The following is a 72,089-nucleotide window of genomic DNA, read 5'->3' as shown; positions in this document are numbered from 1 at the left end:
TCTTTTCGTAATGAAAAAATAATTTTAAAGTGCCTAAAATATACATTAATAGATCTTTGAAAAAAGTGCATTTAAAATATTTTATTTTTATTTATTTTTTCAAAAAAATGTACTTTTTGTGTCCTCACTTAAATACTGTTCAAATTTTTTTTGTGCTGATGATTACAAATCGTAAAACTTTTTTTTTTGTTGCACTTATTGAGTCCTTTTGTGAAGGGCAGGATTGAAAAGTAGTGTTTTTCAAAGGGAATGACCTTTTTAAACTAAATTGGTAATTAAAAAAAAAAAAAAAATGTTAAAAAGGGGGCAAAAATACCTAACATACTATAAATATCTATTTAATTTTGAGAAAAGACATTGTTAGTAGAATTCTAAGTTTTTAGTTATAGGCATTTAAAACTTGTGTCACAGCAGGAACTATAGGTTCCTTCCGTGACACAAGTTTCAATTGGTATAACAAAAAAGTTATTATTCCACATGCAATATCTTCACCTGAAACTAAGTATGTCTTTATTGGTTGCATGTTAGATATTAGTGCCCCCTTCTAAACGTTTTTATTTTTTTTTGAATTTCTAATTTAGTTTATAAAGGTCATTCCTTTTGAAAAAAACGACTTTTCAATCCTGCCCTGTAAATTAGTGGAAGTGTCAACTACATCAACAGAAACCAGTTAACAAAACCAGGTGACGAACTCTTGAACTTGACGTTCTTTTTACAACATTTTATTAACTTGCTTTCTTGTCGGTTTGTTTATTTATTTATTTTTTTTGCGTCCGCTCAAAAGAATGACTAGGTCAGCGGTAATAATAAAAAAATCGTTTAAAAAACCAATTAAAACAAACAACGCCAAACGTACTTTGGTTTAGCGTAAATAAAAGAAATCGTTAACAAAAGTAATTAAAACTAACAATAAATTGCAAACTTTTAGTGTTTTAGTTTAGCGTAAATAAACTTTCTTAGCACATTTTTAAAATGTTGTTTTTAAAAAGTTTTTTTTTTATATATTTTTTATTTTTTTGTAAGAATTGTTTTTAGGAAATTTAACCGAATAAAACTTATCGAGTTTTTGAGTAACTTTTTTTGAGTGACTTTTTACATTAAATTCGAAATACTGTAATCTATTTTAGTGAATCGAATAGAAAACGTTTTAATATTATTTATTCATGCAAGTATTTGATTTTTTTTCTTTTTTATATTATTACTTACCGGTTTTTAAAAAAAGTTTATTCGAAATTACTCGAAAATACATTGAAAAAGGTCTGACAATTAGAAATGAATGTTTAAAAAACTATGGAATAACTTTTCCAAAGTCTAACAAGTGCCCTTAAAATAATTATTTAACTTAAAAACGTAAAACAAACATAATAATTTTGTCCTGTTTTGAAGCTATACTGCCTAGGGTCGCCAAACGTCCGGCTTTTACGGAGGAGAATACAGCGGCAAACCTGTAAAAATAATTATTTTATAACTGTGTTCTCCATCGTAAAAGCCGGACATCTGGCAGCCCTAATTCTGCCCCACTATGCGTTGTATAAAATATAATGAAAGTAACATCTTAAAAGATATTTCCATATTATATAGAGCTAAACCATTTCTTAATACTGCATATTTGAAAATACTTATCGTTTATTCATAGTTTTATCTCTTGTACTAATATTATATTAGTCAGTATTAATTATCGTAAGCTAAAAAAACTTTATAGCGAGCAAAAACATGTCTGCAGGATCATTTTCGGCGCACACAGAACTGTTTAATGTAAACCACTTTATACTATGTTCTTTCTTTAGTGAATATAAAATGACAATAAGAAAATGTAAACGGGGGTAATAAAACAGTTTTATAATCTTTTTGCTCTAACTCACTTAAATATTCATACGATTTATTTTATTGTGAATATTTAATTAATCTACAGCAAAAAAAAAAAAAAAAAGCTTGGTCGCAATTTTACTTTTTTTGTATTTTATGGTTGGTGAAACAATTAATATGAAAGAGAAGGTGCTTTTTTTTCTTCATATTTACCCATATGTGGCTCACATCATTGATAAACAATAAGAATAGAGTAGGTCCTAGAACGCTCCCCTGTGGAACACCGCTTGTTACAGATATAGAGTGGCAAGTAAGATTGTTTATACTTACCACCTGTGATCTCATGTGCAGAAAATTAGTTTACCAATTCAAAAGATTGCCAACTATTCCGTAAGCGGGTAGTTTCATTAGTAACTTGGGATGTGAAACTGAATCAAAAGCTTTCTTAAAATCAAAATTGATCTTTTCCATGTGATTGCTTTAATGTTTATCAACCTTTTAACATAATGAGGATAGTGTATTTTATGTGATGATTTATGCTCTTCACTGACTCGCACTTTAGGTACATATTGTATGACAATGTTATTTAGTATAGTAAAAAAAGTATGCCAACGAGCTTCAATTTTAAAACATGTTTTAAGATTTCAGATATTTATTAATAGCTTGGTAATCTGCATTTTTCCAACAGTAGAACTGTTGAACTGAAATTTCATCTTTTTTTTTTTTAAACATCTTCGCTTCCAACAAGGCTGCAAGCAGCCACTAATTAAAGTTGGAAGTTACTGAAAGAGAAAAAATGAAGATTGTAGAGCAAGATAACGATTGACGGACGACTTAAAGGATTGCAAATTATATGAATCAGGCAAACAAGATGAAGGAAGCGAATTCCAAAGAGCTGATGTTCGAGGAAAAAACTAGACGAATAAGCATTTTTGGAGCATTTAGGATCATTCACAGAAAAAGGATGAGACTTAATTGAATGACGAGTAACACGAGAATGAATTTTAGTAGATGGCACAAGAGACGCTAGCTCTTTAGAGCAGTGCCCATTATAGTATTTGTAGAAAAGAGAAAGAGAAGCAACATTACGATGATGTGACAATTGTTGGAGGTTGGCTGCAAGAGCAGGTCCAACTATGTTTACATTGCGTTTTTGCACCTTGTCTAAAAGAGAAAAGGCATCATTAGAAGAACCGCCCCAGATATGGCAACAGTATTCCATACAAGGCTGGATTTGAGATTTATAGAGATAGAGAATAGAATCCGAAGTAAGAAAGTAGCGAGCTCGATAAAGAGATGCAACCTTAGGAGATGCTAGTTTTGCAACTGATTTGATATATGGTTTCCAAGAAAGATTGGAAGTAAGAGTTAATCCTAGAAGATGAAGAGTAGATGACTCATCGAGTACATCACCGTTCATAAATATAGGAAGATCTAAATTATTGCGATAACAATTAGCTGAAAAAAATTGAGTTTTATCTGAATTAAAGTTCACCAGCCACTTTGAGCCCCATGCTGTAGCAGCATGCTTTATTATATAAGCAGCTTAAATTAGGAGTGAGTATGATTACATTATGATCACTAGTACCAATAAGTGGAACAATACAGAGATCACTAATAAATGAATAGGAAGAACTCAAAATAAGATCCAAGATGCTATTTTCGCGAGTTGGTTGACTAACATGCTGAGTGAGACTTTATCTGTTTATAAAATGTAAAAAATAGTTATGTATAACACTATCTTGACCATGATAGTTGTGCAATCTATATCAGGTAAGTTAAAATCTCCTAGTGTGACCACATTTTTTTCGATGGAACACAATATAGAAAAAAATTTTACACTACTTTCCATATAGTCAATAGCTTCTTTACCGAAATACCCACTGCGATAATAAACAATAATTCTGAACGACTGACCATTAAGGTTTAAATCATCACAGAAAATTTCTAACTCATGAAACTCTAGTGGTATATCAACTTTTGTAAATTGTATAAAACTGTGAAAATATATTGCTACTCCACCACCTTTACTACTTCTGTCACAGCAAAGAACAATGTAAAACCTCGAACATAATAGACCGTCAGGTAATTTTTTATTTAACCAAGTTTCGATTACACAACAAATATCAAGATTGTGTAAATGGACAAAGTGTTGGAAATCAGCAATTTTATTTCCTAGACTGCGAATGTTAGATGAAATGAAAAGAACAACGATAGGCAACTAATAAATTTAAAAAATCAAGAGCTAATTAACAATCCAAAAATCAATTACTGTTGGAAATGGTCACTTACCATTTCCTACAGTAATTGATTTTTGGATTGTTAATTTATTAGTTTCCTATCGTTGTTCTTTTCAATCAATTAAAATGATTAAGTATTTCATTTAAATTTAGTACGTGGCTTGGTTGGTTCTTCAGATCATTTATTAATACTTCGAGTTGACTAATTTCTTTATCCTTTGTTAATTATCCTTTGCTTCCAATTTTAATAGTCTACTCACTAGAGCTTCAAAGTCTTCTTTTCTTACCATTTCTTAACGTTACTTTTAGTTAATTGAATAATCATTTTCACTTTGGAGAAAACGTTAAAGTTATAATATTTTTTACAAAACCTCGGCTGCCATCTTTAACGGCGGCAAAATTTAAATAATAAAATATTAACTAACATTGTATGTTATTACATTGATAGTTTAGATTGTAGTAAAATGTTATAAGCACATTATTTGAATATCATTTAAATAGTTTGCTTATAACATTTTACTACAATCTAAACTATCAATGTAATAATAAAGGCAATAATCAAATCATTTTTGTGTAAGATCAGTATGATCAACTTACAACTTTGTATTTAACATTAATTTTTTTTTCAATACTAATTACTGTATGACATTTCAAATGTTTGATTTATTTAATAAACAAGACATTTTAAATGTCACACAGTAAAAATAATATAGGTGTAACAGCTTCTGTATACTTAGTCCGATGTTTAGTTATAAATATTTACAACTAAACATTGGACTAAGTATACAGAAGTCGTTACACCTATATAATTTTTACTGTGTGACATTTAAAATGTCTTCTTTATTAAATAAGTCAAACATTTGAAATGTCATACAGTAATAAGTATCGAAAAAAAGTTTTTTTTTTGTTATTAATTTTTTCATAATAGTTTAATTTTTAGTTCATAAAGTATTAATAATACTAGTGTCACTAGATATAAAATTTTATATATGACTACTACAGTCGCATTGAAGTTGCTAGAAGCTTATGTTTCACATTTTAAATATTTTTCTTTTGTTTGATTTTTTATGTGTTTGATTGTGAAACCCTATCTACTAACATATTAACACAATGTACAAAAAGTGATGTTACTAGAATTTAAATTCTACTTATGTAGAGCTTTCTAATATTGCCAGACATTTTGTTATAAGACCAATGACTAGTCTATAATAATTGATTGAATTATGAGATTAACTCGAACTTGGGGACAAATCAATAAATAATCATTAAAAACAATTAAAATCAAAAAACTCAATTTAAATCATGAATTTTCATCGTCCGATTTAAATCATGATTTAAATCAATTTAAATCAAAATGGCCCTGTGTATATTCCATCTTTCTCAAGCAGAGAGACATATTTCTTGGTTTTATTAGTTTTTTATTGATTTTATTGGATATCGTTCATATTTAGTTTGCGTACATCAGCAAACAACTTTAAGTTTATACATTAACTTTAGTTATAACTTAATTGATTGAATTTAATAAATTGATTTATGGATTTTTACAGCAATGCATGATTGAACTTAGCAGAAAACTAAACTTCTGCTCTGGAGAGAAAAAAAGAAAGACAGCGAAAATAATCAGCTAAAATAAAGATTGAAGAGACAAAAAATTGTGTATATCTTGGTGTAGATGATTCTTCATATTATTTTAGTAATTTATCGTCAATTTCATATAATAATACGAAAAGTATTAATAAACCTTGGAATTTACCTGTAACTCCAAACTCTTTTCAAAAGTTCAATGTTTGCTCTGAGAAGTTGAATGAACAAAATTTATTAAATGATAAGTTTTAATTTAAAAGTCTTTTTGTCTGATGATTGGGAATCCTTATTCATAGTTTTAACTTTTACAATTTATTTAATGACTTTTTTATATATTACAGTCAAAAAGTCAGAGTGTTAATGATCATTTTATTGTGCAACAATCAACATATCAAAGCTTACGCCAACTTTGAAATCCATTTGAAATCAACTCTTAGGAAAGAAAGCATAATATCCATATGACACTGCTCTGAAATTTGACCGCCAGGTTAAACTTTGTGTCAATTTAAAAATTTTATGGTTACTAATACTATATACTATTAACAAAAAATAAAGTTTGAAATCAAAATTGTACGTTAAGATACTTAATTTTTAAAAAATAAATTTAATAATATAATATTTTATCTTTTATTTTTATTTTTAAAAAATAAATTATATATTTTATCTTTTATTTTTATTTTTAAAAAATAAATCATATATTTTATCTTTTATTTTTTATTTTTAAAAAATAAATCATATATTTTATCTTTTATTTTTATTTTTAAAAGTCAGTGAATGCGCTGACAAATCCCTGGGAACAACACAAATATAGATAAATGCATAACTAAAATTAAAATTTAGTTTTAAAAATGACTTCAAGGTTCAGTGTTTGCTGCGTTTGCTTGGAGCATAAAGAAGCAAGATTAAAAAAGTTATTTACAGTTACTGAACCCATCCTTAAAAAAGTTAATACTTTTATTAACTATAAATATGATCCAAACTTAGAACTATATTCTACAATGATTCACTCTAGTTGTCAAAGAAAAATATATTTGCTTGACTGAAAATGATAGTGCAAGAAGTTCTTGGTTATAAAAGGTATCCAAGGTATCATAATTATAAAAAATTTCATTTTGATTATTTTTAAATATTGAATGTTAATTTGAATGTTAGTGATAAAAATTCGAAATTTAGTAATAAAAATGGTAATTTTGTAAAAGTATTATAAAAACTCTTTTAAATTGACAAAATTATATCAGACTCTAATATATTGATGTACAGATACACTTGGAATCAATAGTCAAACGCGGTGTCGATATAACAGATATTATCAAATCTGAACAACATAAAACTGTTAATGACATAAGAAAAAACTTATGCCATCATTGTTTTGACATAATTGGTAAAAAATTATATCAAATTTTATTTTAAATTGCTTGCAAATCAAACTTAATAATTAAGTCCTTCTTTTTTCCCTCTTTGTATGTGTAAGTTTTGTAAGGAGGAGAGAATAGTGTTCCAAGAGCATATGTGTATGTATATATATATATATATATATATATATATATATATATATATATATATATATATATATATATATATATATATATATATATATATATATATATTAGATTTAATAGTATAAATTATAAAGTAAATTTCCAATAATTTGGTTAATTTTGTTCTTACTTTTTGTTTAGGTTTTCATTGTTTTAACTTTTTTTAGGTTTTTAGTTACAAACCTTACTGGTTTAGCCTTTGGTATTGGTGCATTACGAGCAGAACAGGTGGCTTCAATTATCATGAAGAATAAAATTGAGAACGAAAATTTAAAACAAGGAGCAATATTTAATCTAACAGGTGGTAATCCAATTTACTGTAGGAGTTTAAGATTTAAAATCGGAAAGAACTAAATCTTCAAATATGATGCCTTTTCAGATGCTGCTAACTTTACTGACGGTTTTAGAACTTTCCAAAGCAAGTACTCAAGTTTTAGACTCCAGTCTAAAAAGTTCATTTGGAGCAAATCTCATAACTAAAAATGTGTTTAGGAAACTACACGAACTTTAGTCACATGATGAATAATTCTATTTTGTAGAATTAGTTAGGCTTAGAGAAAATTGAGGATCTAAAAATGATTGCAACTTGGATTATATTAAAAATACAAGCATTTGTTGATATAGCTGTAAATACAGGCGGAGGTTTTTTAAAGGTTGCAATCATCTTCTTTAAAGTATCAAGACAGTGGAGCTCAACGTACACAGATCTTAGCTATAGTTGAGGACGTTCCTGAATCTAACTGGAATTTAGGATTAGTTGTATCAAAACTTAAGTTGGAAGAAGTAAAATTTTATATAACTTTTGACTTGTGTCAAAATGTGCAAATACTGTATTGGGTTTGTCTTCACACTCTGGAAAATATTCATGTTTGTACTGTACAGGATTATGCTCATTGACTTCTGGAGATCTTAGAACATTTCGGAAACTTGAATTATGGACTGATAAATATAATAATGATGATGAGCACTTTGCATCAACAATAAGAGATCTAAATTAAAATAAACTTTGTTAAATAGATAGTTTAGTAAAACGAACTATTAAAAACAACTGAAAGAAGCTGTATCTTATTATTTTTACAATCTTATTTTGTGGAACAAATGACTTGGTATTACGTGGAAAATATAATAGCAAAAGAATTATTCTTCCACGTTATGAGTATAAAATTGAGAGAGGAGACGTATTTTAAAAAAAACTGTTGAATAGGTTTGATACAGCAGCTTTTGATTCAGTAGCTAAAAATGATACAGCAGCTAAAAATACCCGTTTTGATACAGCAGCTAAAAATGCACATTAATCATCACATCGAACGCAGAATTATTTAATTAACTTGTCTGAACATAGTTTGCAAGAAAAAATAGTAAAAGGTGCTAACAATGCTGTTGAATTCTTGGTCATAGTGACATGAAATAGGTCATGAAACAGCAGATATTTTAGGAACTGAACAGTTATTACTGAGAGTGCGGTTTGTTAATACGTCTAAAGAAAAGGCTATATATCGTGAGGAATTTTTATTTTTATAGATTTTTACCGCTGAAAAATATGAACGTTATTATGATATCTGAACATATCATTCAAAAATGCAAAACATTTGGCTTTCTACTTAATAAAGCCGTTTATGTTCACTACGGTTCACATAAACTTTAGCTCGTAGGTATTGATCTAAAAGATGTTGCAGTGGTACAAAATACTATTGGAACTATTAAAGTAATTATTGCATTTTTTCGTAAAAGCCCAAAACTGAGATCTGCTGTCACAAATACTTCCCTTCTATGGGAGACATGATGGACCACAAAAACTTAACGACAAATGCATATCAGCTTTATTGTTTATCAAAGTCCAACACATATTTCGCATTACTCAGCCATACTTAAACAAGTTAGTCAGGCTCTTTAAGCTGATTAAGTTGGTCATCCAGAATTCCAACTGCAAGTTCAAAAACTACTCAATTTAGTGTAACTAATTCCAGTAATTATTATATGGATGTTCTTGTGAAAAAGTACAGCTCATGCAGAAGATAATATTGAACTGATAATACTGTTATTCAGAAAAACGATTTACATTCCTTAATTAGTTTCTCTAATTGGCTCGTTGGAGAGTCAGTTTTGCGAACCACACAGTGTACAATTTAACTTAGTATTTCTGCATCCGTCTAGATTATGCAAACCGAACTTAACATTTTAAAGATGATATTTCTACGGCTAATAACCTATGCAGCATAGATAATTTTGAAACTGAGGCCCTGAGTTGGTTTATTTTTGGAACGCTCAAGAACATTACAGTTGCCAAGATTTCATCAACTTGTTACCTTTTTCAAAATTTTATCCAAGTATCAGGTATGCCTTACAAGTGTTAACTTTACCAGCAACAACATGCACGGTGAAGCGATTGTTTAGAACATTACGTTGGGTAAAAAAAAGGTCAACGATATAAAATGACCGTAAGTCAGGATTGTGCATGTTAAACGTATACATGTTATATATTAAGCGAGACAAAATAAACTATAAAAAAAATTTATAGATAAAATTTTTGGTATATTTGATATTGTACTTCAATTCTTGTTAAAAAATGATTTTGATTTTAAATAGATGTAGTAACTTTTTTTTTGAGTACTTCGTTCACTATGAACATTCATTGTGCCATTAAAAATTATTGCTGCTGTAGTACGTACGCAGCAATTTTTTGAATGGCACAATAAATGTATATAGTAAACTCAGAACGCATAAAAAATATACGACATATTTAAAATCAAGTTTATTTTTTTAACAAGAATTGGAGTCGTCTGTCATCAAAAAAAGACAATATTACATTACTACTACGTTCTGTCCATCCGTGACAAATTTATACAGTCTTCTTTGTTCTTCAAATATATATATATATATATATATATATATATATATATATATATATATATATATATATATATATATATATATATATATATATATATATATATATATATATATTGTATATATTTCTTAAATTCTTAAATTTAACGTATTAAACCGCTAGAAGAAATATATATATATAATATATATATATATATATATATATATATATATATATATATATATATATATATATATATTACTGAAAATATTTTACCCCCCTTTAGAAAATTTTCTTCGGGCACCCATGGACAGATGCACTGTCTAAGTTTAAGCCTAACCTGGAAATAATATAAAGTCAGTACATAGTAAACAGGAGGAAATTTAAAAAAAACTGTTGCTGATTTTAATACAAGAAGAATCAAATAATAATATCTGTGTTGATATGTGTTGTAGTCTTTTTGTTGCGAAATATATGACGTGTAGACCGCAGATTTTTTAGTGTTTATTATTTATCTAAATTACACCAAGTTTTTGTATATTTATACCAGTCTCAAATGAGGAAAAATAAAAAGGTGGTAATAGAAGCTTGGGAATAGCAATACCCGAACAGAATCGCCTAGGGAAATAAGATTTAAAAATTTTTTTAAGGCTAACTTAAACAACGTCAAAATTAATCATTAGATTTTTTAAATTTCATAATAAAATTTAGAACCGGTAACCATGTAAAAAATACCCTCACAGTTGCCAATAGTTCATTTTTACTCATTATGTAAATGTTTATTTAGATTTATCTAATAGACTTAAGTAATACAATATTTTAATAGATGATATTATTTTTATTAAGTTTAAATTTTATAAAGTTGTATTATTATTAATATTCAGAATAAAAATATAAAAAAAAATCATTTACAAACATCGGAGAAACGTTGTTTTAATATGAACAAACGTTAACGAGAATTGTTTTGTGTCAGTGCCAGAAATTGAATGCACACCAGCAAATTCATAAAAATATTATGAACCCATTAGCAAGTATATATTTTCATCATTAAAAATTCGCCTCTCTGTCTAATTTTCTTTGATTTATTAGTGAATGTTGTATTTACTTTCATAAATTCTAAATGTTCGCTTCTCGGCCTAATGGCTAAGATCAAGTGTAGTATCTGTTCTTGATTCTTAGTTTATTTAGGCGAGCTAGTGATCCTAACTAGTATAAAGAAGGTCTACTGGCCTTCTTAGTGTTTAGTGAGTATTACCTTGCCCCTTCCACGGGTTGCAAGGAAAAGTGATATAAGAGTGTAATTTGGTTTTTTTTAGAGTATTGAGTGACTGAGAGGCTATAAGGATCGTAGATCCCAGTGAGTTTAAAAGAGTGTGTGTGAGTATAAAGAGGTTAGTTAGACCTCCCTAGAGGTCTACTGGCTTTAGAGCGTCCGAGTGGCTAAGATTGTATTATATATAGTTAGTACTATTTACCATGTTACAAATCGATCCAAAAACGTCCATGGAAGTAGTTACTGATAATGGTGCTGCCACAGCCCATACTAATGCTTATGCACAGGCTCATCATAGAACCTATGCACAAGTTACAACAAACAACAACTCTATAAACGAGTATAATTCCCTTAAAAATACCATTCTGTGTAAAGTCAATACTAAAATCAGTGACAACGAGTTTTTATTAGCTATTGAAGAGGCCGGATACGATAAACACCTATTTGGGTACCAACAATTTCGTAATGGCTCGTTTATTGAGATTGTAATGAAAAATGATTTAGCCAAACATAAAATTCTTGAAAAAGGTCTAAAAATAAACGGCATACACCATCAATTTTACACTTCCACTCCAAGTAGAAATATAAGTAAAAGAGTGACGATTTCAATACTCGGTCTACCAATTGAAAAAAGCAGTTTCCCAGCTGGAAAGTATCTTGAAGAGCTGGGATATGGAAAGCACCTACGTACTAAACCTTTATTTAGAAGTACACCTAAAAACAAAACCCCATATTACTCCGGTATTATAGTTGTGATTATGGACAACCTTCAAAAGCCAATCCCTAGATTCATTAATTTAAATGGATATGAAGTTAGGGCAATTTATAACGGACAAGAAGATGTTGGAAGACCACATAAAAATTATACGACAAATCAGCAAAATGAACAAAACGATTGTAACAACCCAACTAGTAATAGTCCCTTAGACACAACTTTGATGCAAATACAAAATGAAAATCATGTTAAAATAACCGAAAGCATGGATAAAATAAACGAAGTAAAGGAATATAAAGAGAAAGAACAAGCACAACCAATAGAAACAGCCATAGAATCCCAACTGAAAACAACCCCCGAAAGTATAATAATGAACGAAAATGATAGCATTAAAACCAATGAAAACAAAAAGGTAGCAAATGGAGATAACAAACAGGATAGTAAAAAAGAGGATAGTGTTAAGAATGATAAAGGAGATGACGATAATAGTAATGATGAATATGATAGTAGTGATGACGGTGACAGTAGAGATGACAATGATAGTAGTGGTGACGATGGTAGTTATGATGACGACAGTGATGATGATAGTAGTGAAGAAGAGTGTGAAGTTCCCGTAGAATTTCTTAAAATGCACCATATCAAAAGAGTAGATTTTAACTGGAGACGATTCAAGAACTTTGATCGTCTAAATTGCAGTAATGAAGACCTAAAAGAATTTAAAACATATAAAAAACTTGAATGGCTACAGTACGAAAGAGCTAACACGAAGTATAAAGCAATAGACGAAAAAGTAAATCTTAATAAAATTGTTATACCAGCTGCATTTCAACAAATGGATTCCGGAGAAATGTATGCTTACAACATAAAAGAATTCCAGAACTTTGATAAAATGACTGCTGAAAGAACTGAAAGGTATAGATATACAGCTTGTAGAAAAGCAGAGTGGGAACAGCGAAAAAAAGAGCATTCGCAGTTTCACCCTTACCACGAAAAGAAACAAAAAGAGCGTGATCTGAAAAAAGAAGCCTATCACTCAAAAAAGCTCAAATTACCGCCAATAACAGAAGATCAAAAACTCACTTAAAATCAAAATAAAAATAAAAAATATATAAATCCTAAAAAAAGTATAAACAACAATATAAACAGACTTAAACATAATCAGAATAATAAAAAAAAACAAAATAAAATAAAAATATAAAACTTCATATAAACAAATAAAAAATATAAAAACTGTAACCCGTTAAACGGCTTAGAAAAAAAAAAAAAAAAATCTAAATGTTATATGCAATTTGTACAGTTTCTTAAGAATATTACAGGGTTATTAATAATTATATAGCGATTTATTAATAATTATCTATCAGTTTGTTAATAATTATATATCAGTTTATTAATAATTATATAGCAGTTTACAAATTATTATAAATCAGTTTATTAATAATTATACAGCGGGTTGTTTACAATTATATATAACTAGCTGTCCGGACCCGTAAAATACGGGTCTTGGTAAATCAATTCCACACTGACCTTTTCTATACTTATTGCTTACTATAATATTTTTAGCGGCAGAACTATACTTATTATTCACTTTTTGAAGGTATGAAAAAAAAAATTTTAATTAACTTTAAAAAGCTATAATTGTTTCGGTAGCCGTTGCACGAATCGCAATTTATCAATGGATTGGATATTAGTATCTGTCTAAATAGTATTTAGAATACCAGCTTAAAATGTGTGAAATAATTTCCATCGGTTTAAAAAATTTTAAAAAACATGAGATGACTTAAATATGTGAAATAACGGACTTACCATGACCCGTATACTTGTCATTACAAGTCTATTCCACTCTGACCATTTTTATAACTTCGCTTTATTTCAATAAATTTTAAAAAAGAACAAAATATAAAATTCTTTGTTTTGAGTTAACGATTTATGTTCAATATATCTTTGATGGGCGGACATAACAGTATAACTGCATTTTTGACCATTTAACGATTTATATGAGAAAATGTGTCTTGTGTATGCCGGCATCAATGGTATTAACAGTATAGTTACACCATTCGGTTCAAACAGAATAAAAGTAATAACCCATTTCTCAAAATATGACTTCTGTAGCAAAATAATTGGGTTCATAAAAAATTTTTTTGCTCTTCTGAAAAGTTACACTTTTGCAGTTATACTCTTATGTCCGCCCATCAAAGATATTATAAGCTCTATAAAAAACAGAAGAAAAAAAAGGGGGGAGGGACCTTATCATTTTTTTCTTTATTAAGTTTCTATTAATTTTTTCAGACTATCCGCAGTTTTTTAGAACTCTTGCCCTGTTAATTTTGAAGAAAGTTAAAATTTGCATGTTAAATCTTTTTCTTTAAGAAAGGAAGTCCTCTCTTTTAACGCGCGTTAAACACACAGGCTTAACTAATTACTTAAGCACATCTCTATCATGACATGTGGAAAAAATTTCCAAAGGCGTTTTCATGTTTTTGGAAATTTTAAAAAGTTTTTAAAAACTCTCTCCCTTTCGTTTAACTAAAACAAACTCTCTCGTTTGTTTTAGTATGCAATACCTTTATATATATTAAGCATATAATATTCATAGGCCATTAAAAATGTTTTATTTTGTAATCTAGAAAATTAGAACAGATTAAAAAAAAATTAAGTGTGTAAGTGAAAGATTTTGAACACAAAGCACTTCAACCACTTTGACATGCATTATCATCCTTTAAAACTGTTTAATAAACCAAAGACTTTATAAAAACTTTATAAAACGGCATACAAATGCTATAAAAACTTAATAAACGGCATACAAATGCTATAAAAACTTTATAAAACGGCATACAAATGCTATAAATCAAAATTAAGGAGATATTGCCGAAATGAAATTTTCAAGTAAAAGTAAATCTTTAAAATTGGATATATTTACCTAACTTGAAGTTTACATGTTAGATATTTGCATAGATTTTCGTTCAAACAGATAAAATGCAAATCATTGCGGGTTGTGGTTTTAAAAAAGGGCCTAATAGCTTTGTAAAATAAAAAATTATTTTTATTTTACAAAGCTATTAGGCCCTACATTTATTAACAAAACATAACAATTATTAATAGTTTTTAATTGTATTGACTATATTGAACAAATACGTCATCTGATTAATTTTAAAAAATTACTCTGATTAAAAAAAGGAAAAAATACACCACATGTATTAATTGGAAGTCAATTTATTTATACATAATAACAAAACAAATTAAACATAATAATTTTATATAAAATTATACATAATAAAAAATTTAAAAAAATATTTATAAAATTATACATAAAAAAATATATAAAATCATACATAATAACAAAACAATTTTAAAAAAGTTTTAATTACAAAAAAAATTAACTACATCTGCATCATCAATTAACAATTCGTAGATTAACCAACTACAAAAATACTAATTAACGTCAACTTTAGGATCTATAAAATTAACATCTTGGAAAGATACAATTTCAATACATCACACAGTGGGCTAATTTTCAAAAAAGCTGGCCAAAAGTCAAAAAAAAAAAAATTACTATTGTGATTTTATTATTTTGAAACTACATAAACAAAGCCCTGTTGCATTTAATTGTATAAGAAAAAATTGTATAAATTTTAAAGTTACCTAAATCTACGCAGTTAAACATCTGTTATTAAAAACACTTAATAGGCATTTTAAAAACAAAAAAAAAATGTGGTCAAATAAGTATCGTTTACAAAAAAGTTATTTATCGTTACTAAAAAACTAACTATGGACGATACTATTCAAGGTATTTATATAATATTTTAGTAAAAAGTTTTATATTATTTCTCTAAATTTTATGCGAAAATTGCGAACAAAAAAGTACAGAATAAAGTTTATTTTTTTTTTTTAACCTATTTTTCAAGCATTGAAAAAGTAGTGAACCCGCGAGATTCCGCTTAGTTATTATATGGATGTTGTTCATAAAAGTGTATTCTAAAGATTGATTAAAAGAAAAGGCACTCATTTTTGCCTATTACTTCATTAACTTATATTGTGTAGTGCTAGTCGTGTTTTTTAGTAAACAAAATGGCGGTGTTTTGTTTTCTTTACAAAATCAGTCAAATTGTATATAGATATAGTTATTATGTTTCTTGAGAAACTGATTTTGTTAAGCGCAATAAAACTACAAAAAAATTAGTAGCACACATGAATGAAATTTTGACAAAGTTAGAGTGTAGGGGGGGGGGGGGAGACAAACCCCTCGGTTACGACGTCTTTTTTACCTCAGCTACGACGATTTTTGTATAGTTTTATTGAATTTTACAAAATCAGTTTCTCAAAAAACATAATAACTATATCTATATACAATCATATGATTAACAGTATATTTTACCTTTCTCTTATATATCGAATTTATATAATATAATATATTATCGATTACTTTTTACTTTATTTTTAATTAGTTTAGTAAAGTTATAATTTTTTTATGATTTTTTCAATTATTATATTTTCAATTAATATCTAAGGTTCACAAAAAGATCATTTGCAAATTCCTCGAATTGAAATTTTTGAAATTTTAAAAAACGAGTTATCTTCAGATCTAGATGACCAGCTTAATATTTTGCAATCACAGTTGTGTCTAAGAAGAAAAATTTGTTTCCAATTTTCAACAGATGATAAAAAGAAACTAAAAAATGTATTGACAAAATTAAAAATAAAATGGAAAAGTAGTAACCGAACAAAAAAAATATTTTTGAAGACACATGACACTTGGTTAAAAGCCTCAACAAATATTTGTGTAAGTTATTTAATGCTTATCTCTATTAAAGTTTTCAACTTTTTTATATTCACTAAACATTTAAATAATTTTAAATTGAGCAAGCACGAAATAAAGAGAGAAAAAGCCATAGTGCAATGGGTCGACCACCTTTCAATTTTGATGAAGCTAGTGAACGAACGAAACGGCGAAAAACAGAGGAAATGCGTTCGACATTTAGTTCATCCGAGTTAGCATTTGCTTCTCAGATGAGTCTTCGGGCTTCAGGAGCATGCAATGCCGGAGTTACAGTTAAAGATTTACCTTCCACAATTCAACACCGAGTCGCAAACTATATAGAGAGCCTTAAATTGTCCCAAATTTCACAAACACCTGAACTATGTGCTGAAACAGCTCTTTCTATACTAATGGAAGCAAAGCTTTCTAAACATCAATATTGCATTATAAGAAGTGATGCAATTGCGAATAGCTCTTCTTTTTTACCATCTTACGAAAAACTTAAAGAAGCCAAGAAAATGTGTTACCCTGAAGATATAACGGTAACTGAAATAAGCGCCGATGTAAAACTGCAATCTTTATTAAATCACACTTGTTTAAGAATTATAAAAACTCAACAAAATGTAATTGACTCCTTGAATGCAAATATTTTATCAAATTTTATTTTAATTCTTAAGTGGGGGTTTGATGACAGTTCCGGTCATAGCGAATATAAACAGAGATTTGCCGATGGAAGAAACTTAGATGCAAATGTTTTTCTGACTTCACTTGTACCATTACAACTTTTGTGTACAAATTCAGTTTTAGGTCAAGATATTATTCTATGGAAAAATAGGACACCCTCATCTACTCGATTTTGCCGACCTATCAGACTTCAATTTCTTCACGAAAATGTCCATACAAGCATTAATGAAAAAGACTATATTGAAGATAAAATTAAATCACTGGTTCCTCTCATCATTGTTCAACATGAAATAGAAATTAAAATACATTATAAATTGGTTATGACAATGATTGACGGAAAAGTTTGCAATGCAATAACATTGACGAAATCAACAATGCGGTGTTATTTGTGTTCTGCTACTTCGAGTCAATTCAATAATATCAATTTCGTTAAAGAAATAAAAGTTGACGAATCAAAATTGGAATACGGTTTATCAACGTTGCACGCATGGATTCGCTTTTTTGAATGTTTTTTTGCATCTTGGGTATAAACTTGGAATAAAAAAATGGCAAGCACGTTCTGACATTGAAAAAAGTATAATATTACAACAAAAATTGTTAATCCAGAATGCTTTTAAGCTGCAGCTAGGGTTAATAGTTGATCGACCGAAACCAGGATGCGGTAATACAAATGACGGAAATACAGCTCGAAGATTTTTTAAAAACTCACAAGTGTCTGCTGATATTCTAGGAGTGGATTAATAACTAATAAATCGGTTTCATGTAATTTTACAGGTATTATCTAGTGACTTTCCAATAGACGCAGACAAACTCGATAACTATTCTACCGAAACTGCACTACTTTTTGTTGAAAAGTATCCTTGGTACAACATGCCTAAAACAGTATACAAAGTACTTATTCATGGAGCCTTAATAACAAAAACAGCAATACTACCCATAGGACAACTATCTGAGGATGCACAGGAATCGAGAAACAAAGACTTAAAAAAATATCGCGAAGATTTCTCCAGGAAAAATTCCAGAAAAAATACAATGCATGACGTTTTTTGCAGACTTCTGGTTTCGTCAGATCCTGCAATATCTTCACTTTTAAAATCTCATGCAAAAGTTAGCAGATCTTTGTCTTCTCAAGCTTTACAAATGTTATTACCTCTGTGTACCGTCTGTGATTGAGTTTATCAACAATATTTCAACAATAAATGATTCAGATGACAGTGGTGATTTATTTTAAAGTAATATAAATGAAACAATTATGATAAATGATGCAAATAAAAGTTTTCCTTGTTTTCCTGGAACAAATAAATAAGTAGAATAAATAATGAATTTTTCAATTTATTTTTTTAACATTGCGGCATAATAATACAGTCATAATACATTATATATCGGTATTATATATAATGTTTATATATGTAATGTAAATAATACATTAGTCTATTGAACTTAAATGTCGAATTAGAACTAATTGGTTAAACACGAAAGCCCAAAGGCATTTCTAGTCATTAATGTTTTTAAAACACCGCCATTTTGGATCTACCATTATTGAATTTTGGTACACTTATGTCAAATTCAAAGTTGGGGATTCAAAAAAATGCTTTACAGAAATTTTCCATTAATTAATGGAAAATTTTTGTAAAGCATTTTTTTGAAAAAATGATTATAATTAATTATAATCATTTTTTGACTTTTAAAAGTCAAAAAATGATTATAATTAATGGAAAATTTCTGTTAAAAAACAAAAAAAATACAAATAAAAGTATATTCAATAATTATATCATTTATAATAATGACAATAGAAGATTCAAAGATATTTCAGAAATTTATAAAAGTTAAATAGGAAATACAAAAAACTCACAGCGTGCACATCTGCAATGCCTCGCGCATTATCAGTTAAAGGCGTCCGAGTTAAATCTATTTTGATGATTATCTAAATTCAGTTATTGTTACGCATATGTTTAACGGGGGCGTGGTAAAATAGCTGTAAAGCTTTAAATTTCTTTATTACCTTAATATTATGTGTTTTTAACTTTTTATTATTTTTAAAGTTTGTAAATTTAATAAAATTGTTTATTTTAAATATAAAATTAAAATTTTAAATTATGTTCTTGTTAAAAACATATTTTTTAAACCTCCTTAATGCTTAAAAAAAGTAAAGGTTGCCGCGGCGTTCTTTTTTTCAGTAAACGGTGGCTCCCAAATCACACGGTGGCTCCCATTTTCGGTAAAAGTAACTTTGAAACTAAACAAACAACGTTTGTTTAGTTTAGAAATAAGAAAATGCATGAATTAGAAGGGTTAAATGTGTGAAATATATGTGAATAATGTATATATATATGTAATAAATAAGTGAAATATATTTATTAAAATTTGTGTTACATTAGAATTTTAATATATATATATATATATCATAGCTTATATAGTATATATATATATATATATATATATATATATATATATATATATATATATATATATATATATATATATATATATATATATATATATATATATATATATATATATATATATTATATTGGATTGTTTGTTTTTAAAATTGCTAAATAAAGTGTTTAGAGGGGATAAAAGAGAAACCTTATTTGTTTGCAGTAAGTAAGTTTATTGGACCAATATAGCTGATAACATCCCAGTAAACACAGATTGGTTTAGAATTGGTCAATATTTAATCGAAATAGGTCGAAAAATAGATAAAACGTTTAGCGACCTATTATTGACTAAAAATTGACGCTTGATTTGAAATGTATATTTCAAACTTTTTTATATATACGTTTACTAAACGTCGATTTAACGTTTAGAATATCGACTTACATTAGTCAATATTGTAAACCTTTAATCGACCTTAATTAAACGTAAACATTTATAGATTTAAAATCTACGCTTTAAATCTTTTAATTTATACGTTTATTAAACGTCAATCAAACGTTTACAATATTGACTAATATAAGTTGTTATTCTAAACGTTTGATCGACGTTTAATAAACGTTTATTATATTATAATATAGCAATATAGCCATTGGTCAGAAGACTCACATAACAGCTTATATCACGCGGTTTAAATAGGCATAATTAAAACGAAATAAAAAAAATTATTAAAAAATTACTTTTTATTGGCTAAATAATTAATTTAAATGCGTTTACAAGATTCACTTCCTTGCAACAACTGAAAGCAAAACGACTGATTAATAAATAATAAACGAGTGTCGGAAGCTAAAAAGTTAAAAATCTCTTATCGCGACAATCTACCTTCCTAAATGCCAACAACTTAATGGACTCAGATGTTTTAGAAATTAGTGATTGCAACATTGATACAGTTAAAAAATATGAGTTGCTGGTCTCTCGTTATGAAAGTCCTGCTGCAAGAACTTTTTTCGTAAGTTTTATAAACAGTTTAAATTCATTTTGTAAGCGTTAGTTGGATAGTGTAGCAGTAGGTATTCATCTTTGCATTAATTAAGGTTTAATAAATTAATTTTTTAATTTTTTTAATTTAGATGCATATTAGCTTAATTTAGTTACATTTGCTAAAGAAATTTGGTTGAACAGAGCTGGTAAAAGCCACTGCATATGATATGGCGCGACTTTCGAAATTTTCTATGTTTATTTTTGTCAAAAATAAACATGGATGGTACAGGAAATTTTGGAAACTTCCATTCAGAAAATCCTCTATATGTAAAGTTGTTCTGTGTAATTCTAATTTTATTTTATGAATGTACATTAAAATTATTTTAATTAAAATAGTTTTTTGCGGTTACAAATCAGGTTACGAAATAAGACAATCAGGTGACGAATATGAATGATGATGTTGCCCAAGAACCGACGCCGATGAACAAAGAACTGGCGCACGATGAACAAGAACCGGCGCTTGATGAACATTCGTTGGACGGTATATTAGAAAGATTTTTGAGAAACCAGAGGACACAGTGATCCAAAATACATTTTTATAAGTTTAATAATTTTATTAGTAATCTTTAACTTAATACTAATGTAAACTTTTATTTTTTGCTAAATGAGATTAAATTTACAAAAAATATTTGTTTAGGTGCGTTCTTGCAAAATGGATTTTTTTAGACGTAAATTGATATTATAAATTTTCACTGTAATATTGCTAGTGCGAAGGCATAATGGATAATGCGAATAAATTTTTTAGAGTTATTGAAACAAACAAATATAGTTTAAGGACTCCCCATCCTTCCCTCTGCTATTTGTAAGGTAAATCCAAACTATAGCGTATTTTATAAGTTTATAATGGGTATATATAGTATAAAAGTAGTACATTATAAAAAGTTATAAATAATATATAAGTATATAAAATATTTGTATATTTGGTAAAAGCATATAAAGTGTGTAGGGGAGAGTGGGGTAATGGCGAACGCGGGGTAACTCCGAACATGGTCAAAACAGCACTGTAAAAAAATAAATTCGACAATTTTTTTTTACCTGCTGAGAAGGGATCCTATGCTCAGTTCCAGACGTGCAGTAGTGTAATGAAGCTGCGGATGTTGTTCACTATAATTTGATTTTAAATTTTTCTGATAATTTTATGCAACTTTTTTCTTGAGTAACACTCTGTTGTAGCTTCTATGGAAATAAAGTCACTCCTTTTTTTTGTTTTTGTTGCATAATATAGTTTTTAGACTTAGTTATTACAATTAGCTTTTTATTCGCTATTACACAACAGTGCTTGTGATTGCCCCCCAATGTGTTCGGAATTACCCCACGTAGGCAGGGTAATTCCGAACACCAATGGTTTTATTTCTGGCATAATTTTTTATTTTATAATAAGATTTTTAAAAATTCCTTTTGAGGGTTTGTGACTGAGTAGTTAAACTAATTGATAAGCAATAAATATGATCAATTTTGTATAACTGGTGTCTTTAATTCGCATTCCCGCTTAGGTGTTCGCCAATACCCCACTCTCCCCTATATATATATATATATATATATATATATATATATATATATATATATATATATATATATATATATATATATATATATATATATATATATATATATATATATATATATATATATATATATATATATATATATATATATATATATATATATATATATATATATATATATATATATATATATATATATATATATATATATATATATATATATATTAGGTTGGATTTAATTAGATTTAAATCTAAACGATATACATACGTTTATTTGACTAAATCTAAACGTTAAATTTACGTTCAATTAGACTACATCTAAACGCTTTATATACATTTATTAGACTAAATCTAAACACGTTTTAGACGTTTATTAGACTAAATCTAAACAATTTATATACGTTAATTGAACTAAATCTAAACGCTTTATATACGTATAATATACGCTTTATATGCCTTTATTAACCCTATAATAAACGTCGAAAATACGTTGTAATCTCGACGTTTTATGGAGGTTTGATCTAAACGTTAATCTGGATTTCATTCTGAACGTATAATCGACCAAATCTAAACCCTTAATCTAAACGTTGTTTCGACGTTTAATAAACGTTTGTGTGCTTACTGGGATATAGTTAAACTAAATAAGCTATTCAAAAAGGGCAGGAAAGTTGGAGGGTAATTATTTATAAACGATTTATTTACGTTTAATAAATCTGTTTGATACGTGTTATTTTACAATTTATATATACAACTTATCGTAATCAACAAAACTCCCTTGGGATAAACGAGTTTTAAACGCTCGTAAATTATAATAGCATAATTATTATGATAATAGTATTATCATAATAGTATTTAAATAAGCGATTAACAAAAAGATTCATCAATAAAGATTGAAGCAAAGCTATACATCTGTTCAGAGTATTCTGATAGTTGGCATTGAAACCTGGGCAATGAAGGTTTGTGATAGAATAGCATTTACTCATATATTGAAAAATAACATATATCAGTGATGTATACAGACTATTTTTAAAATAGTATACCGGTTTGGGTTCTTAAAGGTTGGGGCAGCAAATAGGTTGAAGTAGTTAACAATAAATAAAGTTCAAATATAACTTTATGAAGTACATGGCTATTCAAGGTTGTTTAAGGATTTTATTTTTCCTTAGACTGAGGGTTAAGGTTAAAGCAGCAATAAGTCTTTCTTATTATTCTTCATTTTCTCATTTTAGATATATATATATATATATATATATATATATATATATATATATATATATATATATATATATATATTTATATATATAGATAGATATTTATTTATATATATATATATATATATATATATATATATATATATATATATATATATATATATGTATATTTATATATTATGTATATATGTATTATGTATTATATATAACATTCTCTATGGACCAGCAAATAAATTTTTTTGTTTAATTATAAAGCACTTACTAAATACTTCACTATATTGGTACATATCTTACCAAAGATGCTGCAAAAGTATTTGCCTGTGGCATTGTAAACTCTCAACTTTATTACTGCAACAGTCTATCTGAAACTTCTCAAAAAAAATTTAAACAAACTATAACGTATGCAAAATAATTTAGCTTTATATATATATATATATATATATATATATATATATATATATATATATATATATATATATATATATATATATATATATATATATATATATATATATATATATATATATATATATATATATACAGAGAGTGAGAGAGAGAGAGAAATACATTTTATTCACACTTATTGATGATAACTGATTCACTTTTTTTTGTTTTTATAAAGTTTAATGTTAATAAAAAAAAAATTTTTAAACTATTAAGCTCTTCCTCAAGCTTTTACTTTTCCCATGTAACTAACAACTTTGTTAAAAATGGCTCAAAATTTACTGGTAAAAAAAAGAAATTTTCTTTTTATTTAAATCTCAATCATCACTTTTTCAGTGTACCACACGCGTAGGAAAAGAATTGCCAGCCTCCTTTATATTTAGTCAAAGACGGCTCCCCTCCCCCTCAAATTCTGAACTCTAGCAGTTTGATACGTTTGTTTTAGCCAACTTATTAAACTGCTACTACATTCCAATGCCACTGAGTAAAATTATAGTGTATATTTTATCAAAAAGTGTTCTATGTATGTTCAGTTAAATATTTACAGTGTACTAATACATTATATTACTAATATTTCAGTTAATTATTTACAAACACAGTAAAAAGTATTGTTGAAGTAGAAGGTATGACCTTTGGATTTCAAACCAGTAGTTATTTTTAAAAATTAGATTGCAATGTTATTGTGTTTATTAGCAATATAACTCAAAAAACAGTTTTAAATTAGGATTTTATGGCTAGAAAGTCTCATTGCACCTCAGCTGAGCTATTAGTAATTCAACGAATTAAAAATAATTGAAAGTCATATTGAGAGATTTCAAGAAAAATTAAGCGTTCTGTTGGAATGGTTCAAAATGCTCTTAAAACACTAAAGTGTGTTGAATCTAGAGGATGCAAAAGAATAATTAATTATTCTTAAAGCTTAAAAGGATCCGCTTATCTAATTAATAATATATATATATATATATATATATATATATATATATATATATATATATATATATATATATATATATATTCGTGTTTCTTTAATCTGATTTTTTTAATCCGATTTGAATCACGTGTGTGTAATGTATATAAGCATATATATATATATATATATATATATATATATATATATATATATATATATATATATATATATATATATATATATATATATATATATATATATATATATATATATATATATATATATATATATATATATATATATACTTTTAAATTACTTTAAAATTACTTTCTTAACGTTTAGAAACGATAAGATGTTATAACATAATCATTTTCTTTGTACTTAGTTTTTTATAAAAATTTAATTTTCTCTTTAATGTAATAAATTCGATATAAGCTTATCACTTACATCAATTTTATCCATTTTTCGGTCATTGTTTATGATTATATTCTTTGTCTAATGTTTATGATTATATTTTCTCCTAGTTTCAAAGTTACTTTTACCAAAAATGGGAGCCACCGTTTGATTTGGGAGCCACCGTTTACGGAAAAAAAGAACGCGTCGCCGCGTGGCAAGTTCAAATCGTCAGCTTGCTTTTATTTTTTTTATTTTTGTTGTTTAAAATGCAAAACAAAATAACTTTCTTTCAAAACAAACTTCTTTCTTCAAAAACGTTTCACTTTGTATTAAAGCTTTAGATCCTTGCGCTAACCACTCGGCTGCGCTAACCACTTGGTTATTTCGTTAGACAGTGATACTGTCTAACGAAAATTTTAAAAGTATATAAAATATTAAAGACTTTATCAATCAGAAATAAGTGTTACAGATCGAATCTTAAGATGATGTTGCCGCAATGCAATTTTCAAGTGAAAGTAAAACTAAAAAACTTGATATATGTTTTTATATCTTATTAACGCTACATATAAGGGACTAATAACTACTAATAAGGGAATGCGGTTGTGATAAAAGCCGGAGGTGACGAGAGCATCGGTGTTAAGCATGTCTACTATTGTTTATTGGTAACACTAACGTTAACAATAAACTAAAAGGATGCAAGGGAAAAACGGGGAATGTCAGTTTTTGAAAATATTAAGATTTTTTTACTTTTTTTTTTTTATTTGGAATTTTCATGCTATATTTTCCTATACAATGTTTTTATCCGAAGATATTGTTGGCTTAGCATAGGAACAGCCACAAATAGTCATTAAGACTAATCCAAAGTAGCGTCCGTTATTGACCAACATTTTTGCGTACAGAAGTACTACTCAAGCGCTGAGTTGGCGGTGGCAGGATTTGAACCCGTATCGTGCAACAGTCCGGGTCTTAACTTTCCGTTTAACGCTCTAACCAACTGAGCTATCCAGCCACGAACATGTATCCATTTACTAACATGTTGTACAAATCAAAAACTACCTTCAGTGTTAAATTTGAAGCAAATACATAAAAATTAATAGCCTAATTTAGTGAAAAAAAAAGGAAAAAATGTAACGTACGGGAAGTCTATGAAAACCAAACTTGATTTATCTCAGTTTGCGAAAAACTGACATCCCCTGTTCTTCCCTTGCACCCTGTTTTAACTCTTGTTAAGATTCAGTAGTAAACAAAAGTCGGTATTGTTCGGGAGTATGAAAAAAAGGTTTCATAGCTTTGTTCTATTATTTATTTTATTTCAAATTGAATACATCAATGGAAACAATATAAAAATATGTTTAACTTAATTAAAATTAATCGATTTCAAGGTCTGGATTCCAGACCTTGAAATCGATTTCAGACAAGCTTTTCCACTGTTTCTGACTTTAGAAGAGTTTTTTTGCAACTGACAATATTTCCAGCTTGTGAAAATACACGCTCAGATGAAGTAGATGAAGCAGGAATGCATAAAACTTTTTTTTGCTACATTGGAGAGTAATGGTAACTGTGGTGAACCCTCCACCACTCCAGAATGTCATAGCTCTTTTGTGGGAACCCCAATCTTTTGCAAGCTTCTAATTCTGCATCAAAAGGGTTTGATATTGATGTGTCCAAGAACCCAGACTGTGGACTGCCTTGATTTATTATCTCAAAAAGGAGCTTTTTTGCTGGGGTAAGTTCTTGGTCTGGAGAGCTAGAGTTTGTTTTGAATTGAATGATAAATCGTCACCTGTTGCACTTAGTTTCAATTGTTTAATTGTTTGACACTCTTTTCCAAATCTTGACAATAACTGACCTTTAAATTTTGGGTCTAAAAAATGCGACAATGAATTGTTGGTAATCTTAGAACCACAGTCAGGGAACCTTTTGTTGAGATTTGCAAGAATTTTAGAAGCAAAATCAACTGTTGTTTTATCATTGGTCAAAATAAAGTTCTTAATTTTTTCTTGGATATCATATAGGCCAGGGATTATGAGATGTCCTGTGGGCCGTTTCTCTGCAGAAATACACTCTGAGAAATCACTCATCACTTTTAAAATTGGAACAATTTTCTCAATGACTTCAAATTGTTCTTGAATCGGGATGATTGCCCTAAAAATGTCATCAGTTTTTAAATTACTAGCAGAAATAATGTCAAAGTCTTATTTAAGGTGCAAAATTGATTCCATGCACATTAAACCACTGTTCCATCTGGTTTTACATGGAGTAATGATTTTATTAAAATTGATTTTTTTTTGTTATACATTTTGGCAAGCATTGATAATTCTCTGTTGACTTGCAACTGACTTGTATGTTTTTGTTGCCAATAATCTACAGGTCTTGAATACATCTTTAACTTCCTTAACCGCTTAAAAGCTTTCAATAACCACTAAATGGAGTAGATGTACTGCACACGGTATGTTGCTGCTAATTGAAGTTGATTTTTCATTCCTAAGATAAAATAAAAATGGATTTAACATTATAAAATGATTTTAGTTCATTTTTCAACATTTTTCAACAATTTACGTTTTTTTAATTACATCACATTTTTTATAATTAATTTTTTCTAATATTCTTAGATCGAACAAGAATCCAAATGTACCACTACCACCTTGGGGAGAAAGTGCGGCGAGTTTAATCACAGTTTGCACGCAGGCATCATATTATATTATATTATATTGAAGTTTATTCTCCTCAGGCATTTGCCGTGCAGAGTTTTAATAATGAATACAGTAGTTATATTTACAATTTGGTCTACTGTTCCACTACTCGGTAAAATATAGACAGAAAAACGAAGAAGAAAAAAAGAATCAAAAAACAAAAATAAACGAAAAAGCAAAATAAAAAAAAAAAATTCGAAAGATAATCTGGGCATCTCAGATTAAAAAACGATTGTTGTTCATTTTTATATTAGTTTTGTTTTCGTTGCTCCAGATTTATGCAAGTTCTAAAAGAATCTAAGATTTCCCTGGTTGGCGTTTCTATAATTATTGAATATGTAGAAAGCTGAATCTTTCCACGCTCCTTTTTCATTTTTATTAAAATATTTTGAAATCCAACTTAGTTGTATAGATTAAAGTTTTTCATTAACGTCTATAATATTTAAGCCTCCTTTATTAACAGGGAGTTTAGATATTTGTCTTGGAGTTTTTATGGTGCAATTGTTCCAAAGAAAACTTTCGATTTTTTGTTCTATTAGTTCAATTTTTCGGTCTCCTAGAATTGGAAGCGTAAAGGCAAGATACCATAAGCTGTTTAAGAGTATTTGGTTAATAATAATAGCTTTTCCTTTTATCGATAAATGAAATCTTTTCCAGCTTTCTATTTTTTTGCTGATTTTAGCGATCACCTCATCCCATTGGTGGTTGGTCGATATCGACTACAACTTGAGAAAATAATACCTAAACTCCGAAGTGTCGTGTCTTGCCACGAAAAATTTAAAAAGTTTTCTTATATTATTGATCTGTTCTTTCCAAGCCACAACCCTTCCCAGTGGGCACGGTACGTTTATAAAACGTTTTAAAAACGTTTTTTAAACGTTTTTATAAGGTTCAAACCTAATAAAAACGTCCAAAGAACGTTTTAAAAACGTACTGTGCCCACTGGGTTGGCATTTGGCAGTGTTCAATTTAGTACCTGTTGCTAATTTATAAATATTTATGGCATTGCCTAGGGCTTTTATGAAGTTGTCAGATGATAAATAAAAATGTGTGTCATCTGCGTATTGTTGTAGTTTAGTTTCTTTGTTGTCTAGGGTAACTCCTTTTATTTCGGGAGTTTTTCTAATATACCCTGCAAAGACTTCAGCTTGAATTATGTATAGTGTCATTGAGCGGGGGCATCCTTGCCGTTCTCCTCTGTATATATTTATTTTATCAGATAGAAAGCCGTTTATTTTAAGATTGGAACTAATGTCAAAGTATAGAGTTTTAATAAGATAAAAAAAGCAAACACTAAAACCAAATTTAGATAAACAGTCATATAAAAAATTTCTGTCGACACGGTCGAAGGATTTGATTTGGTCGATCGATATAATGGAGGCATCTAAATTGTTTTTATTTGCGATATATATTATGTCTCTTGTTTATGCCAGGTTTTGGTAAATTGTTCTATGAGGGACACTCGCTGTTTGCTTTTCGTTTATGATGGTTGGGAGAATTTTTGTGAATCGGTTTGATATTATTTTTGAATTTTTTAGTCCGTGTTTAAGAGAGATATTGGTCGCCAGTTTGAAATGTCGGTTTTATCTCCTTTTTTAAAAAGGCAAGTTATAATGGCTTGTTTTTGTGTAATAGACATTTCGTTTTTTTTTTATTATTTCATTTAGAACTGTAACTAAACTTTCACCTAAAATGTCATATGTCAAATGTCCTAAAATATCATATGTCAAATGTCCTAAAATATCATTTGTAGAATTCGGCTGTTAAGCCATCATTTTCAAGTGATTTATTATTTTTCATAGTTTTTATTGCATTTTCGACCTCACAAAGCATAATTGGTTCCTCTAATGAGTGATGTTGTTGCTTGGTGATTTTTTTTTATGTCTGTGTATAATAAAACCAATAAAACCAAATTGCTAAAATTGCAAAGTCTGCAAAACCATGCATGCAAAGCAATTAATTATTTAAATAGGTTAGTAAACCCGGCCCCAGTGATGAAAAGCATGATGGTTCTAGATATTGAGAAACTTAACACATTACAGATATTAATGTTTATGTATAAATATAAAAACAATCTTCTACCAAACGTTTTTTCAGATAACTTTCTTATATCATTTTCTGAAAAATATAATCTGCGTTCAAATACCAGGAACGACTATCAACTAGGAAAAATTAAATCACAGCAGTCAAGTTTTCTAATTACAAACCGAGGTCCATCAGTATGGAATCGTTTCCAAAATAAAAATATTAAAGACCTAAAAAGCATTTCATCGTTTAAACAACAAACTAAAATGCATCTCCTTAATTCCTGACATATATACACTGCGACCATTTTCTATAGACGCACGTAGAACTTGGCGAATTTACAGTGTTGCAGTGGTAATAAAGTTGTTCTAACGGTACATTTGAATAAGTGTATGTAAGAAAACAATGATCCATTATGCATCTGATTATTAATTGTCTTGATTGTATTAAAATAATTAAATTTTTAATATTCACGTGGCAATTTTCTATAGACGCACTAAAGTTTTTACGAGTTTTTTCGCAAATTTCTTATATTCTGTAGTATTTTTTATCTTGTGAGTCGAAATTAAGTTGAACTTAACCAAATGCCGAAAGGAAATGTCCTTACCGATATTGAAAAAGGTCAAATATTGGCTTATCATCGAGAAAAAGTTCCAAATCGAGAAATTGCTAGAAGATTGAAGAGATCAGATCACGTTATCCGTAATTTCTTGAAAAATCCAACAGATTATGCAACAATCAAGAGGAAACCAAAGAAATCTAGGGTTCCAGACCGTGAAAAACGCAGAATTGTTCGACTCGCATTAAATTCATCAAGAAGTTTGAAAACAATTAAGTCAGATTTGGGTTTAAATGTTTGCAAGGAGACGATTAGAAAAGTTCTTATAGACATCCCACACATAGTACGATCAAAAATGAATAAAGCACCAAATTTAAAGCTCGTTCACAAACAGAAACGGATGGATTTCGCCCGTGAAAACATGACACGCGTTTGGGAACAAGTACGAAATTTTAGATTAAATTCTCATGAATACTTAAGATGTCTAAATAGCTGAATATTTTTGTTTTCAATACCAGGTGATTTTTTCGGACGAGAAAAAGTTTAATCTTGATGGGCCTAATGGTTTTAGTGGCTACTGGCGTGATTTGAGGAAAGAACCCAAATATTTTTCGACAAGGAATTTTGGTTTTATGCAACAGGAAAGTTAAATTTAGCATTTAAATCTTGCAAAATGAAAAGTTCTGAATACATTGATGTGCTAAAATTATGTTTGATTCCATTTAAAAACAAATATCGACGCAAAAAGTTTGTTTTTCAACAAGACAACGCCATCATTCACACTAGTAACGAGACTAAAGCTTGGTTTGAAGCTAAAAAAATTGAGCGAATGTGGTGGCCTGCTCGCAGTCCAGATTTGAATCCTGTTGAAAACATCTGGGAAATAATTGTAAGACGTATCTATGCTGACCAGAAGCAATATAACTCTGTGGCAGAGCTAAAAGTAGCGGTATCAGAATGCTGGGAGGATATGGAGCCAAAAGTGCTAGAAAACTTGGTATAAAGTACACCAAAACGAATTTATCAAGTAATTGAGCGAAAAGGAGGTCCAATCGAGTACTAAAAATGTGATAAAAACATTTTTTTGGATAGTTTTGTTAAAAAATGTGAAATGCGTCTATAGAAAATAGTCAGCTATCTTTTGGTCTTAATTCATTTATAATTGACCTCTTTTCAAATTTGATATTATTTTTTGATAATTTTCGTTATTTTTTGATACTTTATTTATAATTTAATGAAATACACTATAAAAATAAAGTTAAGTACGTTTTTAAGACATAATCCACATGCGTCTATAGAAAATGGTCGCAGTGTATTATAGTTTACAGTATTTGTTTTCAGATTTTTTTTGTATTTTTTCTTTTTATTTATTTTTTATTTTTTTCTTCTTATGTGTTTTAATTTTATTAAATTTTTTATTTTTCTTTAAAAATTAAAGTGTTTTTTTATTTTTATTTTAATAGTGACTAAAGGGGCTCTATGAAAAGGTTGTGATGATAAACGCATCATCCCTACCTTCTTTGAGTCCCTGACTGATTATAACAGTATATATATATTATAAATTAAAAAGATTAAAAACGTTTTTTATAAAGGTTTTTTATGTTTACGATGTTATTTATTTTATATGAAAAATTGTAATATTGTTTAATCAGCGAAATAAAAGTTAAATAAATAATAAAAAATAACAATGTGTTATCGAGTAAAAACTTTTGCAGTGGGACGTCATTATTAGTGTTTTTATACAGTTTTTTATAAAATTGTTCAAAACTTTTAGTAATATCTTGGGTGTTTTTGTTTTCATTTCCGTTTTTGTCTTTTATTAGCGTGATGATTTGTTAAGATGTCTTTGCTTTTTCAAGCTGAAAAAAGAATTTGCTGGATTTTCACCATCCGTTCGCAATTTTACTTTTGCTCTAATTTCTGCGCCGTTTATTTTATTTATTTCAAAGCTTTGAAGTTTTACCTTTAGAATTTCGCTGAGGTATTTCATTCTGGGGATAAAGTAGGACTTTTTAAGAGAATTTTTCAGTTGCTTTTTAATTCTTTATTCCTCAACTCGTTTTTTTTTTTTTTGCTTTAGATTTACTGAATTTTTGTGAAAATTTTTTATTTCTTGTTTAAGAAGATCCCAGCAAGATGTTTTGTTTTTAGAATGATATATTTTTTGGCATCCTGTTTTAATAAATTTTGAAACGTTGTCAGTGTAATTATATTTGCTTAAGTTTTTATTACTTAGAACCAAGACTTTTTTTCCAATTTCTATGTTGTTTATCAAAATGGTGGCGTATATAACATTTTGATGGTCTGAAAAAATCATTGGTTCATGTTCGATTGATATGAGTTGGCGCATATGTTTGCTTATTTATAGTCTATCAAGGCGAGAAAAAGATTTATTGTTTGTTGATTTGTATGTGTATTCTCGGGCATTTGGGTTAAAAATGGGCCAGGTATCTTTAATATTAAGTTTAGTTAATAAAGTTTTTAAATTACATGTTGACAGGCATTTTCTCCTGTTGATTTGCGGGTAGCAATATTTATCGTCTAAAACCTTAGAATCACCCCAGAGTATTGTAAACTGATTATTTGAGTTTTTAATTTTTATTTTTTTAGATATGTTTTTGAATAACTTTTTTCTTTTGATTTGATCAGTGTAGCTCAAACCAGATTTTGCGTAAACGTTTATTATTAAAATAATATGGTATTCGTTTTCCACTATGATATAATTATAATGACCATCAAGGTCTTCGAAATGTTCAATTATTTTAAAGTTATAATTAGTTTGGTTTGTTAAGATTAAAGTACCACCTGTGTGTGACGTACAACTCGAGAAAAAACCTGGATTATTCCATTGTCGAATAAATTTTTCTGCGTCTTGCGTATTTAAATGGGTTTCTTGCAGATGATAAAAATTCATTTTTTTTAGTTTTTTAATAATAATTTTTTGCTTATTTACGTCACCAAGGCCGCATATATTAACAGAAAAAAATTTTATTGCCTCCATTTTTGTTTGAGTGTTTAATTACAATTAAGTTTTAAATTACAAGACGAATTAGAGTGAAAGAATGTGCAGAAAGGATAATACAGATGGTTTTAGAATACATTTTCTTAGAATATAAAAATATAAAAAACAAAAATATAAAAAATAAAAAATACTTGTAGATATAAACTTTATAAACTAAATATTTATTCATACCGCCCTTTGTCGTGAAACACTGACAGGTATTTTGCCGTCAGTTTGCTTTTTAGCAAGCGTAGTATTTTCAATCGTTTTCTCTTTTTCTGCCAATTTTTCGCTATTTATTTCGAGAGGCTGTTTTCGTTCTTTGGGTTTAACTTTTGAGTATTTAATAATTTTTGAGGGTTCCTTATGTGAAATGTATCGTTGTTGAGGATGGTGTGAGTTGCAGCATGTTTTGCAGAGAAAAGATTTCCCTGCAAAATAAAGAGCGATATTTATTACATCAATTTCTATCGTATGTGGAATTTCTTCTAGTCTTACAGAAGACTTTATTCGAATCAGCCTTCGACCGTCTTTCATATTTCTGTTAAAGCGGTACGTAGTGTGAGTTACTGAGTATAACTTGCTTATAAAGAGCTGCATTTGTGCTAAAATTTTATCGTCCTCAATTAGAGGGTCACATTATACGGTTATTAAAAGACCAATGTCACTCCGTAGCTTAGAGTTTATGTTCTGGTTACTACCAGACAATTGTATACTTGTTTCATTAACGAGAACCACATCTTCTTTTTGATTCATTTCTATCACCCAGTTTCCTCTGGTATTGTATGTCAAACTGCTGACTTTATTTTCGCCAACAATTAGAGATATTTTTTATAATGGTAGATTACCCATATAAAGATACTTTGTTACAACTTTGTTGATATATCCATATTCATTTTCTTAACACCTTGAATAAAAACAACCTGTGAGTCATGCTCTGATGGCGCTTGTAAAGATTCGCTAAATTCTCACTTATAGTTTTTGCAACTCTTTTTCTGTTTAAATTTCTAATTTTATTAAAAGTTGATTTGTGACAGCCTTTAGGATGACATTTTAGCCCTGTTGTGCAACTTTGTTTTGTCCTTATTTGAGCTGAGCACAACTTAAATTTGAGCAATGTCTTTGTCATGACCGTCTTTTATGAAATATTCCCGAAAAGGACTTGCTCGATGCATTTTTTTCACTCTTTATAAATCTTGTTTTGCTGATTCTGATTTTGCTGATTTTGCTTCACTTAATAAGCTTAAAAACGATACTGAGACTGCAAAAATATTTTTTATCTTGTTATAACAATCATCAAATTAATTAATATTAATTATTAATAACTTCCTTTTAATACAGTACAATCTCTCTAATTCGAATCTCCTTAATTCGAAAACCTCCGTAATTCGATTAAAAGCCACCGTGAAATGCGTTTAAGAAAAATCAACTTTCTATAATTCAAAAATCTGTCTAATTTGAACTTTTATTTTTCCCCATAAAATTCGAATTAGAGAGATTCTATTGTAAAACGTTTAATAAAAATTTTACTAATCTTTAATAAATTGGGAAACTAATGCTTACTAAACTTTTTAAAATAGATTAAAAAGTTTAGTAAGATTAAAATTATTTTTCTTGAAAGTACTGTATTGTAAACAAAAAAATATTGCTTGAACTTACGGTCGTCACAACACGGTATTTAATGAGGGTTCGAGAGTTCAGTAGCACTACCGCTATACTACATAATTTGAAGTTTGCGTAAGTTAGATATTTGGATACACTTTTGTTGACTTTTCTTATGAAAAAAGTGCTGCTATTCTTTCTTGCTATTACCTCGGTGCAATGGCTGTCAAGAGTATCGTGTCAAACACGCTCGAATGAGCATTAATAAGTTCCTTTTTATTTAAATTTAAAAGAATAATCTAAGTTTCTGGATATTACGTAATTTGTAATATCTGTACTTTAAACATGAAAACACATCTTCTATAGGATTTAACTGGGAAGAATATGGGGGCGGATACCTGTATCTAATACTCTTATCCCTGAAAAATTGAATTATCAACCCTGATTTATGAAATCTTACGTTGTCCATGATAAGAAAATTATTTTCAAACAATCTTGCTGCATTGCATTGCTTAAAAAATTCTAAGAAAATTTCAGTGTTGAAAGATCCTTTAATAATTGAATGTTTTAAGATGGCTCTGACTGATATTAATGCAAGTAGACTGATATTGCGACTTTTGTTTGCAGGAAGAGTTGTAAATGCATGAGTGTTTTTAGGTGAATATCCGAATTTTGGTCTTGAATGTAAATTGAACTCGGTTTTATCCAAGAATAACATTTGAGAAGTGTCAATATTTCTTTATCGAATATAATAACTTTTTCTCTCTCTAGTCATTCTTGGTGAACAGGTGACATCAGAGACCTTTCTTAATCTTTTCCTTGTAATTTCAAGCTTCTTAAGGTAACAAGATATAGATGGTTGGGATATGGTTATTCTATTTTCTTGAAGCTTTTTTGTGATTCCCCCTGCGTAAGTGAGTTGTCGTCTTGAATACATTCAGATAACAACATCATAGCACGAGAATTCGAGCTTTGTTAGGGGGCCACTTTTCTGTAGTAGGTTAAAACAATCACTAAGATTATTATTAGTTTATATTATAGCCTGCTATTTTCTAAAGGTAGATAATCCCAAATCAGTAGCATTGGTAATTTGAGCTATACTTTTCCCTCTATCCATTCTTATTTTTATTTGTTTAATTAGTGTACATGAAATTGGTACTCTTTTTTTCCTTCTTATATTTCTGACAGGTTCACTTTTATTAAAATTATTTTCCATGGAGCTAAAATAACCAAAAATATATTTAAAATAATAATGATTTTCAGATGGAATAACGCGGTGCGAAAGCACCTTCTTTTTTATTGCTGATTATGTATATATATATATATATATATATATATATATATATATATATATATATATATATATATATATATATATATATAAATATATACATATATATATTTATATACACATATATATATATATATATATATATATATATATATATATAATTATATATTGTATATATATATATATATTGTATATATATATATATATATATATATGTATATATATATACATATATATATATATATATATATATATATATGTATATATACATATATATATATGTATATATATACATTTATATATATATGTATATATATATACATATATATATATATATATACATATATATATATATATATATATATATATACATATATATATATATATGTATATATATATACATATATATATATATATATATATATATATATGTATATATATATACATATATATATATATATATAAATATATATATATATATACAATATATAATTATATATATATATATATATATATATATATATATATATATATATATATATATATATATATATATGTATATATATATATATATATATATATATATATATATATATATATGTATATATATATATATACATATATATATATATATATATATATATATATATATATATATTAATATATATACAATATATAAGTATATATATTATATATATATACTTATAAATTGTAGTAATAGTAATAGTAATAGTATATGAGTTGCAAATAGGATACAGATCCTATTAAAGTCATATAATGACTGTAGGCAACTATCAATTGAACTGTCAAGCATTCGCTTAAATTCGTTAGTCGAGGAACAGTTAACTGTTGCATGATTGAGTGCATTCCAATGCTTAGCAACACGATTACTAAAAAATAATATCGTGGATCGCAATTTCTGTTAAATTCGCGTACAAACTGTTCTCGTTGACCACATCGAGCTGGACGTATAATTGGTTCATTGTGCCAATTAATGATGGTAAGACCTTTTTCAATTTTAAACTTTTGATTCAAGTCACCTCTTATTCTACGATCCTCCAGTTTTTGAATTTGAAATAAGATACATCTATCTGTGTAACAAAGATGTTTGCATATAGTTGGGACTTTTGTGGATTGTCTTTGAATTTTCTCAATAATCTTTATATCTTTCATTAAATAAGGTGACCAAGTACTGATTGCATATTCCAGGTTAGGTCTGACATATGTTTTGTATAACTTAGTCCATAACATTAAATCCCTTGATATAAATGTTTTTTTTAACATATTAAGCATTCTGTTAGCTTTATTACTAGCATGAATAACTTGATTAAAATATTTAGCATTACTTGAAACAAATATACCAAGATCTTTTTCTACATCTGATTTTTCTAAATCGTAATTTAAATAGTTGGTTGTATCTTGAAGTGAATAGTTTGAGCGTGGGTTGTTACTTCCCATATGCATAACTTTACATTTTTCTAGGTTCAGCTTCATCAACCAAACTTTTTTCCATTCAGTGATTTTATTTAAATCAGTTTGAATGTCAGTGGTATCATTAAGAATATTTTTTACTCGTAGCTCATTCATTAGTTTCGAATCATCTGCATATAGTTTACTGACACATTTTAAATTGTCTGGCAAGTCATTGATGTAAATTATAAAAAGTATTGGGCATAAAACTGAGCCTTGTGGGACACCGCTAGTAACGTGAGCCCAATCAGATATGTGTTCTCCAAGTACTACTCTCTGTTTTCTATTAGTGAGAAAGTCTTTAATCCAATCAAGAAGGTCTCCAACTATTCCATAAGCTTTAAGCTTGATGATTAATAATTTGTGAGAGATTGTGTCAAAAGCTTTTGAAAAGTCCAGATATACCACATCTACTGCATTTTTGTTAGCTAAGCATTTAGTAACATAATCATTGGATTCTAATAAGTTTGTAACTCATGCTTTATTCTTTACAAAACCATGTTGAGATTGAGACAATAAATTTAGTTTTAAGAGATGATTTACAAATCATTAGTTACTAAGCTTTCCATTAATTTACATCGAATAGATGTTAGTGAAACTGGTCTATAATTACTTGGTTCACTAGGATTACGTTTTTTTAACAATGGAGTAACATTTGCATTATGCCATACTTGAGGAATTGATCTTTATGATAGAGATTTGTTGTATACAATTGTTAGAGGTAAAGATAGTACATTAGCACATTGTTTTAATATCATTGGGTAGACATTGTCCGGTCCGGTTGTTTTATTTGGATTTAAATTTTTTAATTTATTTTTGATCTCATCTATTGAAAAATGAAGGCTTGATAAACGCTCAGTTGTACGATTTGAAAGTAGTGGAGAATCTTTGTTAACTGAATTATTGTTGAAGACTGATTTGAATCTACCATCTGTCCCAGTAACTCCATATTTATTTCGAATTGATTCGATGCTTTGTTTGATTTTGCGTGAATTATTAGCATAACTAAACAAACGTTTGGGATTTTTTGTATCAAAAGCTAAACTATGTTCAAATTTTTTAATAGTTAATCTTTTTTGTACTTGTAAAGAAGGTTTTAGTTTTTTGTATTGTTCGACAAGCTCAGGTATTTTCCACTTTGAAGATTGATTTTTACGCCATAATCTATTTTTTTTATTTATGAGGATTAAAAGTGTATGATTGAGCCAAAGAGGTTTGTTTTTATTTTTACATATTATTTTTGGTACAAACATATTTGTTATGTAGTTATAACGGTTCAAAAATAAGTTGTAACTGTCATTTATATTTAAGTTGCTTAACTCTTTTAACCAATCTATATTTTGAAAACATTTAATGATAGAATTGAAATCACTTTTATGGTAATTGTACTTGAATGTTAAATAACTAGTTTTACCTTTATTACTTGATAAATCATCATTAAATTTTAGTACCAAATGGCCTTGACTAGCTAATCCAAGTGGTGGTAAATTTTCTATGTGTTTGATTCTGTCTGATGATTCAGTTATGACCAGGTCCAATATATTTTTTGGCATTTTATTTTTTTGGATGAATGTTGGAAATGTTACATTTTGAATGATGTTTATATTGTTAATAAGATCTACAACTCTAGCACCAATGCTATTTTTATTACCATTAACTTGAACAGAACCATCTTCATACCATTTGATGTATGGAAAATTGAAATCACCACATATGAGTATACCGGTATATATTTTTCTGTTTAACTCTATTTTTGCTGTTTGTATACTTTGAATTATTTCATCGTCAACTTGGTTTGACCTTTCAATGTTAGTGTTATTTGATTTTTCGTGTATATATATATATATATATATATATATATATATATATATATATATATATATATATATATATATATATATATATATATATATATATATATATATATATATATATATATATATATATATATATATATATATATATATATATATATATATATATATATATATAGACATCGGAAAGGAGTACCGTAGCAACAGGTTACAAAAAGTTAACGATTAAGATTTTATTTTAACCCTGCAAAAAAAATTGAATCCTCATATAAGCAAAAAATGCAAAAAAGATAAAAGGTTCATCTTGCTGAATAAATAAAAATTTTAAAATTTCTGCGCTCAAAATTTTTTTAAAAAAGGTTTAAAGATTATAAACAAAAACAGTAAAAGTAGCTTTAGCTAAAAGTAGATTTTATTCACATTCAGTTGTCTTGTATTTTATTTAAAACATTTCTTAGTACAGCTGCAAGTTATTTTCACAATAATTTCATTTAAAAAAATAGTTAAAAGTCTATTTAATTATCTAAAATTAAACAAGTTACTCGTTGTCAATGATAAGTTTTTAAAAACGTTGCATCCGTAGCCATTATTAAAATTCTAAATTATTTTTAACTCTACTGCGCTTGCGTATAATAACTTTCCACTTATTTCTAAAGTCTAAACGACCGTGATGTTGAGTTATCTTAACTTTTAATTATTTTGATTTTTTACACAGTTTTGAAAGTTTAGATTTTGTTGCTTGTAAATATTCCTTTAAAAATTATTTGAGGGTTATTATATATATATATATATATATATATATATATATATATATATATATATATATATATATATATATATATATATATATATATATATATATATATACATATATATAAATATATATATATATATACATATATATATATATATATATATATATATATATATATATATATATATATATATACATATATATAAATATATATATATACATATATATATATATATATATATATATATATATATATATATATATATATATATATATATATATATTACATTGTTAGTGCTTTTTAAATGTTTTATAATACAATGCCATACTAAACAATGCACTAACACAAACATTTGTGTTTTTGAAGTGTAAAATTTCGATTAGATCAGTGAATAGTTTAATATTTTTAGATAACCCTTGTTTTATCTATTGTTACTAATAGAAACTTAAACTTTATCTATTACTTTTTACCGGTATAATTGGGTTTTTTAAGTTTAAAGTTTAGTTAGTTTTGTTAGCTTTTTTTTTAAGCTGCTTCTATTTACAGCTTAAATAGTAGGGTGGAGTGAATTTTATTTTTTTTTTACAATTCATTTAGCCTGGGTGTGCAAAAGTTGTCTATTCATTTCAGATTTACTCTGGAAAAATATCAATGCTCTAGGAAATTTTCTTGAGGTGCCTCCAGACCTTTAAAATTTTAATGGGTCCCTACTATTATATAAAAAAAGTTTTTCAAAAGTATGTCATGCTGGGTCTCAAAAAAAGCAAAATTTTATAAAAATTTCAAAAATAACAATTATTTTATAAAAAAATTATCATTTAAGATTTTTTTTGAAAATATTATCAAAAAAATAAACTTTTTTCATTTTAAGTTTAAAAGGTCATTTTTTATGCAATAAACTATAAAATAACAATTTTTTTTTAAAAAATAATTGTTTTTTTTGAAATTTTTATAAAATTTTGCTTCTTTTGAGACCCAACATGACATACTTTTGAAAAACTTTTTTTTATATAATATTAGGGACCCATTAAAATTTTAAAGGTCTGGAGGCACCTCAAGAAATTTCCTAGAGCATTGATATTTTTCCAGAGTATTTCTGAAATGAATAGACAACTTTAGCACCCAGGCTAAATGAATTGTAAAAAAAAATAAAATTCACTCCACCCTATTAAATAGCTTTATATAACTTTTGTTTGATCAACTCTCTAGAGTGATTATAAGATTAGATTGTATTTAAAAAAAAAAAAATTTTACTATTAGAAACCTAAACTTAATGAAATTTTAAAGTAAATTAATGCTCTATTTAAAAAAAAAAATCTCTAGTTATTTCCATTTGCCAGAGATAATTCAAATCTGCCCCAGGTGTGTTCAAAGCTACCTCAGTTTTGAACATTTTCACGTGTGTTATAGAAATAGGAATTCTGACTTAATTTTTAGCTCAGAATTTATTAAAAGTCTGTCGTTTTGTTCCTTAATCATTGTTATGACTATTCAGAAGAAAAAAAGTGGTTATAATAATTAAAATATTGATTTATAAAAAAAGGTTTAAAAAATGTTCAAAGCTGCCGCCATCTCCCCTACAAAAACAATTAATATACTTATTTTAAAAATTCTTCTTCCTTCCACATAAAATATCTTTAACTTAATAATCGAGTTAATTATCTTTAACTTAATAATCGAGTAATATGGCTGTAATATAACACTTCCAGAAATAACGAAACTTACAAAAGAAATGTTCAAAGAATTTATGAAGGAAACGGAAGAAATGTTTCTTGAGCAAGAAAATGCAATTCTCAATATTATTGGAGCTAACATCAAAATAATAAACGACAGATTTAAAAAAGTAGAGAAAAATATTGATGCAAATGCAAATAACATAAATAAATTAACAAAAGAATTAGAAGATTTAAAGGTAAGTCTTAATTTTAATAAAGGACATATTGACGAAAAAATAATTACTAACAAGAAATATTTGGATAAAAAAATTGAACATACAAAAATAGATAATGTATTAAAAGAAAAATAAAGAAAACTAAAAAATCGATCACGCCAAAATAATCTTAGGATTGATGGTATTTACGAAAATGATAAAGAATCACGGGGGATACCGAAAAAAAACGTCCAAACAGTTTTCTCCGAAAAACTTGGACTAAAAGATGTCGAAATTGTCGAGAGAGCACACCGCACTGGACGAAAAAACGATGCACGACCAAGGACTATAATATTAAATCTTCAGAAATATAAAGATAAAGTAAGAATATTAAAGGAATCGTATCGACTCAAAGGCATACGTTCGTTAATGAAGACTTTTCTCGAGAAACCATCGCTATTCGAAAAAAATGTTTCCAGAAGTAAAAGAAAGGTGATTGAATGGTGAAAGTGTTTTGGTAAGGTATGACACAATTGTTCATAATAAATTTTTTTTTTTTAAACAACTTTACGAATAAATTTATGGGCATTCTTAAAAAGCAATCTTAAATAAAATATATTAATCATGGCTGCAAATAAAAACTTTTAATTTCGTGTTTTTAAATTTCAAAAAACGAATAGCTCTACGTCAAATTAAGACTCAGACTCCGATAACAATATTTCTCACGATAATTTTTCAGATTGTTCTTATTACTTTCCAAGCCAACAAGAAAATTTTAAGAATGAGTGTGAAAAAAATAATAATCGAATTTTAATTCTCCACCTTAATATAAGAAGCCCAATAGCAATTTTGAAAAACTTTTAAACTTATTAGATGAAACTAAACACGTTTTCAATATAATTTGTTTAACGGAAACTTGGACTTCTTTAGAAGACCTAAATAATAATTTTCATCTACCTCGTTTTAATATTATTTCAATGGAGAAGAAAGCAAATAAGCGCGTTGGTGGAGTTTTATATTCACGAAAATATTGAATATTGTTTTAGGTATGATTTGAGCGTTTCCGACTGCGATGAAGAAATTGTAACTATTGAAATTACTAAATATCAACAAAAAAAAAGAGAAGATTTTACTAAGCTGTTGTTATCGGCCACCTGATGCCGTGAGCGAAAACCTTAGCAAAATTTTATAATTGGAGATTTAAGCATGAATTGTTTTCTTTATAATGATGACCTTAAAGTTAAAAAATTTTATGATGCATTTCTTGAAACGGGTTCAATACCTTTAATAAACAAACCTACAAGAGTAACAATAAACTCAGCAACTCTAATAGATAGTATAATAGCTTATATAGCTTCGGATATTTTCAACATTGCACTATGGTTTCTGAAACCCGACTTTTTGGCAGAAACCCTTTTTTTTTTAAGTATTAAAAAATATTTTTTTGATGTAGTACCTTAAAGTAAACCCTTCAAAGTTATAATAAACGTGGTCTACTTTTGAATTAATAGCTTCGTTTGTTTGTAATATACACTCAAGTTAAATTAAAAATTTTCATAAACTTCTAACCGGTGTCAACTGGGACACCCTACAACTAAATCTAAATGCCGATAAAGCATATGATATCTTTTAAAATAAATTTCTTAGTCTTTATAATAAAGCATTCCCGAAAGTTACTAAAGTAATTACAACAAAAACACTTTTAAACCCTTGGATGACGAGAGGCATTCTTAAATCTTCAAAAAAATCAAAACAAAACAGCGTTAATATAGCAAGTTTCTTAAAAAAAAACTCATAAAAATCAAACTAATTATAAAACCTATAAACGGCTATATGAATCACTTTTAAAACGCTCGATGAAACATTACTATTCGGAACAATTAATGAAACACAAAAATGATTCGAAAAAAACATGGCAAATTATAAAGGAGGTAATCGGAAAAAAATGATTGTACGGAAATTCAGAAGTAAATTAATTTACTTCCGAATAATCTTAAAGTTAGTCACAATTATATTGTAAATAAATTTTTAGTGGCAGAAACATTTAATCTTTTTTTTTTAAATAAAGTTCCTATTTTATCATCAAATATAGTAGTCTGGACGCTACGTGTAACTTTTTCTTGAAAATGAAGTGGACATTACAAAAACTACTTAAATAGTTTAAGGTTGATATCTTGAATGAGAAAAACTTTACGTGCTTTTCTGAAAGTGCTTAAAGGGTCAAATTTGGGCCCTTATTTGGTACTGATGACGTCATGCTGATATATTTTTTCAAAAATCAAACTAAAGAATACATATTTACGTCAAAAGTTACATAACCTCTTGAGAAAACCTTATAAAGAATAATAAAATCTTGAGAAAAACTTACGAGCAATTCTAAAAGTGCTTTAAGGGTCAAATTTGAGCCCTTACTTGGTAATGATGACGTCACGCTAATAATTTTTCCAAATTTCGTGAAAGAAAAAAAAAATAACCAAAAAGAATTTCGTGAACAGATTTTTTAAAGGGAAAATATTACAAAGGTCGATGTTCTTGATTGATGACTTCATTTACATCAAGGATAAACACATTTTCGGTTTTTTGCATGCGTGTGTGTGTGTGTGCATATATATATATATATATATATATATATATATATATATATATATATATATATATATATATATATATATATATATATATATATATATATATATATATATATATATATATATATATACATATATTTGTGTTTTCACAAGATGAACAGTTGCACAAATCCGTACAAGTCAATCCATGCGATCGACCAAGACAAACCAGTGTTTAAATTAACTGCAAAACGTCTTCTGGAGCAGGTGGAATGAACATCCATTCAACCTCAAGTTGATCGCCAATTTCTCGCCATCCATATCCATTGGGTTTTGGAATATCGGGATTTGCCTCTTGTGATCGTTTGACAATTGCTGTTACATACGAAACTCACTTGCAATGACACATTAGAACATCCCTAGTAGGTGGAAGGTTTTGGGGTTCCGGAGCTTCATTCTTGGCAATAAACTTGAGGTATCTTCCTTTGTTTGTATCACTGCATTTCAATCCATATAATTGGCATATAAACTTTTCTATTTGGTAGAAATGGGTTGTATTTATTAATTATTTTAGAACGACTAATATGTTCTTAACAAACAAATGATTTCGGCTTTCAGCAACTATTTTAAGTTAAACTGCTAATTGAATAAGATGATTTATCAATACCTATAGTAACAGTTGTAAATTAACTTACGAAGAAGGTTCATCTTGTTTGTTTTGACGAGGCTACCATCAGGTAATCCCAATGCCCATGGGATAGGACTCAAAGAATAACATAGTATTTGTTTCAAAGTTAGACCTTCTCTACCTCTTGCAATAACTAGCAATCTCCCAAACATGCTTCGTTCGGCTGATATAGTGAATGATTTCTCTTTAAGGCAATAAGTATTTTTCAAATTTAAATTGTTAAATGTTTGCAGACGACACTTTTTGATTGGAGCGTAAAAGGAAACTGTTGAAGATTGAACGCGTTCTCTAAAGAACCTTTGGAACTCTGCTTCCCCAATGGATTGTGCATTCAATAAATTATCTTTTAACTCATCGGGTACTTCAATTCCAGAACAAATATTCACCAAAGAATCTCTTTGCTCAAAAGGGCCCCAATTTGTTATTAGTATCAAAGCTCTCTCTACACATCCGTTATTGAAATCTTTTCTTGATGGTTTTAGATCTTTTGGTGTTTGTTTTTTGGTTGTGATTCCCATGTCATTTTTCAAAATTGAAATACATTTTGAAACAGTATGACTTGTAAGTACCCAGCGTTGAATGGTTCCTTCAGACGTACTATAACCTTTTATTTCCCCTTGGCATTTCCGATCACGATTAATAGTTTGTTCAATGCATTGGTCAAATTGAACTTTGTTAAACGTACTGCTCGTTCTTCTTACGGAGAAGTTTCCATCCCTGTTTTTAAAAAGATAATAAGTTATAAAGATTTAATTTGAAACTATTTTTAAAACTAAAATTTGTTGAAATCCAAACGAAATATTTTGGAGTACAAGCTTACATAAACTGTTGATAAATACTTGGATGAGTTTTAGGAAGTTGCATCATTTCGGTCCAATAGAAAGTTAAGAAGCGAGAATAATTTGGACGATCATATGCAAAAAATCACGGTAGCATTTGGCGTGTTGCCTCCAAATGAAGAGTCCAGTTACCAACCTTCGTTGAACGGAGAAAAACAAAAAAAATATTTAACATTTCAATTAAAGAAAATCAAAAAGCGGAAGTTGGTCCGGAAATATCAATATCTTTTAACACATTTGAGTGATCATTTAAAGTTTTGAAGAAATCATCATCAAACAACGATTCCAAATTGTCGTTATCGTCTAAAAAAAAATCAAAGTACAATTTTAATATCATCATTAAATTCACAGACATGAAGTATACTTAGGCAAATTTATTTACCTCCTTTAAACAAGTTATGAACTCAGGTGAGGAAGAGAAGTTATTCAACGAGGAAAGATTGTTTTCTACTAACGAAATTTCAAAATGTTTTATCCTCAGCTGAGTTAGTGCATTATACAGATATTGATAAATTCGAACGGCACGGTTATATTGCTTTCCCTTCAAAATACGCTCCAATGAACTTTTACCTTAAAAATATATAAAAAATATCTTTAGTACTTCAACCTTCTTTGGTCATAAAAAATCTGTTGCAATATTTGCTACGTAATATAATGTCAATAAAATTTAAAAAGATAAAGAAATCACTCACCGGCTATATCAGCTTCAATTATCCAGTCTTGTAATCCGACATCATTAAATATTTTGCCAATAACAGCTAGAAAAATACAAGATGTGTGAAATGCACCCATTCGGAGAACAATAAATCTTTTAAGATCAATATGACTAGGGTTCATCAGGATTTCCACCGCTTTTGCATATATCGCTTAATCCATTACAACGTCAGTTTCTGAGAGACCAAGATTCTCGGCTTTAGCTTTGGACTGGAGCAGAACTTCAAGCACTGTGCTCAAGTTTGTAGGCGATGAGTTAATAGCAGGAAGATAGCTAATAGCGTGGATGTCTTCTGATATCCTTTTAGGTGTAATTAGGTAGTTAAACCCAGTCCAGCTTGGGATATCACTATAAAATTGATATAGTAAGGTCCAAAAGAAATCCAGTTTCTCTGAAACTACCAGTAACTTACTGTCTTTAGATAACGCGTTTGTTTGACGTAGGTAATCTGGTTCTTCTCGATTATGCTTTACGTACAGAGGCAACTCTTTCTCAATTGCTTTAAAAGATCTTTCTCTTTTTCTTGAAACTATTTCGTTAACCTCGTTTTTGTGTACTTGACCAATATTTTGTAACTGAATGACAATACCATTTGTGATGTGCATAAAAGTTCCTTTTAAAGTTAAGTCAGGATTTATGTCGTTGTTGTCCCAAGCGAAGGTCACAAATTTTGAGGGCTGGAGAACAGAAGGACAAAAACTTTTAAAAATTTGATTTTGCATTGAATTTTGTGCAAGAAATGTTTCTAAATAATTTACTTCATCATAGGAAACTCCATGTCCTAATTTACTTAGCCATTTCACTAACTCTTTTGATCCAGTTTTTCGTTTGGTACTTAACCCTAATAACACGTGTTTGGAGCATCGATGATGGCCGTTTGTTACGTTATTAATAACATCTTCACAAAGAGAGTTTATTTTGACAATTCCTCTTTTACTAACTCTAGCACAAAATAGAATTTTTGCAAAAAGTTGATGCAGAAGAGGTGGAATTTCAGTTTTAACTCTTAGTAATTTGTTTTCATTAGGAGGCCATTTAAAGTATGTTTTTTTCATAGACAAAACCTCGCTGCGAATCTCTTTTGCGACATGATCGATAAGCTGTTCAATCGGTTTTGGATTATTCTTTTTTTCTAGATTCTCGATTGTTTTTAAAAAGACTTCAATGATTTTTCCCTTCTCAATAGTATCGTAATATAAGAAAAAATAGCCGTATTTTGGTGACCACAACTGAACAGACCCGCCGAATTCTGCAACTACAGCATCCTGTAAAGTCCTTCTATCTGGAATCTTTGTTCGATCTGTGCAGTTTTCTTTGTAAAATTCAAATAGCTTACTTGTATGAATAATCTCTAAGTTGCCTAATACGTGTTCTTTCACATAGTCGAAGAGCAAACGCATAATTGCATCTTTTGTTGTAATAAAAGGAGTTTTTTGGGGTCTTGTATATTTAAGGTAACAAGACCGATGATAATATAACTCTATTATTATCAAATCCATGTTATTTATTGTTTTTTCCGTACCATTGTTTTAGGCATATATAAAGAAATAAATTGAGTTGGACATTTAGTTTGTGACTTACCAAGCGTTCTTCACTTTCGCAAGCGCATTTTCAGTAAAACCCCGCAGTTTGTTATTATTATGGTCAACTTCTCCTTGATGAAGTATGCAAGCATTTTTAATTTTTTTTTAGGAACTAGATTAAGATGCTGTGTTTTTTTGCAACTCGCCATTATTTACTTTAATATTAATAAATAAATAAAAGTTAATAAAACACGTTTTTTTAGAGGTTAGCAGACGATCCCATGGCTCAAAAGGAGGTGAATAATTTCGTTTGCCGTAGAGTTTTTCCCATTGCTCAAAAGTAGGTAGGCTTTTTCGGAAACCGTTGAGTAGGATTATTTCTTTAATTTAGGAACATTGGAAAAAGGTTACTGTCAATCTTACTTTAATTAGTATATTTATTGTCCAAAATATAGTAATTTTAATTTAAGGATATAGTAATGTTAATTTATATATTTTGTCAAGTTTAAACTTCAACTTTTTTATTTTTGCTATTTCTATTGTTTTATTTTATAAACTGGTATTATATATTATATATTTTTATTAAAAGGATTATATTTTATTCGAATTTGAAAATGTCTTTGTATTATATTCTTTTTTCCCTTTTTTTTTTAGTTCGTACTTGAGGTTCTGCCCTTCTTCATTATTTTAAATTAATTGCTCTACTGTTGAAATATGGTTTAAATTTAGTAAATTTTCATGATTTAAAATTTACTTTATTGATCATTTGCCAACAGTTTAGGTTGTAAAATTCTATTTAATATAAGGTAAGAATAACTTTGTTCTCTGGTAATACCACTAAACGTTTTTTTGTGATTATCAATATGTTAGTTTTTGTTTAACTTTATTTTTGTGTAACTGTATTTGTCATGGCTTTTCATGGCTTGTAATGATATTGTTCATAAATGTGTTTGTCATGGCAACAATATATATTTTTTTTTTTGTGGTATAAAATTAAAAAAATATGATTTTAAAATTGTTTTTTGTTTAATAATAATAATTCATTTATTTCATACAACAAGTACAATACAAGGTCACTAGTAAAACAAAACAAAAAAAAGTCAATTAACAATTCATACGCAGTTCATATTCATACGTAATTCATACGCAGTTAACTTATTACTGGCGCAGGTGACAAGCTGATTTTTAAAACTATGTCTGCAGTTAAACAGTAAAGTATCGAGAGTAGGCAGGCCTAGCTCCATAAACATATTTTTAGCACTTGAGTACTTGTCATAGCCAAAAAATATTTTAGCACATTTCTTGTAACAAGATTATAGATTTACACTATAGTTAAGCTAAAGAGCAGCATCGTAAACGAAAATGATTTGAATGTAATATACATCCTAAACCTACAGGTACATTTTGTAATTTATTGTGCCAAATTAATATAACTACTTTAGATTACTTGCAAAGTTGCTAAGCATTTCTTAATAGCACAATCACTAAAGACCAGTTTTGTAAATTGGATACTACTATAGCTTATTTAAAAATTTAGGTAAGCTATTAGCTAAATAAATTTAAAAATATCTTTGTAGAAGTTAAAGTTTTTTCGGTTACGGAAATTAAAAAAAATATATATTCTTTTTGTACATTTTTGAGAATTTTTATGTTCACCATTTTTGAATGGTTCTGTCAGTGAATGAAGTATACAAAATTTTGTTTACAGACTTGCTTTTCCTTGCAGGGGCTATGTTCATCAAGGTTTGTAATGTTTCGTATTCTTATTTAAAGGAAAGAAAGTTGCTTTAATATTTGTTTTTGATGAATGAATTTCTTAAAAAAAATTATATCTACTCTTCCGATGTATCAAATTTATTGCAGGTCTTAAGCGTTCATATTATACAAACTAATTTTAGACTAAAAGAATCGGACAGTACTGTATAAATAAATTAAAACCAAAAAAAAAAAAATTAAACATAAAAAACAAATAATTTCATGAAACTATTTAAAGTAAATTAAATGTAAAATGACTAATATTTCCATTAAAGCATGTTAGTTAAATTTAATTATATATAAGCTAAATATAAAACGAACAGCTGCACCACACTATATAAACATAATTTAAGTATAAACAAAAGCTAAAAGGAATAATTTCAATAAATTGTTTAAAATAAAAATAAATATAAACTAAAAAACAAAACAAGTACCATCACTAGAATAAAATAAACTTAATATAAAATGGATATTTATAGTATACCATTTTTATTTTAAATAGTAAAAGAATAAGTACAATAAAATATATTAATTTGCATATAAACTGAATATAAAATTAGTATCTTAAATAGCCCATGTAAACATAAATATAAAACGAAGAACCGCATTAAAACATATTGACTAAATGAAAATTAAACATAACACAAACAACTTTCTCTAACCATGTCAATAATACAATATTTAACCAGATCATGAACCACATCAGATCACAGTATCCATACCATCCGTGAGCCATCCATGATACGCATGTTTAATATGGCTATGATTCAAAAATCAAAGTCTTTACGAACATGCAGATTAATACAAACTAAGACATTAAATGACATATAAGACTTTTAGAACACTGCAAACACAATAGTTTACACAAACTTACAGAACACTCAAACAAAACTTAATTCTAACTTAAACGATACTTGCTTAACTCTTACTTAATCACTGAATAATACTCTCCTCTTAAACACCACCTCTCAATACTGGACACCTGTCCAAATATTATAGTTTATCTAGCACTCCCTTGCCCTTACACAACACATTTCTTCCTGCTCTTAAGACTATTACAGTCTGATGATTCCATATAAGTGGTGGAGCTTTAATAGCTTCCACTGCGAAACAATAGCAGAATGAACTTGCTTTCTTGATGTTAGCACTAGCCACATTCAATACCTAAAAATCTCTTCTGCTTGATCAAAAAGTTCTTAGAGATCCACACTTTGCAAGATATTTTGATGAAATGTCACACTAAGAGCATGGGTGTACACTAATGTACTTGTAGACCACAAATGATATTTGATGGCTTCATATCACAGGAAAAAGCAAAGAGAAGTTCTTCAAGGTTTAGCAGATCAAAAACTTGCTTGATATTGCTATAGTTTTCCTGGAGATCTGCAGAAATGGCAATCAGTAACTGATGCTTAACACCAGAATCTATGGCCAGAGATTGGGTGAGAAGTTGTTTTGATAGCAAAGATTGTGAAGATGAATCTTTTTCCATGATTACAAAGCTTACTTTTAGAAAACCACCACCACCATCCACTCCCATTTTCATAATGTAGTTCTTGCAGAGGGTTCTAGTTTCAAGAACTTGCTGACAAGTGAACTTTCAAGTCTTTTCAGTGACAAATGAACTTTCAAGTCTTTTCAGTGAATGACAAGTTTATCCACCTGATTTGTGTCCTTGTTATTGCAACTTTTATCCAAGTTTTGGTAAAATGACTTTCAAGTTTTTTGCTCAACTGATTAAACATAGAGAGCAAGTTCATCCGACTCAATCCATCCAAGTCAATCCGACTTGGAACAACTTGATTTAGTGATAAAACCAGCTTTTTCGTGCCAGAGTTGGACAGCTCTGTGTTGTGTTACAAATAAACCTGACCTTTTGCTCTCAGTTCTGGTTCTTCTTTAAAAAGCCTTCTTGCTCTTGTCGGTGAATGTTGGAAATAGTTCAGAGATTTTACATTATTATAGACTTAAAATGTGAAGCTAAAACTTTAAATATCTAATACAATGCTAACTGGTAGAACTGGAATAGGGTGGCCACCTATTCCCTTAGGTCTACAAAGACAAACTGTTCCATAGGTGAAGTTTCTTTTATGGCAATGACTGGTGCTGCAGCTCTTTTATCTACCACAGTGTCCTTTAACACAACTTACTAAATTCTTCACTTTATTCATTGCTTCGGTGGAAAGAATTTATGAAAGAAAATGTTAACACTTTTTTACAACTTTGTTGGTTCTTATTTTCGATAATCAATGTCATTAATTATGATTTAATCTACAAGGTTAATTGACTTCTCACCCTCAATTAATTATTTTCAGAAGATCCTTTCTTTTTTTGATTAAACATTGCAAACTGTAAATATCATTTTGGTTTGCATATAAAAATGTTTGTACATTTATGCATTGCAAATTTTGATATATATACCAGCTCAATTATTTTAATTCTACTTTATTTACAAAAAATGGTTTATCTAGTGGTAATTTCATCAGTTGACCGCCAATTAGGTAAAGTAGATAAAAAAATAAATAATAAAAAAAGGCAGTAAAAAAAATAATTAAAAAAATATTATTATATATATATATATATATATATATTTTTTTAGATTATTCACCTCCTCAAGGCCCGAGGGGGGCCACTACAGTCAAGGAGGATACTCATTTTTTATATATATATATATATATATATATATAAATATTATTTTATATATATATATATATATATATATATATATATCATATTACATAACATGTCTACATAAAGTTACTGATGATATCACACTGCATAAGCTAAAGCAAAAGGTTTAGGCAGGTATCATCATATAAATGATATTTATGTTGGAAAATATGTATAACAACTTATTAACTTGATAACTAAATAACTAAATAACTTGATAACTAAATAACTTGATAAGGTGGTGTCAAAACCATCCTGCATAAACAGAAAATTTTCATATATAAACTCTTTTGAATAGCATCCACCACTTGCAAAATTTAAAAGTGGAAAACATCTCGTTACATTTTCCTTTAAGCGCAAGAGAACATGACTTCTATATTGCTTTCGGTCAAACTAAATATTTTCAACAGGATTTTTGTTGTTTGATAAAATAAATTTAACAAAAGTTAGCGGAAACAAAACACAATCTACCATACCTTTTTGTTGCTGCACTGTTAAAACATTTAGTTTGATGATAGCTTCATCATATTTTAAAAGAGAGCATATTTGGCTCTGTTTATCTATTAATAAATTTCCTTGAAAGTTACTGTCAAGTACATATATTTCTCCATATTTACAACCATATGTGCTGAGAGCATGCCAATGGTAATGCCCATTATAAATGATTTGAACAAATGATTGTGAACATAGTGCCTTGAAAAAAAAGTTTGTTCCAAAATTTGATCTTCAAGCCCATTTTATGATAAATGATTATGAAATTGGATTTACAAGCCCATTTTATGATAAACATTTTTTTATTAAGTTTTGGAAATAATGTATAACACTATCTGATAACATTTGATTAAGATATCTTCGACATCCTCAGTTGAAAGTAGTGGAAAGATTGGTAGTGCACATATAGTGTTGTTTAAAGAGGATTTATTTCAAATGTTGTAGAACTTGTTGTTAGTAGAAATGTAGAAATGTTATTAGTAGAAATCTTGCATCCCCTGTAATTGGATCATCTGTAATAATACATTCTTGTATTGGTGCTTCAGAAGCAATGCAATCAATTTTGATGTTAGATACTGAGCTTAATAAATCATTATTCTTACCTACTCGAGGAGAAGGCTTTTTTTTAACAATAAGCATATCAACTGTTATATAATAATTTTTGGTTAACGGGTGATGCGAAAGTTATCGGACAAATCCTAATTTCATTATTTGAGCATAATAATTAGTTTTTGTGGTTTTATGCGTAGGCATAAATGTTCTATAAAATATAAACTTTATTATTTGAAACACAATTATTTAAAATGAGGTTAAATGCAGCTGAACGAGAATCTTTTCAAAAGCGACTAAAAATGTTTTTTTTTTAACGAATTAACAAGACTTGTCAACAATCAAAAAGGGGTAAGCCAGAGAAAAATAGGTATTAAATTTAGTGTAAATCAATCAACAATTAGTCGTCATTTAAAAAAAATGAATATTAAATATAGAAAACGTGAAAATACTCCAAAATACACTATAGAACAACAAATAAAGACAAAGAAAAGAAGCAGGAAACTAGTTAACCAACTCTATAACACAAAATCGCTTCTAGTCATTGATGACGAAAAATACTTTTGTTTTGCAGGGGACAACATGCCTGCAAATTCTGGATACTACACAAACAACAAAAAGACATGCCCAGAAAGTGTTTGTTTTATAGGAAAAGAGAAATTTCCAAAAAATTATTAATGTGGTTAGCCATATCTGACCGTGGTATGTCCGAGCCATTGTTTCGCACTTCCAAGGCTGTAGCGATCAATTCATCAATCTATATTAATGAATGTTTAGAAAAATGACTTCTTCCATTTATTCACAAGTATCATGGGGACTTTAACTATTTATTTTGGCCAGATATAGCAAGTTCTCATTATTCTAAAGATTCGCTAAATTGGATGGACCAATATGCCTATTACGTTGATAAAGAATCCAATCCCCCAAATGTGCCTCAAGCACGACCAATTAAAAATTTTTAGGGACATTTGACACAGAAGGTTTACGAGGGAGATTGGCAAGCTTCAACAGAACAAGTTTTCATTGATCGCATTAAACTAAAACTACAAGAAATTGATTTAAACTTTTTACAGTCGCATATGAAAGGCGTCAGAGCAAAATTGAGATCAAATGCAGATGGTGGTGTTTTTTCATATAAAAGATAATATATTTTTATTAAAAGATAAATGCTTTATTTAAAAAAAATATAATAGTAGTTTGTTTTTTTATTTATAAATAAGTTATTGACGTTTTTATTTTGTCCAATAACTTCCGCATCACCCGTTACATAAACATGAGCACTTTCTGTTCTAACTAGTAAGCCTTTATCTTTTTTCTTGCATGATTTAAATTTTCTAAAACATTTGACAGCGTTTCACAAGTAAAAAAAAAATATATTGTTGCCATGACAAACACATTTATGAACAATATCATTACAAGCCATGAAAAGCCATGACAAATACAGTTACACAAAAATAAAGTTAAACAAAAACTAACATATTGATAATCACAAAAAAACGTTTAGTGGTATTACCAGAGAACAAAGTTATTCTTACCTTATATTAAATAGAATTTTACAACCTAAACTGTTGGCAAATGATCAATAAAGTAAATTTTAAATCATGAAAATTTACTAAATTTAAACCATATTTCAACAGTAGAGCAATTAATTTAAAATAATGAAGAAGGGCAGAACCTCAAGTACGAACTAAAAAAAAAAGGGAAAAAAGAATATAATACAAAGACATTTTTAAATTCGAATAAAATATAATCCTTTTAATAAAAATATATAATATATAATACCAGTTTATAAAATAAAACAATAGAAATAGCAAAAATAAAAAAGTTGAAGTTTAAACTTGACAAAATATATAAATTAACATTACTATATCCTTAAATTAAAATTACTATATTTTGGACAATAAATATACTAATTAAAGTAAGATTGACAGTAACCTTTTTCCAATGTTCCTAAATTAAAGAAATAATCCTACAACTTATATATCAAAAGCTCTAGAAATTTCAATTGCAGTACAAAAGATATATAGCTACATAATAATAACAGTTATATCAATTCTATCATTGTCATTCAACACCATTAACATACATCTCATATTGAATGATTTACAAGGGGCAGAGTATAATTCATAAGCAACTTTAATGATTTACTAGGGGGGAGGTGATAATTCAGACCCAAGTCTAGTGATTTACTAAATAAAATTAAACAAAATTTATTTTTAATATTTTCTCCACCAGAACCAAAGTTTCAAACTAAGGATAGAAAACAAACAAACTAGACTTTTAAATAATGGACAAAGATGAAAGAGTGATAGACATGGAAATAGGACCACCACTAAGATTAATCAATAAGGCACACAATGTCATTCAATAGAGTGTCATCATAAACAGCACCATTATAAGCAAATTTTTAGTCACATCATATCTTTTTTTATTTTTTTCTAATCATATTTTTTTGAAACATTTCTGTCAAACCCATGGTGACAATCTAAAACTTCATTAGAAACAACAATATAAAACATTCCTGAATAAGGAATTTTCCCAAAGTACACTATTATTCGCTGTAATTGTATCTACAAGGGTGGCCACATAAATATTTTATAAGAAAAAGAAGATATTAGAGGATTTTAGTGGGAGATTTTGCATTTAATTTAGAGAATTTTTTTTGCAAAACTACAAAATTTTGAATAGAAATAGAGAATTTTAGAAGATTTTATTTATAGGTGTAACGTCCATGTTTCCACATAACTGGACGTTAAACCTATAAAAAAAATCCTCACAAAATGTCCAAACCCTGACAGGGGTCGACAACGTCATTTTTTATGTTAGATGACATTGATTTGCTAAAAGTTTTTAAAGATTTTTTCCAGCCCAATCCTCATTTCAGACATTAACCAGTTTTACAGACCATGAATTTTGAATATTATGCAACCATCAAGAAATGAAAAAACAAAAAAAAAGGGGTTAAAGAGGAGATTTTATCACGTTTTTAACTTTTTAGAGGATAATAAAGGATTTTAGATGATTTTGAAAAAAAAGGACTTTAGAGGATTTTAGAAGAGCAGTGGCCACCCTGATTTAAGAAATATTGGGTTAGCAACTTAATGCAAAAAATTTATTAGAAAATCCTGCAAAAATTCAAAAAGTAAGAATACTTGGCATTCAGCTAACCTGTGTTACCAAAATTTTTATTAGAATATTTCACTACAAATTGTCTCCCATCCTCTTCAACAATTTCTAAAGTAAAAACTTAATTTTAATCTAGAGTTGTTGTCAAATTTTTCTTTTCAAACTTCAATATTTTTATTTTAGTTAATTATGATTGAATAAATTTGCTGCGATGTATTATAATCGTTGAATTGAGGTATTTGAATTCCTCACAAATTATTGTATTGTGACGCATTTAAATCACAAATTACAAATATTGACGCAACTTTTAACAAATTAATTCATACGGAATAAATAACCTCGTAGAATTCCACTTTCCTCAGAGCTTTCTTCAGAAGTGTTCAGGCTTAAATTGTCGTCATAAAGAACTGAATATAGATCCATACCAATATTTACTTTAACAACGTGTCAATTTTTGTTTACTTTTATGTATAAACTCAACGGTTTCCGAAAAAGCCTACCTACTTTTGAGCAATGGGAAAAACTCTACGGCAAACGAAATTATTCACCTCCTTTTGAGCCATGGGATCGTCTGCTAACCTTTTTTAGTAAACAGTTTTTGAAAAGTAAACATTTTTAACGTAAACAAATAACTGGAACAAATTTTCTTTTTTAGATTCATTAAATTACAACTATTTTATTACTTTAATACAATATTAAAAAATGATTATAATAAAATTTGTTTTTAAAAAAGGTTTATGAAATTTTGATTAAATATATTTGAGTAATTACACTTAAAACATTTAATTTTATATATTAGTAACCCCCTGTCAATAACTTGTAAAAACTAAATCAATGCTTTGCGGTATTCGATTTGTAAACAACATGGCGGATAATTTATACTTGAAATCCTTTCAATAAGTTGCATTTATTTTTGTCTCTAACTAAAGTTATAAGCAGTTTCCAAGTGGCACGTAAAAATTTTTAAACTTCTTAAGTTACAAGGAGCAAGTCTATATAAAAATTAATATGTCCACTCAAAATGTTTAGTTTTCCTTTTTTTTTTACATGTAGCGACCAGACTATAGCAACTTCTCAAATACACTTTAATTCTTACGTTACCTCAAACAACATAAGTGTTAATAAAAAAAATCAGATATTCCTTTAGAACTTCCGTACCATTTTAGTGATAATAAATTAATAAAGAGAGAGCAATCAATAGAGTTTTTAGGCGTGTTTCTAGACGAAAATGTAACCTGGAGGGAACATATAGGTGTAGTTGAAGATAAAATATCGAAAAGTTTAGGTATAATGTACAAAGCTAAGCAGTTATTAAATCAATCTTGTTTAAAAAGCATTTACTCTTCTTTTATTCATTGCTACTTAAGCTATGCGAACATTGCGTGATGCAGCATTTGTACATCTGTTCATCAACCGCGCCAAACTCATGCTGGAGGAGGCGTAAGTGTTTATATCCACCGTTCAATTGACTTTATTTTGCGTAGAGATCTTAGTGTGAATGAAACAGATTGTGAGTCATAACGCATAGAATTAGTTAACAAAAACTCTAAAAACATAATCATAATACTATTTATAGACAACCAGGTAGCATATTTATAGACAACCAGGTGGAAATTTTAAAACATTCAAAACTCGTCTTAGCTTATTCTTAAACAAAATAAAAAACACACAAAAGCATGTTTACATAGTTGGTGATACAAACATTAATATGTTGAAGCATACTTCTAATAATAATGTTAAAAATTTTATTGATACTCTACTTAAGCACAGTTTCATTCCAACAATTATTAAGCCAACCAAAATAACCAAAAATTCTTTTACCTTAGTCGATAATATAATAACCAACAATTCTCATGTTTTCACAGATATAATTAAAACAGACCTTTCAGATCACTTTCCCACCTTCTTAACTACTAAAAACACAGCACCAAACAAAACCACTCTCAAACCTCCTATATACAAACGAGAGATTAAAGAAAACTCTCTACAAAAATTCAAAAATTTACTAAAAAACAATGTTGACTGGGATCTTATATTGCAATCAAGCGATGCAAACAACGCCTACGAACTTTTTCTAGGTAAATTTTGTAAATATTATGATAAAGCGCTTTCAGTTAAAACTGTTGTTATAAACAAAAAGTCACTTTTAACTCCTTGGATGTCTAAAAGTTTAATCAAATCCTCACACACAAAAAAAAAAACTCTACGACAAATTATTTAAAAAATAAAACTTATAAAAATGAAATTACTTACAAAAGGTATAAACTTGTTTGAAAAAACAAAGCAATACACAAAAAAGCTTTATTATTCAAATTTGTTAAAAAAAACAACCATGGAAATGCAAAGAAAACATATAATACGATTAAAGAGATGGTCGGTAATAATAACTGTATAAAATGCAATCTGCCAAAAAAGCTTTTGATTGATCGTAAGTTAGTCAGTGATAAGATAATAGTAACTGAATATCTAAATAGCTTTTTTCTTAATGTGGATCACAAATTAGCAGCAGAAATTCCGTCAAGTTCTGCAACATTTCATTCTTACTTGATTAAGAACCTTACCTCAAAAAAGATTATGAAATAAATAAATCTAGATTCTAATGAATTGCGATCCGCTTTAAATACTCTAAAAAACAACAAAAGTGCTGGCTTTGATAATATTAGTAGCTTTGTCGTAAATCAGTATTTGATACCATTAAAGCTCGGTTAAAGATGGCGGGTTAAAGATGGCGTCTTAGTTGAGCACGTGTCTTAAAATCTGTATATTCTATGATATATTTCGTTCCTTGTGAATTGTATGATAAAAAAATATGGCTGCAACAGTATCAGAAGTAAAGAAAATGCTGACTCAAATGTTCAATGAATACAAAAAAGAAATTGAAAAAATACTAAAACAACAAGAAAAAAACTTTGTTGACACTCTGAGTTCTAATTTGAAAATAACAAACGATCGATTGGGATTGATTGAAAACAAATCTGCTGATAATGTAAACAAAATAAACAAACTAGAAAAAGAATTAAATGAGTTAAAGGAAAGTCTAAACTTTCACGAACATTTAATTGAACAGAAAGTCAAAACGGTAAGTAACAACTTAGAGAAAGAAAGCCCAATACAAAATATTAATGAGAAAAAAAGAATACTAGAAGATCGCTCAAGACGAAATAATCTTAGAATCGAAGGGATAACGGAAAGTGCTAACGAAACCTGGGATGAGATCGAAAATAAAGTTTTATAATTATTTTCTTAAACTTTGGAAGTGAATAAAGTAGAGATCGAACGAGCCCATCGCACAGGGTATAAAAAAGACGGAAAAACAAGAACTATAATTCTAAAATTACTAAGATTTAAAGACAAAACAAAAATCCTGAAAGAAGCCCACCGACTCAAAGGACTAAACATTTATATAAACGAAGATTACTCTCGAGAGACTTCAATTATAAGAAAGAAGCTATTTTCAGAGGCGAAGCTAAGGAGAGAAAACGGAGAGAACGTCGCTGTAAGGTACGACAAAATTATTAAATTCAAAAGTGATTTTACCAAGAAAGATCTAAGTAAGTAAAAATATTAATTTTCGTTTTCAAAAATATATTTTTATTTTATATAATACAAATGGCTGACAAAACAAAAAAAACAAAAACTTTTAAGTTTTTTGATAAAAATAATTCAGTGCTTATGAATAAAAATAAAGATCCTGATATAAATCTTTTTAATGAAATTGAAATTGACTCTTGTTACTTTAATGTTGAGGAAGTATCTTGTTATTTTAACTCAACGCAACCATTTGTTTCGACATTAACCCTAAACATTAGAAGTCTTAAAAAAAATTTTAAAAATCTTAAAGCTATGTTACGAAACATAAACCATGAATTCAAGGTAATATGTCTTTTAGAAACTTGGTGTCAAATTAAAGATTCCGTTAACTCGAATCTTCAATTACCAGGATACAAATCAATTCATCAAACACAAGTTGTTGGCAGAGGAGGCGGAATATGTTTTTTAATTCATAATTCAATTTATTTTCAAAAATCAGAAAATCTTAGTAATTGTAATGCGGAATGTGAGTCGTTAACTATAGAACTACTGATTCATAACAAAAAAAGTGTTTATTTAACCGCAATGTATCGACCACCTAGCGGAAATATAACAACGTTTGAAAACTATTTAAAAAAGTATTTAGTAAGCGTTAGAAATAAACAAATATACTTAATGGGGGATTTGAATATAAACCTTTTAAACCTAAAAAATGATAATAAAGTCGAACGCTTTCTAATTCTCCTCTATCAGCACAATATTTTACCATTAAATAATAAACCAACTCGCATAACTCGTCAAACTGAAACTCTCATAGACAATATTTTTACTAATAACTTCTCGAAATATCACACTCAAAGCGGAATCATAAGAACTGATATAAGTGATCATTTCCCAATATTTTTCACATCAAATTCAATATACAAAGAAAAATCAATCAAGGAATCAAACAAATTAATAAGCGTTACAAAAAGAAAGATAGATAAAAAATACCATTGAAACCTTTCGTAACTATCTATTACTGGTAGATTGGTATCAACTCATCAACTACAAAGACGCAAATAACGCTTATGAATATTTTAACTTAGAGTTCAGTGATGCGTATGAAAAAGCATTTCCAAAGCAAGAAAAAATAATTAAAATTAAAAGCTTACAAAGTCCATGGATTTCCAAAGGTCTTATTAAATCTTCCAAAAAAAAACAAAGACTCTATGAAAAATACTTAAAAAAAAACTTACAAAAATGAAAACAAATACAAAAATTATAAAAACCTCTTTGAAAAAATAAAAAAACAAGCAAAAAAAAATTATTCTAATTTATTGCAAAACAATATCGGAAATAACAAAAAAACATGGGATGTTATAAAAGAAATAATAGGGAAAAAAAAGATTGACTCTGGTAATACACTGCCTCAACGTTTAAATACTAATGATAAAAACATATTTATCAATGATAAAAAAGTAATTGCTCAAAGCTTTAACAATTATTTTATAAACATTGGAAAGACGTTAGCAAATAAAATAACTCAAAGTAAAAAACTATTTAAATCACACTTAAAAAAAGTAGACTTTACAATGGATGACTTATCTCCTGATGAGCTTTGGAATGCTTTTGAAACCATACAGTCCAGAGCAAGTTCTGGTCTTGATGACATAGACTCTAAAGTTGTTAAAAACGTTTATGACGTTATTAAGTATCCCCTAATGTATATCTTTAATCGCTCATTAAAAAATGGAGTTTTTCCTGACCGCCTAAAATTAGCACGCGTAGTTCCAGTATTTAAAAGCGGAGATTACTCGACTTTATCTAACTATTTTGCAATAAAACATACACTCCTGACCGCCTTATTTTGCAATAAAACATACACTCCCCTTGAAATCGTCACATATGGTGTTCCCCAGGTGTCTATTCTAGGACCTCTGCTTTCCTAATCTATATAAATGACATATTTTTATCTTCCAGTATTTTGAACTTTATTCTTTCCGCAGATGACACTCAAGCTTTCTATACCCACTCTAACATTACTACACTTTTTAATACAGTAAATCAGGAACTTGAAGAGTTGAGCGATTGGTTTAAAGCAAACAAACTTTCTGTCAACATTGAGAAAAGTAATTATATCTTTTTCACAAAACCATACAATTCAGACAAACTACCATTAAAACTTCCAGATATTCTATTAGACAAAGTTAGACTAAATTGAGCGTTCTCAATTAAATTTCTCGGGGTATTCTTAGATGAACATATTAGCTGGAAAGACCACATTAATATAACAAACGCAAATAGAAATGCCAATTCTAAACATTTAATGAAGGAACTGAGAGTTCTTAATATCTACGAACAAAATATCTATTGCATTCTTCAGTTCATGTTTAAACTCAAAAATGATCTAGTCCCTGAAGTCTTCCATAACTTTTTTTGCCTTATTAATCACAAATATCAAACAAAATACTCTATCAAGAACTACTATATTCCGAAAACCTCTTTAAGACAATCTAAATTCTCAATATCCAGCAGAGGACCCCAATTGTGGAACTCATTTTTAACAAACAAAATAAAAACGATAAACTCATTCCAACATTTTAAATGCGTTGTAAAGCAACAGCTACTAGACCTTAACATTAATGAAACAATCTCTTATTTTTAAAATTTTTTCTTATTTTTAAAATTTTTCCTTTTTCAATTTAAATCTTCACTTTTTCTTGAAATTCTATTATATTACTTGCTTGGTTATTTAATGATGTTCATTGTAAAAAAAAAAAAAAAAAAAAAAAGTTATATGTATTATAAATATTTTATTATATTTGTATTTGGTTTATATTTTGTTATATTTTGTCAACAACAAAAATGGGGCAAGATGATAAGACTATTGTCTTCTACTTGCTCCAGTCATATATTTCACGGTAAAATGTTGTACAAACTTATATTAATAATGACGAGTATATATAAAAAAAAATAAAAAAAAACTAACATATTTAATCTTTCACTGAAATCAGGCATTGTCCCAGATAAACTTAAAATTACCCCTATTTTTAAATCTGGAGATGATTTTGATACTAATAATTATAGACCCATATCAGTTTTACCATGTTTTTCCAAATTACTAGAACGCCTCATGTATAATAGGCTTTACAATTATTTTAAGGATTTTTTTATACGGTAAACAATTTGGATTTAAAAAAATCCACTCAACCCACCATGCTATAATTGAGCTAGTTACTCATATATCTAATGCTTTTAGTAATGATTGCTTTACGTCAGGAGTTTTTATTGATTTTGTTAAAGCTTTTGACACCGTAAATCGCGACATTCTTCTAAAAAAAACTTGAAGTGTATGGAGTAAAAAATAACAACTTACTTTGGTTTAAAGATTAGTTATCAAACAGAAAGCAGTATAGTCAGTATGAAACAACAAAAACAACAAATAGCGCCATAGCTTGCGGGGTTCCCTAAGGCTCGGTCTTGGGACCATTATTATTTTTACTCTGTATAAATGATTCAACATCAAAATTATTAAATTTGATCTTGTTTGCGGATGAATCCAATTTGTTTTATTCGCATAGAGACATTAAGACACTTTTTAACAGAGTCAACAAAGAATTACATAAATAAACGAGCGGTTTACGTTTAACAAACTCTCTTTGAATGTCAAAAAGACCAAATTCATCCTATTTCATAAACCAAATAAATATGAAAATATTCCTTTTAAACTTCCTGATCTAAAAATAAATAATACTAATATAAAAAGAGAAACTTTCATTAACTTTCTAGGTGTGGTCTTGAATGAAAATTTGTCGTGGAAGCTCCATATAAGCACTTTAGATAGAAAGCTCTCAAAAAATATTTCATTTATGTATAAAGAAAAACCTTTCCTAAATACTATTTCTTTAAAAAGTTTATACTTTTCATTAACACATAGCCACCTAAGCTTCGGTAACATAGCCTGGTCAAACACAAATTATACTAAGCTTAAAAAACTCTACAGTAAACAAAAACATGCCTGTAGAATTGTCTTTGGAGTAAATTAGTGTCTTGTGAACCTCTCTTATGCAAACTTGGAGTGTTGAATGTATACAAAATTAACATATCTTGTTTTACAGTTTATGTACAAAATAAAATATGGACTATCTCCGCCAATATTTCAACCCTATTTTAGCGAAATAAGTCATAAATACCCTACTAGATTCTCATATGACAACTTTGTTATCCAAAAATTTACATTAAAGTCAAATTCATACTCAATCCAACACCGTGGACCTTATTTGTTGAAATTTTTTCCCCAGATTGTTACTATCAAAAGAAATACACTTGGACAGCTTAAATCTGAATCAAAGCGTTTTTTATTATCTACGGACTTTCTTTTGCTTTTTTAGTAAAAAAATATAAACTAGCACAATTTATTTCTTTTATTTGCTTTTACTTTTATTTGTTCTAAACTTATTTTACAAAACAAATTTATATATAAACAGTTATATCAATTGTGAAACGTAGTTTTACACATTTTATATATATTTTATCACTAGCAATATCACGATTTTATATATTTTATTGTAAAAAAACGACCTGTAATGAAGCCACAATGGGGCTCGGTGCAAGAAGAAGACAAACTGATATCTTCTTCTTGCTCCAACCATTTGTTTTATTATGTTATTTTATAAATTATAACTTTCTACGGCAAAATTAAAAATATAGATAAATATATGTTGAATTAGTCGAACTTGATCAAGAGCGCTGGGATAAGATAAAAACAAATTTAGATATTTTTTCAAAACATATATTTCTCCAGCATTATTACTATTAGAACCTATAACATTCTATGGAAAATGTGACAAGTTGATACTTAAAGAGCCAGAAATCAATGCTAATAAATTTAACCAATATAGCAGTATTCAGTGTGAAATATTGTTGCACTTGGCTCCACTGTTCTTGTCAAAATTTAAAAAAAGTTTATGAATTATTAGCAGATCATGACTGGGTTTGTTACATGTGCCTCATGTCTACTTTGTGTTAAGTTTTAAACTTCAATAATATGTCTTTATATGTGTTATATGTTTATATGAAATCAATACTATATTGAATTCTTTCTTATCAGTCATTACATTTAATTCCTTAATGTCAAACATACATGCTTTTAAATTAATATAGTCATTTTTTAAATTTTTTTTTTTTGACAAAAAGTTGCTTCTTGAAATTGACAAAAAAAAAAAAAATTTTGTATTTTTAAAAGATTTTCCAATCAAAAAATAGGGTTGAAGTTTTTAGTTTAAAGTAAATAGTTTAAAAATAACTTTTAAAAAAAGCAACTACTTATTTCTTTATCTTTCAGCCGAATTGGTGCGGCTGTGGCGCAGTGGTTAGAGCGCTTGCTTTGTAAGCAGGAGATCTAGGTTCGAAACGAGCTCTAAACAAATTTTCGCGTCACGGTAAGGAAGGAGGCGCGAACTTCCTGGTTAAATGCACTTCCGCGGTGTTCTGTGACTAGACCATTAGGACTTCTTGGGGCACCTAAAAAATATATAAAAAAAAAAAAAAATTGATATAAATTCATTTTTAACAATAATGACATAAAGTTTAAAGAGTAAGTAAACAGGAGTTTGAAAAGAAAAAAAATTAAATTTCTTATTATCATAGAGGAACGTTATAATGTTTTTTAAAAACGTTATATTATACTATAAATGAAAAAAGTATTTAGCAAACAAAATTTTTTATTAAATAGTATTTAGAAACAAATGGTTTTCTCAAGTTTGATATAGCAGCACATACACGTAGCATATTATTCATGATTGGTTTCATTGCAGTTAAGAGTATTGAGCAGTATTTTTTATTACGATCGGAACCGTTTAATACTTTTATTAAAATGTCGCAACTATGTTTTATATGTAGTAAACTTTTAATAGGAAGTGAAACTGTTGTTGCAATTCCTCGATCAACATGTTGATCGTGGAATGAAGACTTTGATTGATACAAGTGTTAAAAGATGTAAAGGGTTTTATGAATACCTGAAAGATCTGAAGTCTGTGACGATTCATGTGGTGTGCCGTAAAAAGTATACTCGGAAGAGTACTATTGTTGCATTTAAAAGACAGCAAGATATAGATCAAGTCAGCACATCTGAAAATAGTCCACCTCGTACCAGAGCGCGCGTAAGTGAATCACTCTTTTGTTTAAAAAAAATGTTGGTTATTTTGCGGCGATGAAGCAAACGAGGAGGCCGAGAATAAGAAAGCGAAGAAAGTTCGGCGTAAAATTCATAAAGTTGCGACTCTTGAATTTAAAGAATCAATTCTGAAAGTAGCATGGAGTCGTTCTGACGAGGAAGCAAAAAAAGTTACTGCACGTATTGAATATGAATTTGATTTAGTTGCTGCTGAGGCTAAGTATCATAATACCTGTTATAACTCTTTCTTGAGACCAACCAATGGGTGTAAAATTGATCGTCCTCAAGATAAATCTACAAATGTTGCGGTGGAAGAAATATTTAAATACATTGAAAATAACGATGATTGCCAGTTTTCATTAGAAGAACTAAAAAATATTTGCAAAAATCCACATTTAGACAACAGAACAATTAAGACACGATTAAAGTTGAAGTTCGGTAATAAAATTATTATCACTGAAAAACCGGGAAAATTAACGTTTATCTGTTTTTTTGACAATCATAGCGATATTCTTAACCAAACTTGGTATGAGAAGAAAAGCCAAAATAAAGAAGAAGAACGATTTCGAATTTTAAAAACTGCGGTAGCAATCATTCGAGAGGACATTCAATCATTGGTATTTGATAATACCAATTATCTCTCGCCTAGTCAAATGTTTGAAGATATTAACAGCAATATTCCAGAGTCATTGACTTATTTTTTAGAGCAAGTTATTTTGAAAAATAAAAGATCTAAATTAGAACATTTAATATTAGTTTGTACAAGTATCAGCCACAGCATTATGTCTGTTGTTAGGCCTAGGTCTTTTAAATCAAAATTGCAATTGGGTGTCTCAATATTTTTCCATCGACGGTTTGGTTCCACACTTCTTATACAAATCTTTTCGCATTTATGCGTCTATGCGCATTCTACAATGACACTTTGATGCATGAGGCAGCAGCAGTTCTTCACCATCCGCCTTTTATCTTACCACCACAAACTGGCACATTTATTCAATACGTTGCGGACAATGCTGATATAAACGTAAATAGTTTAGATGGTAATAACTCGCTTCACATAATGGGTATAATTCAAATTGTTACTCCAAAAGATTCAGCTTCACAAAAGGATCATATACCACGAATAAAGGAAATCTCTTCTGCAAAAAAGATTGCAGCAAAAGCTCATGTGCCAATTTAAACCTATCAAAATGATGGTGTAGTCGGTTATAGTAAAATAAGTGTGCAAAATTTAGCTTATGAAAGTGAATCATCCATATCTTTAATTCAAAAAGTTGAAGCAATATGGTTCTATGGTAAATGCAAGAATTTATCGTTACCCGGTTGGAATGGTTATATCGAACGTTTAATAAATAGTATTCAGAATTTTTCTAAGTCTAAAATTTTATTCTTACCGTTTATTCACCAACCAGCAAGTAACTACAGTACTATACACACGACTTTACTTTGTGCTTTAGAAAACCCGAAACATTACGGCCACGAAGTATGCATTATTACTTTCGATCAACCTCTGTAAGCAAAAGCTCGAGAAATTGTATTTGCAGCACCTGATGGGTCTGAATTATCAAAGATCATAATAAGACTTGGAGGATTTCATTTACTAATGTCATTTTTTGGATCAATTTGTTATATTATGCAAGGAAGTGGCATACGAGAGGCACTTTCGTTATTTATGCATCTTAGTCGTTGGAAAAAATGCTTAATGGTCATGCTTATGCTAGAGCTGTTAGAGCTTATACATTACTTCAGCTCACTTTAGCTATAATAATTTCAAAAGATCTTGCTAATGATGAAGAGATGGTAGCAATTCTTGATATTACCAATACAAACGTTATAAATAACAACGTTTCATATAGTGATATTAAAAGTGGCAATGATAATGAAATGTGCAATGCATTACTTTATAAGTTCAATGAAAAACTAAAAGAATTTGTAACACGAGGACCTACATCAAACTATGAATACAATATCTTAATATGGTGTCGATTGCAAAAGAGTTTATCAGAGCTGAACGCATGGGAGATTGGCAAGGTTATTTGAACAGCATTAAAGAAATGCTTCCTTATTTCCACGCATTCCTTATGCAAAGTCTGCGCACTTATATCACCAGGATATGCTACAATTACAGAAGTTAATGAACCAAAGTGTTTATCAACGGTTTATCGAAGGATTTTTCACTGTTCGACGTTCTGATAAACTCAATTGTGGTACTTCAACGAATATGGTGATGAGCAATCAATGAAGGCATATGGAGGTATTTCTCAAAGAAGAAGTACAAAAGAGAGTGTTATAAGTAAATGGGTTTATAGTATGCATGCAATGAACACTGTATGTGAAGGATTGGAAGATCTTGCTGATATTAAAACGTATACAACAGATCAGCATGTAGATGCAAGTGATTCACAAATAAAGAAAGATGATAAAGATATTGAAAAACTTTAGCAGTGGTTTTTATCACAAGATCCTTTTCCTAAAATTAAAGAAATTATTTCAATTGCTAGTGGAATTGTTGTGATAATAAAATCAACTGTCATAAAGCTCGTGAAGTTGGGATTGCTGCTATGTCTAAAATGACAGGTGAAACATTTAATATCAAATTAAAACGCACTGATAAAGTTCTTCCGCTTCTAACCATGAGTAGCACCATAAAAGTTCATAATGAGAAAGTACCTGTAGATTCAGTATTACTATTTCAACGTATGAGTATTAGTAAGACATTTGAGGATGAAATAGATAAATTTTTTGAGTATAAATTAGCCCCCTATCCTTTACCAATGTTCGATGAAACTGGAATGCGTAAAACACTGGAATCAGCTATTTACAATTGCTTTGAATCAATGGAAATTGAAATAAACAACACAAATGCTAGCTACATTATTGATAAAGGATATTTATTACACCGCGTTGTGTGGGATCGAGAAGCAACCTTTAACGTTACTTTTGATAAATACATTCAGTACGTACATAGACATTTTAGTCATCGAGTGTCTATAGTAGTACTTGATGATTATACTGATTATAAGAAAAACATTAAAGCTGCAGAACAGCGTCGTCGAACCACAAAAGTATCTTCTTCACCTGATGTCATTTTTGATCAATTTATGACAGTTCCAACAAACCAACAACAATTCCTTTCCAATACTCATAACAAGTCTCCTTCATTTTTATGTTATGCGAAAGATTTACAGCTGCAAATATCATAGTGAAGCAAGCGGATAATGACGCTGATGTCCTTATAATTGAAACAGCCATAGAACAATCCAATGCAACAAATAATTATATTGTTGTCGGTGAAGATGTTGACTTATTATTGTTGACTTGAAGGTGACGGTGTTGACTTGAAGGTGATGGTGTTGACTTGAAGGTTGACGGTGAAGATGTTGACTTATTATTGTTGTCGGTGAAGATGTTGACTTATTATGAAGATGTTGACTTAGTATTACTGACTGCACGAACTCCAATTGATAAGATTATTTACTTTTTAAAACCCGGGAAAGCTCATCAACCAATAGAAATATATATATCAAGAAGTTTATCTGCTTATCCAAAATGTCAAAATCATATCTTATTTTTACATGCAATTACTGGCTGCGATACTACATCAGCATTTTTCCGAAAGGGTAAAACAACCGCATTTAAATTATTTGAAAAGCGTGATTCAACTCATTGCGCCGAAATGTTTCAAAAGATAGACTCTTTACCAAAAGACATTGTTACAGGATTCGTTTTCTTCTTGCTCTGTATGGAGCTTCAAATAAAATTGATTGCTTAGACAAGTATAGATACCTAACTTTTGTAAAAAACACCCGTAACAATAAAAGAGTGCAGTTATCTTGTCTTCCTCCAACATCTGCTTCTTCAAGTCAACACTTGTATCGAGTATATTATCAAGTTCAAGTATGGCTAGGCAATCAACTGGACCCATCTGACTGGGGTTGGAAATTAGTAGATAATACATTAGAGCCAATTAACAATTTACTTCCACCAGCTCTGGAAAGACTTCTCAACGCCATCTTCTGCAACTGCAAAAAGAGTTGTAGTACAAAATGTAGCTGTAAAAAAGTCGGGTTATTATGTTCATTGGTGTGTACTAATTGCCAAGGTCAGTCTTGCTCCAATGTTGAATCAAATTCAATAAATAATGATTTTGATGATATCAATAAGGAGACAATTGGTGTATCTTTCTCACATATCCAGCTTGAAAAAGAAGATGACTACGAAGAAGAAGAAAGCGAAGAAAATGCTAATATATAATATATCACAATAATACGAATATATAATACATAATATGCATTTAATAATAAATAATATATGCAAATATTATGTATATATTATTTATATGTATATTAGTTTCGTAATATTTATATTATATTATATGAATATTAATTTCGTAATTTCACAAGAATCGCAATGTCTTTTCTAGCAATATGTTTTATATAAAATTGCATTATACTTAATATATTTTCGCTATATATTTTCTCGCAATATATTCTTGCGATATCTTCTCGCAATATATTTTCGCAAGCATTGCAATATCTCAGGAATAACGATTCTTATAAAAATGTATAAAGGCAATTTTATTAAATACTTACATGATGTAATACTTTTGCTTGATCTTTATTATGATAAAACTTATCATTAATTGGAAAAAAAGAAAAACTACTTTTTTTAACCTTTACCCTTTATTAACTTTTTTTGCAGATATAGGATCGGTGGGGACTTTTAATATTTTATTTGTAATAATATCCTAAAGGTATGTACCAATTTTCAGCTTTATGCAAATTATTGTAAATTGAAACTTTTATTTTGACCGGATTATAACTTTTTCTTTTAACATTTGCATTCCTTTAGAAGCACTTGGAGGTATACAGAGTGTACACTGTTTAAATGCAAGATCTGTCTTAATTTTAAAGCCGCGATCTGCCATAACTTGGTCATAGGGCTCAAGTCCATGAAATTACTCCATTTGGAAGTATTGCTATTAAAAATTTGACTGTTGCATGGTGCTTATATTCACTCCACATACAAGCTTGTACAAGATTGAACATCAAGGGCACTTGATGTTTCAAAAAATATTTCAGAACAATCGATAAT

The 72,089-nt window shown here is 28.4% G+C and overlaps 2 long non-coding RNA genes and 1 pseudogene across 2 annotated transcripts; all 3 read left to right on the top strand.

Annotated features, from left to right (window-relative positions):
* The first annotated feature begins 11,118 nt into the window (after window positions 1–11,118).
* Window positions 11,119–11,278, top strand: LOC136089162 (U2 spliceosomal RNA; annotated as a pseudogene).
* Window positions 11,279–20,134: 8,856 nt separating this feature from the next.
* On the top strand, window positions 20,135–21,465 carry LOC136087709 (uncharacterized). Its single transcript, XR_010641998.1, has 2 exons — window positions 20,135–20,805; window positions 20,927–21,465. It is a non-coding gene; the product is annotated as an uncharacterized LOC136087709 (long non-coding RNA).
* Window positions 21,466–37,333: 15,868 nt separating this feature from the next.
* Window positions 37,334–39,669, top strand: LOC136087708 (uncharacterized). Its single transcript, XR_010641997.1, has 2 exons — window positions 37,334–37,474; window positions 39,393–39,669. It is a non-coding gene; the product is annotated as an uncharacterized LOC136087708 (long non-coding RNA).
* The last annotated feature ends 32,420 nt before the right edge of the window (window positions 39,670–72,089 follow it).

This window comes from Hydra vulgaris, chromosome 12 (assembly GCF_038396675.1).
Source record: "Hydra vulgaris chromosome 12, alternate assembly HydraT2T_AEP".
In the NCBI taxonomy this organism is placed as follows: domain Eukaryota; kingdom Metazoa; phylum Cnidaria; class Hydrozoa; order Anthoathecata; family Hydridae; genus Hydra; species Hydra vulgaris.
This window is presented reverse-complemented; position numbering and strand designations above follow the sequence as displayed.